Below are 72,089 nucleotides of genomic sequence, written 5' to 3'. Positions count from 1 at the left end.
TCTAGGAATAAACTTACACTGTTTAACCTGATACAACAAAGTTAATACTTTCCCTCTTTATAAATGAATCTTATGCTACAATGTACACTACTGGGCTACTAACTTCTGCAACATCTCCCTAATTTTATGCATGAGTGATCTTAGTAACTCCAACTGACTGCACTTACATGAAAAATCAAGCATGGAGAGTGGGTTTTGGGTTCATTTAACATAATTTTTCCATGCCAATATCTGTAGCCTCCCCAGAAGGGCTGCAAATCAGTAAATCAGTATGACTGCAATTCCCCTTACCAACTGCTGACCTGCAGTACTTACCTACATTTGAGCTACTCATCCTTTTCAGTCTCTGAAGAAGTATAAAAATGTATTGGCAATTCATCTGACGTGTTTTACACTGCAGTTTTATAATGAGATATATTGTACCTGGTAAGTGTTCATACCTCTCTGCTGCTTCTAAAGGGAACCATCAGTGACTAGTTCAGACTAAGATACTGGTATTACATATGTACATATATACACATGTGTTCCAGTGGATTTCACCTGTGCAATCCTACTCAATAAAGGCTATTTAGAAAATCTAACATGACAACTTCAGTTTCTGTTATGAATAGTTACTTGTTAAATAATGTAACAATACCATTCCTGTTTGATAGTATCCTAAATTAGAAGTCAACATCTCTATGATAGATAAAATATTTCATATCTCTATGACAACTAAAATATTTAATGTCAGTATCTATTCATCTAAATATTGGTTTCATATGAATAAACTTTAAATTACTTTTACATAATTCACCTTGACACTGTGTGCTCTTTTGTACCAGTGTTTAAACACACAAACCTACGTTCAAGGAAAGCCAACAAATACCTGGTTGCTTTCTTTCAGTGGAATCCTGATAGACTTTACAGATGACTATTCAGAAGAGTCAAATGCAGAAAGAGTTTATAAATGGTGAGAGATCTAGAATAAGAATATCACTACAGATTGTAAACTCCGAAACAGTAAAACAGAACTGAAATAAATAGTAGCTGATTTTATCAAGCTGTCAATATAAAAATAGGACACTGCGTAACAATTCTTTTTTTCGTGCTTCATGTTACTATTAAGACATGCTCTGAAAGCAAGAGTTTGCTAATTTCTTGTGCTTCAATACAGTAAAGGGTGTTCTCATGGATGATCCTGAAATATGGTGTATATATATATAGTTTCTTAGGAGTACAGTTCCTACCCATGGAATAATACAGAATAAAAAAGGAGACTTAAGAATAACAGAAAATGTGTTATCTTTAAATATGCACACATTAGTCCCTTTCCACTGTATGTAATATATTTATGGGAAGAAAGTACTAAAAGTTACATATCAAAACCACTCACATTCTGATTATCTACAAGGCATTACAGTAGATCATGTGAAGAAGATGTATTGCTAATCAAATAATTTCTGTAAATGAAAACAGCCAGTCAGTTGGTACCTGAGACCCTTGCTCTTGGAAAACCAATTCAGCAGCATCTGAATACAGCATAACAGAAAAATCATTGAATGAGACCTGGAGGGCATAAGTTTACTTGAGGTCCAATAGGATTATCACTTCTGAGGTTGCTACAGGAAATAAGGGTGCAGAATATCCTAAGACATCTCATGATTTAGTCTTAGAGACAGTAATTTATCCACATTGTAGGAAAATTTACCAGAAAATATCTTAGAGCACCATTCTGATGCAAATTCCAGGGTATTTTGTGCTGGGAATTGACAACATTTCAATATAAAGGGTATTCTTAGAGCAACATAATATGGCATTTTAAAATGATTGATTATATTCTTTATCTAGCTCTGCTTTTCCCCAACAGACATAACGAAGTTTATGCTGGTATATAATTTCAAAGCATGTGACCAATTGTAACAGACAAAGAAGCTGAAAAAAAGTATTTTTCCCAAGTCATTCTATACATCGTTTTGTTCTCACTGGAGTAAATCTTGTTTTAGCTACTGACATCCATGAGAGACTTTCCAGAGATTTCGCTGAGTTTAGATAAGAGTGCACATGATTAATGTCACTCTTCAGCTGGATACTCAGTGTAGGGGTATACTGCCTGAATCAGATTCCAAGCCCACACACAGAATTTTTCTCCGGTCTTCTCTGCTGTCATATGGGAAGATGAAGAACTACTTCTGTTAACTCCCTCCCCGATGGCAAGTAAGATCTTTTGCTTGCAATCATAGCCTAAGGAATTAGAAAATGCATTTCAAGGAGTGGAAGCAGAAAACAGGACCTGAATATGGAAATGTTTGCACTGAATCTGATCTGAGCTCCATCTAGCTGTGTGTTCCAACACCTCAAGGGAGGCTATAAAAAAAAAAGCAGCACTTTTATAAGAAAAAATTGACTACAACTGTGATAACCTTGTATCTAAATATAAGGAATTGGATTGAATACTGAATAGCAGGTTTAGTCGGCTTTCTTTCATTATTTTCAATTCTTTCAATATTTTTTTTAGACTTTCCCCTGATTACCACTTGTTGTGACCTGTGACACATGGGTCTCGGGTGTTTAATGACATTTCTAGCACCCTAGTATACTGAAGACAAACTTTTGGGACTGGGATCCACAAAAGGGGTGCACTCTTCTGGAGAAATAGCTAGAGGTCAGGCAAGATGCACTCACGCATTTGAAATGGCATAACACCTCTCTCAGGCAAATGAATGTTATCTACTATGTGAAGAAATGCTTTATTAATACACATTTCTAATTTTCCTATCCCTGATTCTGTTTGAAACATCTGGGATGAACAGCAATAGTTTTTCTTCTCCATATAATTATTTTGCATACTTTTAACATGACTCTTCCTAATTTCTTTTAAAGTTCAGTTTCTCTCCCCAGCAGTTTCACCCCCCAGCAGTTTCTCCAGTATTCATAGAGCATTTTATGTTCCATATATCCTGTAATACTTCATGTATTTCATACTTATAAAAATGGCATACTGATTCAAATAAAAAATATTGTCTATATTATTTTCCATCCAATTTGCTACTCACTCTAAATTCTTGTTCATCTTTTGGCCCCAGCTGGGTGAAGGATGTTTACACTGAGCCTAATAGCTATGTAAAAGCTTCAATGAATGTATTGTTCCTGTTGATATTACCACTAAAAGTGAACCTTAAGACCCCATCTTAAGACTAGCCACGGTACATATCCTTTTCACGAAGTTTCCAGGAATTCCAGTGACTATTTTGATGGAATTAATCTTTGATAAGATTATTACTGGGTGTTTTTAAGCCGTAAGAATCAGCTGGGTTTGTTTTATAATTTTGCTGCTGTTTTTAAATGTTACACAAAGCCACAAAGAACAAGTAAACATGCAAAAAATAAGCATGTAATTCTTTTAGTGGGAGGTAAAACTATTGCAATGCAGTGCGACTTCCTTTCCATGAAATTGGTCATGCAAATGTCAATACATTAATAGATTGTTCAGCTTCTATTTCAAATGTTATTCAAATGTTAGGTAAGAACAGGTAATAGATATGCGATATAATCTTTCTAGATCTTTCAGCAACTTTTCCAGTAAATACAGAATCCTTTGATACACAGGTTTCAAAGTAAGCCCTATCTCCCCCAAAACAAACATATTTAGAGAAACCAGTGAAAATAAATGGACAAGTGATGATTTATGGTACTGAAAATATTCAATATACATAAACTTCGACTTCTGTTGAGTACATTTACAGAAGGTGGAGATTTTGAAAAAGGTGCACTCGGAACGACAAAGTCATAGATAAACAAATGATGCAGCTGTATGGTCTTGGATCACACTCTCATGAGAAAGAGCTGTGGGAGGCACAGACTCCCTACCGTTGCTCAGGAGCTGCTTTGAATCCTACTTCTTGTGTCAGCTGTGATATAGCTGTGCATGTGCCTAGCCGTCTACCTGCTGGTCTGGACCTGACCTGTGGACCTGACTTCCTAGCGTGACCCCAGACCCGTCAAGAGACCTCTGGGCTGGCTGTGCCCTGCTGCTCTGTGCACTCTGCTACTGCACCCTGGTTGGTGCGGCACTGCCCCTGCCAGCCTTGCTCTCCGAGGAAGGTTGTACGGAGCAGCCTTCCCTTGCTGTTCCCTGACACAATATCACTGAAATAGTATTTTTTTTTTATTCTTATTATTTTTATTTGAAAAGTAAAGAAAATGAAATAATGACATTTTCAGGACATACTAACTTTTTCAAGGTGAAAGAAACAGCCACAGCTAGTATAAACTTTTAAAGCTTATGACTTTTACAAGAATAAACTGAAGTCTTTGGACCATGCCTTTATTACTATTATTGTTTACTGAAGATTTCAGGTAAATTTTGTCACAAGAAAAATAAGGTTGGCTGAGAAATCTCAGTGGTGAGATTCAGAAGGGACTAGTGGCAACATGAATTGGAAAGAAAAGGTTTTGCTACATCTTTTGTTTTCATCCAACTTGGCTATGAGGCAAGCAGAAAGGCAATACAGAACCTGAAAGAAAAGTATTTAAATGACATTACGGCTTTGTTGTTGTTGTTGTATGTTTTTTGTTGGGCTTTTTTTTTTTTTTTTGGAACCTACCCAGGAGAAAGGTAATTGTGCAATTAATTTTCATTTGTGTTATAAAGCTCTTTGGTTTTATAGACTGCAAATAAAAGACCATAAAGATATTTATGCTCTTGGTATTTTCATGCGATGGGATTGGCAATGATTACAGTCCTGACCAATATTTTAGCTCATAAAGTTTGCAAGAAGGTGGGCTGACCAGCCACCATATATAATAATCAGCTGGCACTGAGCATGGCATTTGGATCTGGATTTTGAACAGTTGTGCAAGTGTTCAGGTTCTTCTTCGATTAATCCCTGGTTAAACCTGGAGACTGCTTCCCAGTTCTGATTGTAGTTCAGGGTTTCAGTTTTTAATCATTTGCTTCTCCTTAAGGTTTGGGCTTATTCGTTTTCTTATTTCTCACTTAGGAATACGGTGTGAAAACTGTGTGCTATATATCTGGTCTTCACCTATTTCTAGCATCGTTTCTGGGTGGGCCCACACAGCTCTTCCTAGCGTGCAATGAGTTGAACACAGAAAAGAGCCATTGGGTAGAGGCAGATTGGCCTCTGTCTGCTTTTCATGTTTTCCTCTTACCAAGGGCTATGGGGAGGGTTATAGAGAGAATAAACTTGCAGGCTAGAAAGTGTGTGTTACGTGTTCAAGAGGAAGACCCTTTTGTCAATAATGCACAGGTTCATCTACAGTGAAGTGAAGTACTTAAAGTGTCAGTTGTGATCTTTGTGTTTTGTTTTTTTTTTTTTCTTTCACCTGTAAATCAGACTTAAGATTTGGAGAAAGATACATTCTTGCCTACCCGTCTCATTTGCCTAATGGAGACATTTCTCAATCGCCTGGATACAGATGTTAAGCTTCTTGTACTTATGTGTCCATCTCAAATCTCACATTAATCCTCATGTATATTTCTTGACGGTCATTGCTGATGCATATTTCTAAGAACACCTTTATAGTGAAAAGAGATTAAGAGAAAGAATATAATTTCTGGACTTGTATCTAGCTTGGTGCAAGACTCAAGGAGGGTGACAGTGTCTTCATCCTGCTTTTCTTCCTTTTTGTATTTAATTTGATAGAATGGTACCTCCAGCACCCTGCTACAGGTTAAACATCACAACAAACCACAGAAAATAGTCTGGATGCAGTGGCAGTAAGCAGCATATAGAAACCTCCTGGCTATTCTGCTTACCATAAGAAATACATTGTTTGTTTTACCACATAACATTACATATTTTGTTTTTCTACCCTTAAGGAATTTTATGCTGGAAATCTCACAAGACCTTCTTGTCTAGATAGCTTTGGTCCCTGCCAAATCTAGCCCTTATGACAAAAGAATTGCACAATTAGAAGGTCAAATCTTTTAACAGGAGGGCTCCATGCTCCCTTTTTCATCTCATTGCTGACTCATGATATAACTCCTACAACTGTGCTTCTGTCAGAAATCCACAGTTTAATTGTATTGATATGTCACGCAGAAATACACATGCTGAATACTTCCGGTATGTGGCAGTTAAATTTTTAATGAGATTTGAATGTCTTCAATATTTAAAGATAGTCCTGAAATAATCAGTGAATTCTCAGGGTGGGGGCTGCCAGTGGGGCGGGCAAGGCAGGTCCTCCTTGGCTGGGTCTCAGGGGCGGTGGGACAGGAGGATCTGCCCTGCCCACCCCCAGCCAGGGACTGATGGCCCCAGCCTGGGCTGAAATGGGGTTCTGGGCTATGGGCAAATGTGGAGGAGGCCCCAGAGAAGGTTGTAAGTAAATATCTCCAAAATGCAGTAAATTATAAAGTAAGGTTAGATTTACTTCTACTTGTGAGTTGCTTGTGCAGTGCTCCAGGTCCTGTTGAAGAAGTGTGTTCAAGTATTTTTAACTTACTTCTGTTTGTAATTGAATGAATTAAATAAGTGCTTTGCTCCTTTGTTTTAATGGGCGATCTCTTTGTTTGGGTTGATTTTTTTTTGTTATTTAAAATGACGTGTACTGCAGTGACATGAAAACTAGCATCATAAATGTCACCATAGAAATGAAGTATGGATTACATTTCTAGGATATGTTAGGCAATTAGATTATCCAGGTTCTTTCCTCTAAGAGACAGACAATATTTATATTTTCAGATTTTTACAACAGATAAAAAGAAACTACAGTGTAGCTGAAATGAACACCAAACTTGGGCCTGTTCATAATTTTGAGGGAAGATTAAAATTATGGTTTTTTTAATGTTCTTAGCTAAATTATTATTAGAAAGCCCACACCACCAGAGTTAAGATTTTATAATCTTATTGTATCTGGAGAAAGAGAGAACAGGCAGAAGAATTTATTAACCTAAGGTTCATGATGACTGTACACATTTCAAAACATAAACATATTTTACGGACAAAAATCAACCTTAATTTTCTTTCGCACTTTGTTTCACAAAAAAGTAAAAATACGAACCTTTACATTGCGCTCTAGACTGATGCTTGTCATTGGCAGAGCAACCCGTGATAAAAAACGATAGCAGTAATAAATCATGAAATCTGTCAACCATTGGTAGAGAAAAAAAGAGTAATGCACACAAGACTGTTTTAGGAAATGTAAAAGAATATTGGACTAAGCTTGGAAAGAAAACATATAAGAAACAAATAAGCTGCAATGATTTAGTTGATTTATAAAGGCATTGTTTGACCTCAGAAGTACTCAATTTGTAAATATCTGTTTTCCTTCTGTCCAACACATTGATAAAACCTATGTATAGTATTTAAGCTGGTTCTGATTTCCCTTTGATCTAAGCTCAAGGTCACATTAAGTCAGAAATCTCTCCTAAAGTGTTATTGCCATGGTATAGAGTAGCATAAAGTGAGTATTAAACCTAGAAAACATGCCATATAGTGCACATTAAAATATCAGGACAGTTTACCTCTAAGAGTAAATACAATTTTTGTATACAATTTACTAATATTTACATGTACAAGTTGCAATATTTTACAATCACATAGAAACTATTAATGATGGTTGCTATACATGTTTACTGCTGTGTGCAAAATCTAATTCACAGTGTGTTCAAATGAAAACATATGGACCAAGGTTTCTATTGGATGACATTAGAACAAAATCTTTTACTCCTTTTGACATGCAGCATAGCTCGTTCCTGTTGTTCAGTGGCAGTTCTGAGAAAATTGTTTTACTTTGGAATAGAAAAAACTTGAAGAGACATTGCAGGGTGCTTTATTAATCTTACTATTTTGTCAAATCTTACTGCAGATTTTGTCAAAACTTAAGATTGCTGCAAAAATGAAACATCTATAACTGAAAACCTATTTTCTGCATTGAGATGTTTTTCTTTCATGGAAATTTAGTTTTTTCTTCAAAATGTAACCCACTGCTTTGAATCTTTTGTCAGATTAACGATTAATTCCACAAAAATTAACACTACATTACTGAGTACTGTCTTATATTCTTTTATCCTATTTTTATGAGCACATTTAAAATTCAAATTGTAGGAGTTTGGAAGACTATTTAAATGTGTGATAAAACTTAAGAGAAGAGAAAGGAGATCACATTTTCCCTCTTACAGTTAAAACAAATAGTTTAGTATCAGCCACTTTTGAAAAAATGAAAGAATAAAATTTTTCTAATCAAACTAGTAAAAGAAGTTTAAGTAGCCTATCATCCATGATACACTTGCCATCAAAACAGAGGGTCCCTAACAGAGGGTCTCACAAACTGTAAGGTTCTGCCTATGTGTGAGTGCCAGTTACTATTGCCTTCCCCACCACCACTGCCACGAGTAGAGGTGGTGGACCACAGAGAAGATACACATGACAACTGCAGTTTACAGGGTGAGAAGGTTGGTGATCATTCAGGAAAAAAAAAGAATATACACACCAGTACAAGTAGCTCACAATGAACTGGACTGGAGACAAAGAATACCAGAAACCTCACTCCATAACACAACTACAGAAAATATACATTGGATAAACTAGACACTTTAAGTTAGTGGAAGATATTGTGTTATTATTAAAAGTCAAGTATTATTAGTTCTTTGTTATTTATTATTAAATGTTATTAACAATCTTCCAGCAATTTTATCTGAAGGAGAAATTAAAGTGAGAAAAGACGAAGAATTAATTTCTCATCTAGAGATAAAAAGGGGGTCTTGGAAAAATGAAAACAGTTCAGAAAGTAAAAAGAACCATTAAAAAAATGCACAGTCATTACTAGAAATGAGTGTTTTAATGACATAGCAAAAGAGACTGAGGACAAAAAGGTAGCTAGGTGTTCCAGTTGCCAGGTGTTCAGTACCAAGGCTGGCTGGATGTAGCAAAATGAAAGAGCTGAACCATCCCGTTGTCTGACAGAGCTACAAATGGGATGAAGTGTGTGTTGCACAGTGCCACATCTTTTCTCTTAGTCTGTTGACAGCAGATAGTGCTAAGGAGTTGGCTAGCAGCCGCACACTGTATGGAGAATGCATGAGTTCACAGTGCTGCAGCAGGGAAGCAGCAGATGGCGATGGATGGGGAAGGGTAAAGCCCTCTTAGCCCTTTCCTCAACCACCAGATCCAGGTCTGATTCAGACAAAGTACTTAGTGCAGCTGTCCAGTTACTTAGGAGATCCAGATTTGATAAACGTGCCTGGTTTGATAAATGTTAGTAGAGCTGGAAATTGCATTTAACTTAACAAATTCACTGAAAGCTGAACATCCTGTCTGGTGGAAAGAGACATACTTTGTCATTCAGTTGTATAGAAACACCCTGTTGAATCGCTTTTTTAGGCTTCTGTTGCTACATAACATTTCTCGAAAAAGAGAGAGACAGGGAGAGAGACACTTGGTTTGTAAGCTTCTCAAAATTTTTTAAGATAATAAATAAAGAAGTGAGAGAATAGGCAAAAGATCTATAATACGAAAGAAGAAGTTAAACAGGGAAATAAAATATCATTCCCCTTGCTTTCTTCAAAGACATCTACCTTAGGATAACCCTAGGAAGCCTAAAGCTACAGCTGAAGTAGGCTTTAATGTAGTGTGGATGCACCTAGCTACTCGGCATGTGTTCAACAAAAAGACTACTGAACAACACGTGACTGAGGCAACTTTTATATTCATTATAAGAACAAAAAGAATGCTGCATTCAACAATTTTTCTAATATTTTAAAAGTCTAGTAAAAAACGTAACTTGAAATTTGTGTTCTATATTTCACTACAGTACAAAACCCAAGCAGCAGATGTCTTGTGCACATGTGTGTACCAGGACCATCTGATGGTAATCTGATCATTTCTAAATGTGAAAACTCATCTTTGATGGGACATAAAAAGAAAGCTTTGCTTGTTCTATCACCTTAATTTTCATAGTGCTGCAAGTTCTAACAGTACTATGAATATTTCAGAACAGTTTATGTTCTTTCCATTACAGGTTGCAAACTTCTTAATGAAGGATACTGATCAGCATTAATTAGCAGTAGAGCAAAATACAGCATGCAACATCATATTACTGCCTTTTTTCCTACAGCACTGTTTGATTACTTAAATTCTAAAAAGAGATCTCTTCTTCTAGAAATTCAAATGAGAGATTACAAGGAAACCTGTCTTCCAATTGACCAGCTGTTCAATTAAAAAGAGGGTTACCAAGATAAATGTGTGTGTTTGTGTCTGTATGTATACGTATATATCAGAACATATATGTGTATTTTATTATTTAAAACACAGTAATGAACAATAAACAGGGTTGCTTTACAGTTTCTTAATACTAACTGGAGTTCAAAGCCAAAAAAATATTTTAGGAGTGTCTAAGCCTTGTGAAGAAGCCAAATATTTTTCTGGTACTTTGGTTGCCTTAATGAACTGGAAGTTACTGAGGCTTATTTTAATCGTTTGTGACCTGCAGCTGCAGTTATTAACCAGAATAAAATGTGCATAATGCAAGTTTCAAGAGATTGAGGCTGTCTGAAATGGAAAGGAAATTTTGTTACTTAAGATTTTGGCTCAGTGATGCTTAAAATATATTTATCTCTGCACACAGATATTAAATGACCCGTGAATGGAGTTTGATTTTCATACTGGAGGTGGGAGGAGGATCTTGCTGTGCCAGTCATGAACTCCACACTATCTTGTGTTGCCTGAGGAGACCGGTCTCAGTTGCATACACATTCCTGCATATCCAGCTATGAGTAACTTAGATGATCAGAAGGATAAATTTCACCGTTTAAATGCTTCATGACTCAAGACTTCTTTAAAGCCAATAAATATTTAAAATACTTCCACAAAGGGATTATCTCACTTTTTTTGACATAAGTATTTAACAGATTCCCCAAACAGTAGATTGGATAAGTTGGAGAGCAGTTTCTACTTGCCAGGATGGTGTCATACCTCAGTTTTCTCAAGGAACTGATAGGTGTGGTCACATAGTGGCAGCTCTGAGGGACAAAGGAGCTCAACACAACAGACAGATCAGATCTTAAAGAGCAAACTCCTCCAAGCACAGATACTGTCCACCCTGAAGCTCAGTAAAATAAGTGAGCAAAGTCTAATGGAGACAGGTAGTATAGAGGAGGTGAAAGCAGGATGGGCTTGATGCTAATTACTGGACACTTTACTTGACACTTGCATCTAGCATATTGTGTCCAGCATGGGGCCCCAAAATTCAAGAAAGATACCAACCAATAGAGCAATTTCAGCAGAGGGCCCCAAGCTGTTTGGGAGCTAGAGTATTCACCCTGAGAGGAGAGGCTGAGATCTAGTCCTGCTCAGCATGGAAAGAGGCAGCTTCAGGGTTACATGACAGCAGTCTGCCAGCACACGTAGGGACCTTATTAAGAAGGTAGGACCGGACACCTCAGACCTTGTGAAGCAGGGAAACAAAACACTGATCATAAATTACAACAGAAGAGGTTGTAACTGGCTATTAGGAAAAAAAAAAAAAAAAAAAGAAAATCACTCTGAGGATAATTATGCATTGTAGCAGAGTGCTCTGGGAGATTGTGTGGTATCTGTCCTTGGGGGTTTTCAAAACCTGGCTAGAGAAAGTCCTAAGTAATCTGGTCTGAATTCAGTGTTCATCCTGATGTAATCAAGAGGTTGTACTAGAGAGCTCCTGTGTTACCTTCCAATCAGAATGATTCTGTGATTTTGTAACTGAAAAGCATTTTTGCAGACAAACTAAAAATAACCCAAGAAATGGGTGACAAATTCCAAAAGTCATTTAGAAAATCAGCAGATTAGGTTCCACGTAAGCCATCACCTATTAATCTATGTCCATGCTTCTTTTTAATGACACTCTGTACTACCTCTGCCATTGTTATCTTGGTTAATGCTTTGGAAAAAGAAATCAAGGTTTCCTAATGCTACAGGCATGAATTCCAAATAAATGTGTTCATTAAGCAGAGACTGCTTGGCTGCTACTGGCAACAGGTTAGCAGCAAGCAACACAATTTTATAACTGTTCATTTTTTTATGTACTATAGTCTATATGTTGCCCTACCTCAGTTATCCCCAATAAAGAAGGCAAAAGAGTTGAGTTTCTCTTTGCTGGGCTTCTGAAATTTTCTTTCTTGAGGGATAAAAAAAAAAAAAAGGAAAAGAGGGAATGAGAAGAACTAGCTATTTTTCTTCTGCCCACATGAAATGAGAAGGTCTCATTCCTTTATTTGTGCAGGGATGTGAGGAAGGAGAGAAAGTTTAGACCTCATGTAGACTGGGTTAGAAATTTTGAGGACAGCATGAATTAGGCAGTATTTTGAACAGAAGTTACCTTTCAATGTATAGTTAAGCTGTTAGCTAGGACAGAGACCAAATGGGTTGGAGTTTTTTTGTTTGTTGGTTGGTTGGTTGTTGTTTGGTTGGTTTGTGGTTTTTTTTAAACTCCCTGAATCTGATTTTGGGTTTATTTGAAGTTCAAACAAGAATAACATGTTGGGTATATAATTTTGCATCTATACACTGTTTAATTTGGGCTACATTTTAACTTTTTGAATGTAAAGACAAAAGTAAATTCAACTAAGAACTGACAGAATTCTAAACTTGCTCACACAACAATGGCAATGAAGAGCACCTCAGCACAAGTGAAAAATGGACATTGAGAGTGCATAATTACAGACAACCTAATAACATGGTTTGTTACAGGTATGTTTGATCAGGAGCTAAGCTATTCTGCATTTCAGTGTCAAGTGTCAATGACCCAGACTACCTACTCAATGAATTTGAGTGTAGATAAAATTGTTAACAAAAAATAATTAACAGTTGCTAAACAGTTCAGGCTAAATTCTACTGGAAAAATGTGAGCTTGAAACTGAGCAGAGTTCTGGCTTCCCATTTTTAACTGTCATAACTATTTCTAAGACAGCAATTTAAATTGGATGGACACAACTTCCCAAAATACACAATGATACAGTCAAAGAAACAGAGAATTCCTTAGGTAAAGCAATTCATTATGAACCAAGCACAGTCTTGAAGATTTTAGCTGAAATACCTCTCAACATTATCCCATCATTAATGTTTAGTTATTAAAATGAAGAAGACAAACTAATGCAACCCCAAATTTTACTAACTACCCATTGACAATTTAGAAAGTGCAGAAGGGGACTGTGCACCATAGGAAATATCATTATGGGAGTTAAGTCATATTTCAAAGATAATTATTTATGACTGTGTGGTCAGAAGCTGCTGAAGTATTAACCAAAAACTATGAACTCCTCAAGTGAAAGGAACTTTGCTATAAGTACTGTGAGAAGTCAAACAATACTTGCTGAATACAAAGGTGTTTATTCCACCACTGGCACAACATCATCATGTTGTAAAGACCAATGTTGTTACCCTGAAACTTATAATCTTCTTTATCAGAAGCTGGTGAACACATCATTTGACTGACTTTAGCAGCATCCTTAAAAATTACAAAAGATTTTCTAACCTTCCAAGTTCCATACATCCTTCATACGTGACAGCCCAAGAAGCTGTAACCATGCTCCTCATTTAATTCAGGCACCAGATGTGAATCTCATATTTCTTTATATTTCAAATTTTTAACTAATCTTACCTTGGTTCTTATATGATTACTCCCTGTTGGGTTTGAGTTTATAATCTGTTGGTGCTCATGTTATTTCTAATGACTGAACTGCATAATGTCTGTAATAACAGCATATTCTCCATTCTTTCAGTGTTTAACTCGAGCCTTTATTTGAATGTGCTGTTATGAAGTGATGCATCCCTTGTTCATTTTTCATGAAGTAAGCAAGCAGTAATTCTTATGATCCCTTTTTTAAAATACTTTTATGCTTTCACAACATTGCACAATATATTTTTGTATATTTTGAAGAGCATATATTTTACATTTTTATTTACTTTCACATTCTTCTTCTTTTTTTTTTTTTTGTACATTTTGCCATTGGGTGAGTAAAATATATTTTCCTCAGGAGTTCTCATTCTGTTCAAATTAATCACTGAGTGTTCTTTTCTGTCACGGTGCAATTCAAACTGAGATAAAGAGCAAGAGCACATAACATTTTTTTATACTTCTGTGCTGTTAACTGTTGCCCTTTGAAGCGTTTTTCCCTGTTTGTAAAATCTACGACACTAATAAAGCTTTACACTACATATGACTGTACTGTGGGCTATGAATCCCACTGAAACAGAGAGATAAAAGCCACAGGTATACATTCAAACAAGGACATATATGAATAATTCTAGAAACAATTTAAGATGTATTTGAGATAGCAACATGATGACTCAGATTATTCTTTACCATAAAACCACACTCCCAGGCATGTGCGGTTGTAAATCGTTGTCCAGAATTAGGGAAGCCAGAACTGATGTTTTCTTTTTTTGCTTTTCTCTCATTTGAGATGATGGAGAGAGAAAAAAAACCAGCAAGGTTAGGTATTTAACATTAGTCTCAGTATTGATGTAAAGGGAGGGGAAGATTTTAGGAGGGATAGAGATGTGTGTTAGTGGGTTAGTAATAATATCCAAAGTTTCACGAGGAGACACTAGACAATCGTGTATCAGTGATCTGGAATTTCTTTTAGAGGCTGACTCCAAGGTGATTTTGCTCTTTCACTGTTATATTACATGATATAGGAGAAAAGTCTAGCTGTATACCAGTATCTACTGTAAAATTAATGCAGTGTTTTCTTTCCAGTTAGTTCAAAGATATTCTTTCCTTAATATCTTCATATGAATTTGTAACCACATTTTGAGTTTCCCACATATAGCCTGAAGACCACTTTTGCTAGCCAGGAAATAGCTGGTTTACCCCCATGTCAAATCTTGCCTCCAACCAAAAATAGCTTGTTTATTTTTTAACAAGGTTCCCACATGGCCAAGTTTTAATTCAGCCTATTATAAAGGGTATTTTTAATGACCTTTTATTATATTAGTTTTATAATATCCATATATTAATACCAGAATACCTACTTATTTTCTAATTGAATACAGGATTAATTCCATGCAGTAGTAAAGACGGAACAATAATAAAGGCAATATGTTAAAAGTTTTTAGCTTATAAATAGTATTTATTTTAAGGTGTTGTTCAGTCATTGCTGAAAGTATTGCTTTTCTATAACGTCTCAGAGGATACATCATGTGAAAACTGTACACATAGTCCAAACAGGCACAGTAATCTCATAATGCCAACACCTGCTCTGATGTCCCATTGTTGTTATTGTCCCAGTTTAACCAGGAAGCACATACCCAAGATCAAACCATAGAAAACAAAATATACCCATGACCAGCAAAAGAAATACAGTGTGTTAGTATCCAGTTGTTAAATTGAAATGTTCACAGACATGTTTCCATAACGGTGTGTCCACATCGTCAACTTTTCCTGCTGGAAGGGTTGTTTCTTTGTAGCTGCGGGTTCGTTTTCCCTCCAGGAGCCATTATCAACTGCAGCACTGAGGAACTGGCCATATGAGAAAATGAAAAAAAAAGCTTAAATATTTTTTCTTATGAAAAATTTATACAAAGTCCAGATTTTGCAACATTTCAAATACAGTAAAAATTTATAGGTTCTTTTAAGCTGAAAATATTTTTCCAACTGAAAATACTTTCATAGTCATGAAAATTTGAAATTCCTCAAGAACTGTATTTTTCATTGCCATGCAAATGCCTGAAAAAATAAGAAAATCTTTTAATAAATTTTTGTAAGTTCTGCTGTTGGCGTTTAAATGGTAGTTTAACAGTTTTTCCAGTTGCTGCTTTGAAGTGAAGAATAATTCTGGTAAGAGAAAGTGCCTTGGTAGGCACTCAACATTTCTAGACACTGATTTGTGCTTCTTTAGCCAAGGGATGATTCCAGCATGCATAATGTCTGATTCACTGATGTGTGTAACCTGCATGTAGGAAATAAGTTTTCAACAGAACTGATTTCAACTTTTCACTATTGCAAGCCACACATAGTGAAACCTTAGTCCACCACCAAGACGATGCCATGTTTTTTCAGGAGCTATTATCCCACTCTGAATAGGCATATTGATTTCAGAGGCATTTAAGAGGCAGAGAGCATTTATCCTTGATCAAACCAGTTGCTTAAATTTAATTATTGTCTTTCTCCTAAAAATGTGTAACCTAGCATGATGCAAAGTTAAATACCCAGTCCTCCTTTTTTATGTTAAATGTGTTCAATACTGTTGAGCCTTTCTTTCCCATGTTTGATCTATAAACAAATGAATATAAAATGAACTTAATAAATCACTAGTGACAGGTTCAAGAGAACCCTGCAGTTCTTTTTAACTGAATGCTAAATGAATATGGTTAAACATATAAAAGGAGTTTGGTAATGAGGGTGTATTATTGCTCTGAACTGTTTGCAACCTTTGCCATTCTTTTGTAAATTTTAATGAAAATCCAGTGCTGGCTTTGTCACATTGAAATCAGAACAATCAATTAAACTGCACTGAGTTTACCTTTATCTTGCTGGTGTTTACCTGTTTTATACGTGCTTCACTTTTTCTTAACTCAAGAGAAGCCAAATTTGAATACTTACATACCTTTTTTGAGACAGAACAACTCCTTCTTCTGTAAACAAACAGAGTGGGATCCAGCCCCAGATTAAATTACCTAAATTTGGCTCACCCTACAGGGCAATATGTCAAAGTTCCCATTTCAGTAAACGGAAACGTAGGCTCAAATCTGTTGCCTTCACAAAAGTCTGACCTGTCCTTCTTCCACCAGTCCTGTGGGAATAACTCAGATATTGTAGGGCATTTCACATATCTTTAGACGACAACAGGTAAATTAAGTTCCTAGGTCTCTCCCTAATGTAAAGAGAGTTTGAACACTGAGCACACATGCAAACATCCTCACATAAACGCCTCAATTTCATGTCACACATAGAAATTGATTCCTCTTTCTTAAGGTCAAAGTTGTTTCGCCTTGTATTTCAGTTAGTTCAGGATTGTTTTTCTTAAACTCCAGAATGTTCAGCATATCATATCTCTTAATATCTACAGATAAGAACCTTTTGAAATATAGATAATTGCTTTTTTTTTTTTTTTTTAATCTGTGATTGTTTCTTCAAACTTAGAAGTCCCGTGCCCAGTGTGGCTGTCTTATGTGATTAAATCTAGGCCCTCTTTCATCAAGCCTGAAAGAAATTTTCTTCTTTCAATGGTCATCTATATCACTCACCCTATTCATTATACTACTAAATAGAATATGCAGTCTCAAATTCCTGATCCTTCAGCCTAAACCAAGGTCAGTAGAATGACTACACAAGGCCATGAGCTGCTTTTGACAAAGATATTTCTCTTAAATATAATAACTGGATTCTACTTTCATACAGAAAGAGGTCAATATGCTCGGCATAGTCTTGCCTTTCTCATATTCCAAATGCTGAAAAAAAAGTATCTGCATTTTCTTCAGACAACATTTAAATCCTAATTAATTTTATTTCTTTTCTGCAGTTTTGAGCCTGGGCAAGCAGGATAGAAGAGAGCAAGTAATCTCTTGATTAGAAAAATGACTGTATAAACAACACATTCATCAAACAGGGAGCTCCATTTTCACCTCTACAGAATGTTCTTCTGATGATAAGGTACTAAGTCAAAAAGTAAAATTTATGGTGATTAATCGCCATGAAATCTTCCTTAAGGTAGAGCTGTTCTCATTGAACTTTCTTATCTATGTATTATCTTTCCTCTCAAACCTGATTCCTTCCAACTGTTACCTTGCTGTGCTACCATGTAGTTCCAAGAAGGGCTCTTTGTTATAGAAAAGTATTTCAGCATTGGACAGAATCTACGCAAGTTGCCTTCACAGTCTTCTGTATTAGCTACATCATACTTTGCTGTCTCTCTTTATGGCTAAAACTCCACTTTAAACAACTCCCATATGAGCATTTCTTTACAAATATTAAGTCACAACCAACTGTTAAACAGGTTATTGTAGTTTTAGGAATAAGTAATGTTACAAAGATCCAGAAAGTTGCCTCTCTTTCTAAACACTGATAGCTGACAGAAAAGCTTCTCATATGTAACTTTCCTGTATTCCAGGGGGAAAAAAGGACTTGTAAACTGAACAAGAATATTTTTCAATAGAAGCACTAACAAAGCATGGCTTCATTTGGCTGAGCATTTCATATCTGAACTGTGATGTTACATTTTCCTGTGTCAAGTTTTCTATATTCTCCCATTACAGCATTTTAAGCTTTCTTCTGCACTCCTTTCTGGGATTCTGCCAGTTTTGTGCATACTAATGTAGCCAGTTAATAGGAAGTGCTGATTGCCTGTCTGACCTCTGCTCTTGGCCTCTTTGTGAACCCTACAAAACACTTCACCTCTCAGATGCTGGTTTGTCAAACCAATGAGTGTGGCCCTGTACAAGCTTTCTGTGGAAATTTAATGTTTTTCCAGATGCCCTCCTCTGACAAATCTGGTAAATGTTCAATAGCATTCCAAAATCTGAAGGTGAGGAAAGGAAGGGAGCAAATGGATAGGAATGCATCTTTACATTCTGATACATAATAATTACTGCTGCATAATCCTTCTTTTCTTTGGATTCTAAAATTAATCTTTACAATGTCACATTTTTCAGAAAAAGATGTGAAATGTAACAGCGGCTAACCTTTTAATCTATATTGGACCAGCTCATATCTCTAAGGAAACTTATTTTCCTTCCTTCACTTCTCTAGAGGAACTATTTAGCAGCTCAGCATCCAGTTTTATTTATGAATACACTTAACTCTTTCAGGTTACGTACATAAGAAATGTAAGTGTACCAACTAAATTTGGCATTGGGTCCAATATTCCCTGACTATGACTTATTTTTTTGGCCCTATATGAAGCTGATGTAAAATGGTAACAAATCAGAATCTTAGTACTGGACACTAACTTTTCTCTTATTTTTTGAAATTATATAGCTGCACAGCTAGAAATGCATTTTTATCTTGACTCATCTTTGCTGCAAAAATATATCCATATATATACATATTTGTCTTGCAGCAATAGCTTACATCAACCTGTTGAATATTTGGGAGCAGCAGTAGAACATGTTAACATGTTCTGAAACACCTTTATTTACAATTATTTTTGAAAGGCTCAGTGGTCTATTGGGACAATTTCAATTCCCAAAGATTCATTTGAATGTAAATTGGAGTAAAATGAATGTCTTTAAAGGCAGAAATATACACATATTTCACAACTCACTATTATAATTTCTAGCATACACAATGTCAAGGTAAAAAAGCATGAATCTAAAAGTGTATTAAATTCTTTCTCACCCCTTTGTGTGTGATTTGCTTTGAATTTTCAGGAAAAATGCTGGTTTTCTTCACTGAATCTGAGCTCTTTTAAAATGCTTCCTTTATGAATAATTATTTCAATACTCACTTGGCACTAACGCAATGTTTATTTTCACTGGAAGCAGAAATGATTTTTTTTAATCAGGAAATTACATATTGTCACTTTGATCTTTCTAAAGAACTTAGACCCACTGACAGTGATTACTGTAGATCTGCACGGTTGTAGTATTTGGAACTCATAATTGCTTTTCATGGTTAAGAGAAAATAAATGAACTGCAAGTGCAATACAAAAAGAAGAATGTCATTCAGTCTTTAACACCTTCTTGCCCCTGTAAAGAAAAACAAGAGGATCTCAGCTAGGCATTTCCAAAATCTTGTCTGGGCAAAGCATAAAGGATTGTGCCTAGTACAGTGTGAATTTAAAAAGTTTTTCATGTTAATCTTTTACTGATGAATAAGTTGTTGAATTTACTAAGCTTAGGATGTATAAATAAGTTAATTATAGTATAAATATGTATCTGTGAATTAAAACTTACCATGTATTATACTCCTGGAATTGTTAGTCATGTTCTCTAATTCCTTGGGTGCCTAACCAGGTGATTCTAAAATTATTCATTAATTTGGAAAATAAAGTAGCTTTTCTTATGAAAGTCCTGTAGTAAAAATCCATCATTCAGTGTTCTGAAAAACTCCCTGAGTTACCAAGCAGAAGCAATATCATGTGATTCATGTGACTAACCACATCGTATGAAAAATGAGCAGTAAATGGCTGAAGCAAACAGTTGGCCAGAATTCATATGCTAAAAGGTAGAAGTTGAATACATTGAGTTAGAGTAGCATTTTGCAGTTATAACAGATCACTGTAAGCAAGCAATATGACAGAAAGCAACATTATGTAAATGGAAGTAATGTTAATTAACTATCTTTTGGAAGAATTCCAAAATTGCAATTGTAATACTTTAAGCATACAATAGGTGAGATGTCTGCTGTTGCATAGAGAAGCCAACTTTAATTTCTATCCAACTGTTAGTGTTGGGTTCAATTTGAATCAATAAACATTAACAGCAAGATCATTTAGATAATCCTCAGTTGCTGGAAAAGGCCTCTAATTTTCAGATGAGCTATAGTTAGTTTCAATAGCGGTGTATCTGTAAATTTACTTTTCTTGCCAGTATCTTCTCTGTTGCAGATACTCAACAAAGATCTGATGTTTATCATAACTAAATAAGGTAAGTAGTTCTTAAATAATTATTCAACCTACTGGAGTTGACATAGCTGAAATACACAGTCAGCACAGCAATAAAACTGGGTACGATTTTATCGTAAACTCCAAATCTGTCATTTTGCTACATGAGTAATGCAAACACAAATTGAAGATATAACAAAGACTTTGGTAAATACGGTGAGGACAAAAACCTTTTCTTAGATTGCTGTCAACACAGTCTCTAAAAAAAATGAAAATATTGTTGTCCTTCAACAATAACCATTGAAAACTTTTGCAAATTTCAACCAAAAGGAATGGAGGGATAGAGAACAGCAGCTCTGACTGACTGAGAGGTCACAGGAAGATTTTTTACCCTCTACAGCATGACAGAATCCATACAGAGGATAAATTCTTCAGCAATGGGAAATGCTCCTGTCCCAGATACCAGTCTGTGCCATTCAATCATAAGCCACAGCAGTGCTGGAAATCAAACTTCTTGGAGATCAGGAGATCATTTATTTTACTGTATTTTTTAGTTTTATCATGTGCTCTTGTGCTTAAATTTTTCACTCTTTCTTTGAGTTAGTGGTCATCTTTGATGCTTGTTACCTGCCTCTGCTATCTAATAACCTAAACTGAAAAAAAAATGCCAACCCAACAATTGCTTAGCTTTTTCCACAGAAAAGATGTACAAGAAAAAAAAAAAAAAAAAGATTCTGGCTTAGCTTCTGTTCAGGAAGAACAAGCAAAGTTTCCAAATATGCTTGAACAAAACAGGTCTTTCTAGAGATTATAATAGTCAGCATAACTAGGTAAGTTATCTTGAAGCTTCTTTTACCAGTCTGACAAACAAAGGGCTGTGTGGCTTTACTGTGGTAGTAATAGTGATTCATCAGATGAGAATCAGATACATAGCAGGATTCAGCTACGTACATGCTACTTCACATATGGTTTTTCACGTGAATGAGAACGTCTTCAAGAAAGAACATATATGCCTTCATGAGTCTGAAGAGATGGGATGTCAAAGAAGTGGAACAATTACCTTTTTCAAGCTGCGTTCTGCTTGAGAAACAGGAGAGACTAGAGTTGGTCTTCACCTTCTTCTGCAATGATATAAGGAATATAAGAACTACCTCCTACTAAAGGTTGCAGAGTTCAACAGTCTCAGGAGATACTTTTTCTCCCTATGGTTCTTTTTTTACCAAGAACGATCCTTTTTTCCAGACTTTACTTTTTCCCTTTCTTCTGTCTTTCCATTATTCATTTCTGGATATTGCTTCTTTATATTGAGACAATTGTAGATATCTAAGGGAAGTCTAATGACCCATGACCATATTTGATTTGTACAACAAAATCATTTGTCCCATATCATAAAAACTGGAGTGTAATGCAAATAAAGTAAACCAGATAAACTCCTCTGTTTTGTACATATGGGACATGGCTAAATGCTCAAGTTACATAAATTCTGCTAACCCATATTTCTCTCAATTGCATCACTGCTTCCTCATGAGAATTAACCTAAATCTGGAGTAAAATAAGTCTACTAACAAAGTAGGCACATTCACATCAGTCTTTTTGAGTCAAATAGCAAATAAAATAAATCAAAACAGAGCTAAAAATTCCAGTAAATATGAAGCTTAAGGAAAGTTACAAATTCCTGTGCCAGACTGAAGACTATCTGTCTGCTTCTCCCACATAAAACTCTGTATGGAAAAAACTCTGTTGGTAACAATGATATATAAACCATCCTCTGAAGCAAAAAGATGACATTTAAGTTGTCTCCCAGTGAAAACATTTCAAGAGTTAACACCCCAGCATGATCTTTCATCTCTTACTACTGCCTGGTTGCTTTCAGCAGAGTGAACACAGCATCAGTTCATACTCACTTCATGTTTAGGAGGTTTCCTTCCCAATTCCCAGGGCTGGAATGTGGAATTGAAGAGAAACAGTGAACTAGGTTGTTAAATGTAAGCTTGACATTTCTAGATGGTGATAAAATGCACTGTAGAAGGTGGATAGCCACTTCCTCTTCTCCCCCGAGATCTGTGACTGAAGTACAAGGAGAATAATCTTACTTCAAACAACCCATATTTTCCCTTGACTCAGCATCAATATTGGAAAGAAGAGATTTTCTTTTTTTAAAAAAAAGTATAATTTAGAGAAATCAGTTGTCAAAATACTGCATTTTTTTGCCTATATCTCTTACAAAATACAGACTTTCTCCCCTTTCCTTTAGTAGTAATGAAGTACCTTCGATTTAAAATTCAGAAAGGAAAAACACTGTCATGAATAAGTTCTCTTGCTCAGTTTTCCTAGAAGCTGGATGCCATGTGCTGGATTGTGTCTCACTCACATCTATTTTTATATTAATTACTCTTACTGATTTAAAATTCACTTATTTTCCAAGCTTGAATTTATCCAAGTTCAGCTTCCAAGTGTTGGAGATTTTTATGCCTTTGTCTGCAAGACTGAACAACCCCACTCACATCTCTCTTACTTGAATGAGCACCTGTATTCTGACTAAATCACCTTTTAACCATCTCTGCAGATATGCTGGGTTGATCGAGCTTTTTAAGCCTCAAATAATAAGATGGGTTTTCTGACTCCCAGAGCGTTTTTATGTCCCTTTGAACTATCTTGGGTATTTCCATATTGGTCTGGACATGGACACGGGAAGTAGACGCATCCTTGCAGAGGCCTTTCTGTTTCTCGCATACTAAGTCAAAATAATTTCCCTACTTTAACTTGACAGTCTTCTTTTATGCATTCATGGACAGTATTTGCCCTTTTGCTCCAGTATGAGACTGAAAGGTCACGCTAAGGCGGTTCTGTGATGATTTCAAGTCATTTTCTGAATTACTGTTTTCTGAGGTAGTCTCCTCAGTAGTCTCCTCTGTAGATGTAGATGTAGTTCTTTGTTCCCTTTGATGTTGCCCTTACTGAAGTGTGTTAAAATAATTTTTGTTAGATTGTAACTATTTGTTTCAGAGTAACTCAGATAGCCAATCACTTGTCCTCATCATTAGTTACAATTCCACTCCAAATATATCTGTCATAGGGTTCATAACTGTCTAATATAGACAATTAATAAAAATGTTCTGTCTATGGAAATCCAGTAGAAACAGCACCACTTACTGCTCTCTATTGACCTAAAAATAACCTGTATGGTCAGTCTGTAAGCTGTTTTAAGCCATTTGTAATGTGCTATGTTCATTTGCTACAAGGTTTTAATTAAGACATGATACAATACTAAACTAAAGATCACTTTATCAAAGCAGAAGATTTTACCAGCCTGAGCTCCATTATTGATAATAAATAAATAAATAACAGAAAAATTGTTATAAAACAGAATCCAGTATAATTTGTTGGATGTCTACTCTACTTTTAGTTACTGATAAGACTGCAGACTTTGCATCATATTTGTCTGATCTCTTTGTTGATAAAAAGATAACTTTACCCAGTAGAACTTAACAGGGAAAAGAGGTTACTGGTGTTACTAGAACAAGACTTCCTGCTACCCTGTAAATTCATTTATCTATGCAGTCAAAATTGAAGTGAAGTTGTCGTGGATTCAGTCCAGTGTCATTGTCAAATAGAAAGAAAAAGCCCATAGCAGCATATCGCTAACAGGAGAAAGTACGCCAGAGCAACAGGTAAGCCAACTTGGCAGTTCAGAAAGTGTATGAAGTAGCCCCATGAAAATTCTGCAGGACCGTAGCCAAAAAAAGTCTCATGGATTTTTAGGTGCCAAACTATCGGTGACTAGATACTAAAAAATAACCTACGTCAAATCAAAACAAAATCAGCCTACTCTTAATAATCTTACACACACAAACACACACACACACACAAACACCCACAACCTGCTGGAGAGTTTCTGAACACAGCAATGCAGATAAGCACATTTAGATACTGGTGTCCCAGGTGTTCTCATGAACATGGCCCTTGGAAAGCACATACTGCCTGACAATTGTTTAGTGACTCAGCTAGAGGCATAGGGATCAAATATGTAAGTTCCCGTTACTTGTTCTCTGTCTATTCAGGACATGAGTTTTGAGTATTATATAGCGTATAATGAAAAGGCAGAAGGATTTAACTCACTTGAGTAATCCTATTTCCTAACATTCATTATCAGTAACTTCACAGCTGCTGTATGGCTTACTTATTAAAATAAAAATTAGGAGGAGAAATCTGTTGATGTCAGATTTATTCAGAGTGGCAAGACTTACCACCTGACATATCTAGGTAATTAGAAGGGGGCTTTAGCAGAAGGTTAGAGCTCAAATATTACATAGGGGTTATTGCTTGTCACGCCGAATTGAGTCTTGGCCAGCGTAAGGAATTTTTCTGGTAATATACTGCACTGACATTATGCAGAGATGTTTGAATAGTTTCTCTCTTTAGAGTCTTCATTTTTTTCTCCAGATAATCACCTTCCTTCATACTGTTGTCTCTGAATCGCCAGCTCAGTGACTCATCCTTAACTAGGAAAGAACACGGGTGAATGGTTAAACAGAACCACGCGTCTTTCAGGGGGAGCATGTAGGTGAGGGCAAATTTCTCAACAGAGATGATATCGAGCACATGCTTATATATTTTACTAATTTGAGAGAGGCATCAGCAGTGATGTATTTTTTTCTTCCTTTATTCTGTTTTTCTTTTTTCTGAGAAAGATTGTTTTTTAAAAATGGGCATTCCAGAGCATACCTACCTAGTAGTCCTTCAGGAAGAAAGAAGAAAGAAGTCTGGATTGGTTTGGAATGCGCTTCCTTGTTGTGTACTGCTCCCCTTTCTGGGAGTGATGTCCCAAAGAATAGAGGTCTTCCAGCTGTCTTGTTTGGCATAAATCGGATGGCCAAGAGGTACTTATATAACGAAGATAATTCCAAATGCTACATTTGTGCCTGCCTCATCCTGGTGTGGGCTGGAAACCCATTCTATCCAACAAGGCAAATCAGGGTTATACACAGATACCTAAAGCTGCAAGAGTTATTCTGGTAGCCCTAGACTCAGTGAATCAACTGTACCCCCATTTCCAACCAATGTGTCTCTTGAGCAACTTTACACCCATTGTATTGGTCAGAAATGCTCAGGTCAGGGGACACCTATTCATGAGCTCTCTGTACCACTGTAAATGAGAATTGCACTGGTACTTGGTCCAAATAGTCTGGAAAGAAGACAAAATCACTCATCTTCTCCACTGCACTACCCACAGGTAAGCAGAGTGGGTCCAGGACTGGGGAATGATTATAGAAATAGTAGTGGAATCGACAACAGAAAAGCGAGGCCATGGTGTTTGGTGTGCAATCCTAAATGTCTATATTGACAAAACTGGGGAGGCAGGGACAGAACATTTGCAGGAAGAGCAGTCTCTAGTCATACTGGAGATGATATCTTCTCTAAACACAGTCCTATGCATGGCTTTGGGTGAAAGGCTATTTAGCCTGAGGCATTTGTCACCAGTCTTTGCATTAACACACAAGCCAGTGAACTGGGTGCAACAAAGTACCCCTTATGCCCTGTGGTAGTCAAGCTTACCTTTCATCCTTATCTGACAGGCAGGTGCCATTCTATCTGTTTGTATTCAACCGGCTCACTTACTGATGTTTTCAAAATAAAGCTTATAGTTGATAGGAACATCATCTCTGATATTCAACTAATCAGAAAACTGGGTGATAATGCTTTCATACTGATTTCCTTCCTCCAGAATAGCAGAGCATTTGTCATCAGCAGGATTAAGACATGTTGTTTTAAAAAATATGAAACTTACACTATAATCTTATTTCTCCAGATAAGCATCTAATTCTTACTGTAAAAGAGAAGAAAAATATTAAACAAGAAAGCATTTTGTTGTTTTATAGAGTGAACAGTATAACAGAGGTGGACTGGGTATGGTAATAGAATTTTCCACAATACACAATTCCTGTATCTCCCCTGTGGTTCTATATAAGCATTATTACAAAAATGTTTCAGAAGACAAAAAAAGAGAGTGATTATGAAAAGTGAATTAGCAATAATTTGGACAGCCAGCTGTTTCGGTTTAACGTGCATGCCGGTTTTTGAGACATTCCTTCTGGTTTATTTGAACATACTTAGTTTGCCAAACTGTCAGATGTTTGCAGTGTAGCATACAACAGAAACTAACTGAGTGCTGTGAGTGTTTTTGGACTGTAGTTCAGCATGCTCACAGCTGACCCACAGCATGCAGCTTCTGATACAGATTTAAAAGGCTTTAAGACTTAAAGTCTGAAAAGCATTCCTTAAAAGGAAGGAATTTATCTGTTTTTAGGCTCTTTGTTGACACTGCTGTTTGGCACACAAAATTAAGGGGTTTGAATTAGCAAGGTTTGGAGTGGAGGAGTGGGAAAGGTTATACAGTGTTTTTCAAACTTGCATTCTTCACAAATAATCGTTCCAACGTATTCTTTTCCCAGCCCTGCACATTCGTAAGTGTTGGGAGTTGTCCTGGTTCGAGGACCATGGCAGGAGTAATGCTTTTTTGGTATAAATCTTCTGATCGGGTCAATTGGGGCTTGTTTCCAAATAGCATAAATAAAAGTTACATGGAAATGCTCCTTAACATGACTTTTTTCTGGTCCAAACAGAAATGGGCACCATCTGCCACAGCAGAAAACAAGACAGATGTTGGAGAGGTGGTTTGGGTTTTTTTTTAACTGTATTTGTTCAGGACTTTTCAGAGTCCATTTAGTACACTCCATTTAGAAAAGTCTTTTTAATTCAAAGACAGAAACAGTGATATTGTTCCTAAAATGAAATTATAAGTGATACAGAAATACATATTTGAGTGGAAGGGCAAAGAGAGCAATGCTTTACTGATAATTTCCCTTTCTACTCCCACACAGTACCTCAGAAACTTATTATTACATTTCCATACTCCTACCAACACACATGATCTCACAAACCAGACATGCAAAAATAAATGTGTTCATATACACATATCTTTCATACATTTAAAGTAGACTTCCCCTGAGCAAAAATGAACATTAAGAAGTAGGTTGGTTGCAAATTGGTAAACTTGGATATCTTCAGATTCAGATATATCTTTTTTTTATTAGTAGAAGAGTTCAATTTTCAAGTATAATGCAAATCTAATGCAGAGCTGGATCTATATAGCGGCCAGTGAAAAAATATGAGCTTGGAAGATCTTAGGTGTCATGTAAGTGTCCTGGCTAAGATGTCCAACTCTTAGAGTTGCTGAACATTGTATGTATATTCCTGTTCAGCCTCGAAAGACAGAACTTAGTATCTTCTTTGTGGACTTCAGTGACAAATGAACCGAACATGCTTCGATGCCAACAAAGGGAATATTACAAAAGATGGTCCACTACTCAGTAATGCAGGAGGACATGGTATATATTGCAATATAGGGAGCATCTCTGCCCTTTGTCCCCTAATGCATGCACTGGAATCAAAGGAGATGCCAGATGGTAAGTATGGTCCATTCCATGTCTCCACATCTTTCCAGTATAATTTTTTTTTTTCTTTTCTAATTTTAAGTAAAGGAGTATACACCCTACAGCACATAAGCTTAAACAACATTACAGTGGGAGACCTAACAATGACAGATGAGCGTGAAATGCGAGAAAAGAAGATGTTGAAAACATGCTCATGAATCAGAGAGGAAAGACTGACTTCAGGAAAATCAAAAGCTGACACAAGGAGAAAAGCTAATTAGAAAGATATTTTCAGTGAGAAACGGAACCTTGGAAATCATTCCTGTCAGTAGCATTTAAACTTACATTAAATTAAACTTTCGTTTTTACTGTAAAATGTCAAGAATAAACAATAAATCTCACAACGCAATATTAACTTCCATAAGTGGTTGCATTACTTTGCAAAAAAAAATAATAATCAATTGTTCCTTCTAAATAGTCTAGTATAATTGTGACTGGAACAATGAATTTATTTGTAGGCTTCTCATTAACAGAGCAATGAAGTGCATAGAATTTAGTCTCTTGAATTATCAGAATACTCATCAATAAATGGGAAGATTCATATGTAGATTTCTATAAATACAATTTTTTCAATAAAAAAAATTTGAAAAAGCTTCTTGTACTAGATTTTCTTTATAATGTTAGGAAAAAAATCCGGATTACACATTTTTGATGTTTCAAGGTATTTCCAGAATATTTCTTTATTACTGTGACCATGGTGATACCTGTGCTGATTTAGTTCGTTTTACCCCTTGGAGCTAAAATCTATAAGAATAATTTATCAACAAAGCTGACAGTCACAGAGTAAACTTCCTCCAGTATGGCACAAAGGCAGGCAAGCAAGCAAGATATAACAGGATACAATTTAGGACAATCATAGGGTTTAGCTATGCACAAAAGCAATGTTACAATCAAATGAATTTCTGACAAAGATGTAGGCCAGAGAAAAAGTTAATTTCACCTTTTAGAAAGCTCAGAATTTGAGAATGTGGTTAAAGTATAGACTTCAGACCAAATCATAATTGCCTGCATAAATAACTTCATTGAGTTAGAAGTTTTTCCTCCATGCTCCTAAATTTTCCTTAAGCCATCAATCCAAAGCATACTGACACCCTAAAAAGATAAATAAATTATATCTATATTTATTTTAATTGTATTATGCATTTTCTAACTAAACTGAACCAAGGAAAGTAATTTGGGGAATTTTTTAAAAGAAAAATAGATATTTAACTTGGAGAAAATATAGAATACCCTTGGAAAGGGGGTATACTCAAATTAAGACCCTCCTAACATTTTTCTAATTTCAGTGCTATTTGGAATTTACATATATATAGGACTATAAATACTAAATTAGTGCCTTATGTAGCTATATTTTGACATGTAGATTGGAAGTTATAGCAGCTAAACAGTCCTGATAACTAACGAAGATAATGCAAAAGCAGTTCATGTGGAGACAAAATAATTACTATATGTTAGGTTTTTTAATATTTTTAATTTCAAACAAGCACATGAATCCTCAATGGAAGTTTACTTCAGAACCACACAGTGAAAAATAGTAATTGGTTTGATTTTGGAGCAATGAGAAAGCTCTTCATTTTGAAAGTCTACTTTTTCTTGATTATTGTAAAATTTACCAAACCTTTTCCAGCAACAATTTAAGACTAGATCCCCAAAGAAAAATTGGATCTATACATACTAGGAACCCAGCTGCAACATTAACTGCTCATATCTGCAGTCAATACCCTTGAAAACTACTGCTTATGTTCAGTACCCCTAACTATCTCCTGACAGGAAATTCCTAAGTTACCAGCAGGCCAAAAGTCACCAAGATTGTGGAAACATGGCAAACATCTCTTGGTTGTAATTGTACTAAGTAGCTTGAAGCCTATTTCACGCATGAGGTGAGTTGGGTCCTAGGCTGGTAAGCTCAGTTAAATATTAAAATGTGAAAGATCCTTTAGGACATGCTCCAGTACAGGACTTGGCCTCCTTAAAATTTAACATTGTAACACCTAACTTTAGGTGACTGTCATCTGGATGGGAATGCATACCCTACGTTAGACGTCTATAAGAATTTTATATTCATTAACGACAAGTTAAACATTATATATTGTGTCTGTCAGCTGCTTTTGTGACCGTTGCATAACAAGAAATGCATACTAGAAGTTGATGTGAAACGATTCACAAATTCAAAATCTATGGAGTACACTAGTCTTGTAAAGCCTTACACATTGATTCTCAAAAGTTTTGCAAGAACGTATGCTAGTACTTACTACTGACAGGTAGAGATTCAATGAAGTCGTGATACATCTCAAGAAGTATAAGAGGCTTCTAATAGTCTCTCACACATGCTGCTGTACATAGTAACGTAAAAAGAACTGTGAACAGTCATTGACTTGTGTGTAGCTCTTAGTTCAGCTTAACTCCACACAATTACTGAAATGTGAGTGTACTATAACTCCCTAGAGCTTTTCATCCTCCTGATCACTATACCTGTCTATCTATCATGAAGAGCATGAGCTGCGTCCTGTGTTTGTGCAAAACAACACAGTGCAAACTAATTTTTGTTGTTTTTTCTAGGTAGTATCATCATACAAGTTAAAACATTGCCCTGAAGTAGACCTTTTGTTGTAAGGTTAAATTCTGTGTTGATAGCACCAAAAGAGGAAAAAAATAGATGAAAAAAAACATCTCCAGTTGTTGATTTTAAACCAAAGTTGATCAAGCAAACTGCCTTTTTTTGGGGGGGGGGGTTGTTTGTTTGTTTGTTTGTTTGTTTAATTTCCATGTGAATTTCTGAATATCACTGATGGCTGAAGAAAGGCTAGCTATCAAGCTCATCAGGTCACAATGTGCAGGGTCCCCATGACCTGCAAAAGCAGCCAGTCTGGTCTCTCCTGGGGCTGGTTACTTCTGGGCTTTCGTGTATCAACCTGATTTACTTTTGGTGCAAGGCTTCACTGCAGATTTTAGGTTCCTCAGATCCAGTACAGAGTCTATGGTGGTTCTTTCAGGCATCTGTCAAGCTCACTCTTTTAAAGAATACATTTTAGGGTTAATTACTATTTTTTTAAAAATTGTGTTTTGGCAGAAAATGTCTACTCAGCTTTAAACTACACTTTATGGTTTCTTAGAATTTCTTACCAAAATTCTGTGCACATACTAAATTTACTCACCAAAGGTATTCACAAGTTCCAAAGGGTACAGATGAGCATAGGTATCATTTTGAGGAACATGTTTTGTACAAAGAAAATGCATTTCCATTTTGTGCTAACCAAAACATATAAAAATATCCAGGAAAAATAGCAGCAAATCACACACAATCACAGAATCACAGAAAGGCAGCGGTTGGAAGGAACCTCTGGAGGTCATCTAGTCCAACCCCCCTGCCAAAGCAGGTTCACCTAGAGCAGGTTGGACAGGAATGCATCCAGGCAGGTTTTGAATATCTCCAGAGACTGAGACTCCACAACCCTTCTCGGCAGCCTGTTCCAGTGCTCTGTCACCCTTGGAGTAAAGAAGATTTTCCTCATGTTCAGATGGAATTTCCTGTGTTCCAGTTTGTGCCTGTTGCCTCTTGTCTTGTCACTGGGCACCACTGAAAAGAGTCTGGTGCCATTCTCTTGATGCTTGCCCTTTAGATATTTACAAGCATTGATGAGATCCCCTCTCAATCTTCTCTTCTCCAGGCTAAACAGACCCACGTCTCTCAGCCTTTCCTTATAAGAGAGGTACTCCATTCCCCTGATCATCTTCGTAGCCTTCCACTGGACTCTTTCCAGTAGTTCCTTGTTTTTCTTGAACTGGGTAGTCCAAAACTGGACACCATACTCCAGATGCGGCCTCACCAGGGCAGAGTAGAGGGGGAAGATGACCTCCCTTGACCTGCTGGCCATGCTTTTTTAAATCCACCCTAGGAGACCATTGGCCTTCTTGGCCACCAGGGCACATTGCTGCCTCATGATCAACTCGTTGTCCACCAGCACTCCTGGGTCCCTCTCAGCAGAGCTGCTATGCAGCAGGTCAACCCCAACCTATACCGATACATAGGTATATTCCTGCCTAGATGCAGGTTGACAATTTGGTATTTCACAAAAAATGTACTCTCAATTGATGGTATAACTTGCTTTGTCTATAGTGTAATTTACATCATTATACAAAAATAAATTAAAAAGTCTCTCTCTGTGAAACAAGATCTCCAGATCAGAAATTATGTCTGCAACTGTGTTTGCACAGCATGGAATAGGAAAAAATTTTGAACATGACCCATGTTCTGTTGTTTAATAATCTTAAATTAATTTCTACTGAGATCACCGAATAGAAAACAGGATTGATACTTATACCACACCACTGCAATTGTCTGGTTCACAAGCACAATCCAAAGTACTTTCCTGCTTCTCCGGCTGTGCATTCCTCTGAGTGTTACACAGGGAGCTGGTGGAGGACAAGCGAGTCATTCATGAAAAACACAAGAAGCAGCTTTAAATATAGTCAGTGTTTCAGAATAGCATAAAGGTGACTCAACCCAGCCTTAGCTCTGTGCTCAAGGTTTGTTTCATTATAATTGATCTCAAGGAAAGAATATGGATGAGATTTAGGGTCTAGATAGCTAGATAAAGCATATCAAAGAGACAATGTTGCCTCTTCTTGCTATGTTGAAAGAAAACTGAGAGATTCAGAGGTCATATCCCACAAGATAAACCAATTTTATGCTTGTATGAGGCTTAGGCCTGAAGCATAAACCCTGGGATTCATTGGGAACCTTGTAACTGATTTCAGCAAGGTGGGTGACTAAATCTTATATTAACATCTTAAGTTTTAATTCCACCTATGAAATATTAGTGCAACTGTTGCTTCAATGGTGGCAAAAATGACATTTGTTGAAAATGAACCAAATTCCACACAGAATTTGCTTTTTTATTCAATTAAACCTAACTTTTTTTAACTATTTGTTTAGTAACTAGCATATAATCAGTTTGGAAGTAATGTTTAAATAAATTAGAAGTAGTTGAACAGTCTTGCTAGAAGTCAGGTACAGAATCTGTAAATTAAGGGGATGACAAATTGGTTCTATTTTTCTCTTCTAAGGGTATAAATAGCGTATTTTTATTTCTTGTTTAAAATCCCAATAATCTTCAGTATCTGAAAACTACGTATATTAAGTGATTAATATTTTAATTAGAAATAATGTAGTAAGTCAAGACTTGATGTACAAGTTTGGGTTCTAGCAAATAGTCCATATTACACATTCTTAAAGTGATGAAAGCTAATCTTTATTTCTTTTGAAGTAATTGCAATTTCCCACCATAAATTTTGGGATTTTTAACTTCATCCATAAAATCAAAAAAGACTTTATTCCTTCTCAGTTGCTGGGTAGACATAACCCACATACTGAATTTGCAAAGGATAATACACTGTAGAAAAGCAAATTTAATTTCTTCTTGTATTGTTTGCCCTCACTGGAGAGAAAGGTGAAAAATATTCCACTTATAGTGGTCAGTTTACTGCTGTTAATTAAAAAAAAAAGATTTTAAAAAGTCTGATAATTCAAGGAACATATTTAAATAATTAAAAAATAAACAATTTAGTCAAAAGCCTGTACATGGAAGAAATATGAAATAAAGTATTTTAAACATATGTTTATAAACAGTTTTGAAAATAGTTACTCTGTACTTCATGAAAAATGGGATTTTAACTGTCACTGCGTGAAACTGAGGGGAAATTTATTCCTGGTTTGCTTTGTAACCTAGGAAAACCCATGGGAACTTGCCATTTTGTTGTTTAACTGGCCCCATCAGTAGGTGTAATAGCACCTCCTGAACTCACAGTAGTGCTGCAGATGTTAGCTCTTGATATTTGGCAGCTGTCGCAAGAGTCTCAGTAACACTAGTAGTACCTGTGCCAACAGAGTTCACACATGTTCTGGTGGTCCACCTTAAGAAATGAGCATATAGTCATCGGTCTTTGGACAGGAACCACGGCAGAACATGCAGCCATGGCCATGAATTAGGATGTGTTGATATGTGCCATTTCACAGGGTCAAGTCCTCCCCTCTTCCTTTTACCACTGATGAGACTATTTTGCACGTGACTGTTCTGTGCTGTAGGTTATGAGATTTTAATGATATAGACATGGGTCGTGGACTGCTCCTTATTCTAGTGTCAAAGACTCATCATATTTTATTCACTAACATAGATGTAGCCTTCAGGACTGTTTGTGATCACTAATGCATCTTAAACCGAGCTGCGTATGGCCTGACACCAACTAAAGCATTTACTTATTTCTGCTTACACAGAGTCTGATGCTGCTTTACTATGTACCGTTTTTATGTGGCTTCAGTGAAGTCAGTAGGGACTGACAAGCAAGCAGAGATCTTTGTATCCTGAGAGAGGAATTTAGGCAAGCAAATGTGATACAGAAGGGAATTCTTCCATAACCCCATTTACTGGGCATCATGAAGGTTCAAAATTAGTGAATGATCTTGGCAGGTGAACTCCCAGACTATCAGACAGCCACTGGTATTTCAGCTCCCAGTGGCTAGTCTCATTACACTCCGTTCATTTCTGCAGAGGATTATTTCATTATGGAGGGTTCCCCGGAGTACACATTCTCACTCACATGCCCTTGCAGAATGAAAATGGTAGCCAGATGCAAGGTGAAGCTCCTGAGGCCCTTGCCACCTGTCACACCGTCCCCAGTTTAGCCTTTTTTTCCAACTGTAATCATTATTAAGCAGCCAGGGACATTTTACGGACTTTTCATCACAAAGGCATTTATATCTACCTTACATTACTAAGTACTTCTATATTAAGAAGAAAAGAAATAAAACAATTCTGTGAAATATTGTGCTACTGTCCAAGGGATTCATGGTGCAGAACAGAGTTCAGAGTAGAGTGATGCTCGCAGGTGTTTTAAATCTCAAAACATCTTGGTGACTACAGGAATGCTACCTTTTTCTGTAGACTATGGAAATAAGTATCATATAAATAAACACAGTCTGGCTACAGAACTTACCCATTTAAAGTGTTTTACCCAAATATTTCAGAGAAACAAGCAACAGAAATCAACATTTTAGGATCCCAGGGCTAGGGCAGAGGGGCTGTCCCTTGTGGGTAGATGAGTTGGTAGCCAGCAGCCCTTGCCGGGAAGAGGTGGGGGTGGGGGTGTCCAAGGGAGTCTGATGAGGGTCACTGGGGCTTCTTGGTGCTCTCAGGGCCCTGACACCTCAAAAAATGCATAAAAACATTCCTCTCATATATTACTGGCATATACTCCTAAAGAGGGGAGTTTGGGTTCTGGTATACTGGAGCAATACTCAATTATATGTAGCAACACACACTGATAAACTTCTAGAGGTTTTGAAATCTAAGAAAACATTGGAATTAATTGAAAATATGTCTCATGGATTAGTTAGTTGGCCTCCAGAAGCGAGGACCGAATTTCTGCTTTCTGTGGGAACCTATGTAGCAGAATAGAAGTTGTGGTACGTACTAAGAAATCTCTTTACCACTGATAGATATGTTATATTTGCCTCTCTTTCCTCCAGCACAAGCTGCCTTGTGTATATATGATAATAGGATTAATTTTGTCTATCTAAAACTGTTTGAAAGAAGCTTTCAAGTCTCAGAGAGCCTACAAGGCCCTCTGCATATCTGTTATATAGAGAGATATATCATAGACTCACAGAATAGTTTGGGTTGGAAGGGACCTTTAAAGGCCATCTAGTCCAACCACGCCTGCACTAAACACGGACGTCTTCAACTAGGTCAGGTTGCTCAGAGGCCCATCCAACCTGACCTTCAATGTTTCCAGAGATGGGACACCAATGTTCTTTTATAAAAAGGGAGACTTTCCATATAAGTGCATTCTAAGGGAGATGTTTAAAAGAAAGACAAAAATGCAACCTAACTCTTCTGTACCTAACTTTTGTAGCCACTCAAGGAACATACTGGCCAGTTTAGACTAAATGTCTGATTTTTAGGTGGCTAAAGTTAGCTGAAGAGAGTCCTATGCCAGTAAGGAGAATGATCTCTCAGATTGCTCAATAAATGTACCTCCTCTCAATGATTTGTTACGTGGAGAACCTTTCCCTTCAGCTTTTGTGTTCTACTTTCCACGTCTCAACACTCTCTCCATGAAAGTTTTAGATGAGGTATATTTTTCTTTTTGCTGTCTACCAGTCAGATTTTCCACATTTTCAATGCCATGAACTTGTACTGGAAGTAAGAAAAAAGGTTTCTTACCATTTTAGTAGTGAGGTTCTAAGTAACAAAGTCAAAATACAAATAAGTTACAAAATGGATCTGATCATTATATCAAAAGCATTGCATGACATGGTTGAAACTGATGGGAAAGAGCTGGACTTGACAGTCCAGGAGGGCCTATGGCATTTCTGATTTTATGTACACATAGTGTTAGGAGAATTATTTATAATTTCTACCAATAGGTACAGCATGTCTTAGCCTAGGTTTAGTGTCTTATAGAGGTAACAAAATAAAAGAGTATATCCCAGAGGAATCTAATTTCTGACCTCAAAATACTCCTCTGCAGCAGGATTCCCTTGTTTAATAGGAATTTTGGGAAATTAGTCCACAGTTACTCTACAATGTAAAAGCCTACAATTAGGTGGTGTGGAATCTTCACTAAGAAAATAATAATGCATTATTCTTCTAAGACAGTGATATGAAAACAAGATGCTGACAGGAGGATCGTTGTTCCTCTGAGATGATACAGCAAACAAATTTTTAGATTGGCTGAGATGTCCTGTGAGAATTGGCTTCATGATAGTCTAGTCTATAGAAAACTGACTTAATTAATAAATCAAAATTTTAAAAGGTTTTTTTTTTTTCCTTGCTTTTCTCTCCTGGGCTTCTCCCAGTGAACAATTTAAATATGCTATTAGACTGAAGATTGAGTCACATTTACTTATATGCTTCTTAATCATACTTAATCCCATGGAATTGTTTTCTTATAGCACAGAAAAGACAACATTTTTCCAGGCATGTAATTGTTTTAGGTGTTGATGTGATTTGCCCTATAGTGAAGTCTATGATAAAGAAGTGACATTTTCCGCAGTTGTATTTAGAGACCTATTATGTAATTTGAGACTTTAGTATTCTTCTTTCATTGTTCGGACAAATCTTTTGTCAGTTTGCTTACAAATCTTGCTTTGCTTCTATAGTGAGACTAGCAGGGCTATAGTGCCATTTCCTTAACTACAAAACCGGAATTTTTTCATTTGATAGTTTATAAAATTAATATCAGGTCAATAAACTCGTTGTCCAAATCAGACAGGATTAAAGTTCTGTTGTACAACAATAATAAGACATTTCATAGATCTCCCTTCAAACTCCAGTTTTGCCTAGGTTCACTAGGATTTTGCAAATGAAATTCTGATTTTGACCTTGCATAAGACCAAGGTTTCCTCCATGAAAGTTTTAACAAATCCATCTCAACATTTCAGCTCTGACCTTCTCTCTCAGTGGAAGAAAGAACATTTGAAAAAATGTTAAGCAAATACCATGTGAAAATATGGGTGGTTTTTTAGCTCCAAATCAGGCAGAAAGTTGGATCTTTGACTTTTGGGGATGACTTTGTCTAGGACAGTTAATGAAACTCAGATGAGGCTCTCCAGCTGAATTAGATACAAAGGCAAGAATTTTAAAAATCTTTTTTTTGCTTGACAGCACGCCTGTAAAATAGTAATTCTTTGCTCTATTTCCATGCTCAGAAGGTCTGTTTTCAGGCTGTTATTACAGGTACTAAGCCACCGGGTTGTAGTCAAGACATCTGAATTGGTGTTACGGTATGTCTTTTTGTCCTCAATTTTGCTCTGTGCTGGTATGAATGTGCTCTTAGAACCGACCGATGGGCACGAAAGGGTTGGGAAAAATATGCTGCTAAAGGAGTTGCACAGACAAATAAAAACCTTAAGGATTCTGTTTGAGAAAAGTGGCATAATGAATCTCAGTACGAAGTGCTGTTATTTCTCAAATTTTAACTAATTTGGGGATTTTTATTTTTCCTATACTTGAAGATTTAAAAACTTTAACAACTTAGATGAGTACTAGAATGTGAATATCACTGAACTCTGGCATACCCTTTGGCATCTTTCCTGTGATGTCAGTCCTCTTTCACCTCAGCATGAGCTAAGAGACTTGCTACTGATCAAACAGGCCAAGCTCACTGTAATTGCAAAGCAGATAACTGTGTGTGTTTGGGAGGAGAGGTAAAACTATTGCAGCTTTTCATGCCAAAAGAAATCTCCCTGCGTGTGATTTCAGTGTCACTGGCAAAAAACTGTCTGAAATAGGATTTCTTACTCACTTAACATATTCTTCTTGTGTGGAAGAATAATTTTGAACTAAATATCTTACAGAAAGCTGCTTACTGATTCTGCTAAGCACATTTGTTGAGAATGAGTTCTTCTAATTTCCAAAGACTTCTGTTCCAAACATTTCTATCTTGTTTCTAACTAGCATGCAAGACATATACTGAAGGCTAGAGAACATATGAATTCAGATCCTGAGGTGAGTTAGTCTTTTATAATGCTTCTGAAATTAATAGGTCTTCATAAGTGTTAGATCAAATGTAAAATATAGTTCTCTATATACAATCTGTTAATCAGATTTCTGTTTCTGTTTACTTTCCATCAGAATAAAAAGGAATCAAAAGGTAAAACTAGATTAATTACAAGACAGGAAGTATTCTTGCTCCACTGATTGTACCTTAATTTATTGTGTTAGTAGCATACAGGATACTTGCTTCCAAATTAGCTTTTCAAAAGCAGAGCTTACCTGAACTAAGTCATGCTTGAGTTCCAATGCTTCTGAGAGTTATTGCAAGGTATAATCTCTCATAACTGTATTCCTACTGAAAATTGCCTTCACTGAGAACTATTTTCATTTTATAAATGTATGACATTTTTCTTAGATTTTATTAATATCTTTAGAACTATAGTAAAGGAAAAGCGAGAGGAGCAGCTGAGATTAAAGTGCTTCTGATAACTTCAGCACTATCTTCCCCTCCCCAGAAAAACTTTATACCTGTAAATGTTGCATGTTGCACTTAAGTAACAGAAAAAAAGAAAGCATTCTGTGTTTTTATTTTGCTATCTTACTTCCTCTACTGTGGATACCTAGTAACACTTCAAGAAGTGGAAGATCAATGGAAAGATACACTTTGATTTAGTAGGTTTGGGATCTGGCCCTTTGTACATTGCTGTTTTTATCACCCAATTAGTCTACTTGTCCTCTTCGAAAAGGATGACATCCCAGACATAGATTTTTTTGAAAGAGAAGAAAACTGATAAAATCTCAAACCCCAATGTATTAACATTCTTAGTAAGTATAATATTTTCAGTGGTTTAAATTTCCCCCTTTTACATTTTACATTAATGAGATTAGTTTTTTAGTGCATCCCAAGTGTTATGGAAATTTTTGTGACCTAAAACCCATCACAGAGAAACAAATGCCTCTTACGTATATAAAAATATGCATAGGAACATATATGTGCATATATATTTATATATGTAAGATGATTTCATTTGTATTGAACTTCATTTGTAATGCTTTGTGTACCATTGTTAAAAGTTTGCTCTTTAATCAACACTACCAATATTAACAGAACTATTATAAATAACAGAGTGGAGAATGCTATATACTAGGGTCATTAGGACAATGCTATGTATTAGTTAGCATTGTGGTTGGTTGCTGGACTTTTATTTATTTTGAGAGATATCTGCCATGCTTGAAGGAGAATCAAATGAATAAAAAAAAAAAAAAAAAAAAAAAAAAGATATCTAAAGGTCTGAAAATAAATTAAGCTTTTCTAAGGTGTTTAAACTAAGTTGGATACATAGAAAAATAAGAATGCAGTCCTGAAAGTTGATGTGTGAAACCTCTTCCAGTGATTGCACCCCATTGACCTCAAATTATATGTCAAACTTGCTGCATTAGAACTCTTCAGGTGAAGGATAGTGAAAACCTCAGGATGTTGTTGTTGTTTTTTTTTTTTTAAGTTACTTTGCATTTGCACAAATATTTCAATCCAAACAGTTTGAGTAAACTGCATGTTGATTCCTTGACCAGCTCCATTAAGGAAGTTTGAATATATGCTTCGCTACTGTTACTGGTCATTTTGGTGAATAATGCAAATACAAGCAATTAAAATTGTTCAGATAAAAAGAATTTGGCTCAGAGTTTTGACCATCAGATTTCTACCAGACAGGTTAAGAAGAAAATTTCTGCTTTAGTACAACAGTGCAGTTATACAGGTATCTGAAGTGGTGAAAAAAGTACTTAAAACAGGGAGTTAGAGGAGTTTTTCAAATTGGTATCTTTCCTCTTCAAAGATATCTGCTAGAAACAGAAGGTGATGATGTCCACAGACAAGGCTAGCAGTGACCTAAGGATGGAGAAAAAAGCAACAGAAATGCATTGATGTAAAAAAATCAGCATGATATGAAAGTTTCTATTCAGAGACAACATATAAGCTTTTGGTATTTTTAGTATCATCTGGCAGAGCTTAGCAAAGTAAAGTTTCAGGAAGTAAAGATGAAACTAAAAATGATTGTGGAACTCATTGATATTTAAAGATATACAGGATACGAGGCTGCAGAAAAATATCTAGAGCACAGACTTTTGAACTCAGATATTGACCATGAATGCATAACAGAGGAAGAGACAGTTACAAGACTAACAGTTCAAGAGCAAATTTGCTGGACTGAAGTGATAGGACTAGAAGAAAAAAGAAAAGAAAAAACCCAAAACAACAAAAGCCCAGTGGAGAAAAGAGATAATAGAGACAATAAGGAATCAGAGCATAGTGAGGAAAGATCAAAAGACAGAATCATTTGCAGACAGAATGAAAAGAGATGAGAGATAATTGAGCTCCATGCAGATAGGAAGCAGCAGACGTGTGACCACAAAGGAAGAAAATCAAAAGGAATATTGCCAAAGTAAATTCAGGGAACAGAAGAGTTTTGCTGTCTGTCAGATGGTATCTGAGAAGAGAACAGTTCAGTCAGAACAAAATGGCTCTCAGACAGTATTCCCTTTTACAAAACTTTGGTTCAAATGCTAGATGACAATGCTAATGACATATTTCACATCAGAACTAACATCCCTGGCAGATTCCTATTGAAATGAGTGAAAAGAGTGAAGTTCGTGTGTTCAAATGCACTTCTTCAATGGAGAAGTTTAGTAGAGTGGAGTATGCATAGAGGCATACACCATAGATTTTTAGTGGTTGGGGGCAATGAATTCCACTGAAACCAATTATACAAACATACAAAAACCATGCAGAATTCCAGATGGTCATGCATTGACTTTAATGGGTCTCTGGAAAAGCCTGGTGAAAGCAATTCAAGCACACAAGAACTAGTCTCACAAGAAGGACTTTATGATAGGAATATTGTGTGACATCCACAGAAAGGGAACTTATCAAAAGACAAAGAGAGAGACAAATGTCACAGCACCCGGCTTTGGGACTGTGGGTTGTTCATAGATGAGAAGAATTCAAAACTAAGAAATGATGTTAAATTGAATGAAGTCATGTAGAATCTGTTGCTGATTCCACATGTCCTTTTTTCTTTCCTTATGCTTCTCATAAACTTTAAGTATTGCCTACTGTTGGAGGTAAACATGGTAAGAGTAATGAGCTACTAGTCCAGTCCAGCACGGCAAATAGCCATATTCCTAGTACTGATCTTTTTACTAAAGTAACAGATTTATTCAAGTTGCCACATAAAATAAAAGAAGGGATAATATATTTTCTTCTTTGAACTGTTTACTACAAAAAGGGTCATAAAAAATGTTTGTAAACTGAAAGAAACACAACCCATCTTTCATTTTCAGATTTAACAGCCTTATACAGTTGAATCCATCCAGATGATTGAACCAACAAAGAAAGAAAACATTTAACAAGATATGTTTCTTTTAAAACATAAGTGTTCTGATGTTTTCTGTTATCACTGGGACACTGACTGAAATAAACCCAACAGTTTTAGTACTACTCCCTCCCCTCTAAGAAAAAACCACAATACAATTCTTTTGTGGATTATATGGAATATTAAAATAGACTGTAGATACTCCTTTTCCTATTCATAATCCTACACTGGATGCTGTTGATTTGTCTAAATTCTATTTTTCTTCAGCAAAATTGAAGATTTTCTATGGATTTGAACACAAAGATACAGACAGCAGTTTGGAAGGCCTAAGCTCAGCACAGAGCATTTTGCTTCAATGATCCTTTTAATCTTGACCTAATATTTAGCATCACATTTGTTAGAGCAGCTTACACAGAGAAAACTATAGAAAAGGACATATTTCTGCTGAAGGTGACTTCCTTTAGAAAAAAAGAGAAAGTCCTTCAAGGGCGGCTGCACCAGCCTAACTTTGATATTCTAAGCCCTGCCTAGAAGAGGCTTTGATTCTCTGTTGATTGTGAAGAAAACAGCGAGAGTAGCAAACCAAGAAAACCAGCCTCTGTCACTAATCTCTTTTGAGTTAAAACATATCTGTTCAAAACTTTGCAGTGTGCCATTTGTTCACTGGTGAAAGACTGATATGACTACCAGAGCAATTCAGCTGCAGAATTCACACATGACTTTTGTTAGCCATCAAGTTAACAAAGAGAGCAATCCCATCCACTCCAGAGAAGGGAAAAAGGAAACCAGTTCTAGAATCTTTCAAATCAGGCAGCTAGTCTCTTAGTCCGTTAGCTAGTAAGCTACTCTCTGCAGGAGTCCTCTGTCTGAGCTGGAAGCTTTTAAAATCTGCCAACTGGAAAACAGGCTCCCATGTGGTTTCTCATCTCTGGCACCTATTTGTCTTGGCAAACAGGGCCAGCTGCCCTTCTGGGTCTTTAAAGGACTACCTGGCCTCTTATCCTCTTCCCTGTGTAAACCATTCTGGTGGAGTACAGATGTTTTAACACAGCAGCAGAGGATTTACCTGGTGAAGAAACTACTCTGTACTTACACAGTTCTTTCTATAACACTCCTTCAAGTAGAGTATAGCAAGGAGATTTACCATAAACTTTCAAACCTGTAGACATTCAGCATATTAGAAAAAAATAGTTACAACGTGTCATCTGTTCTCAGTCAAAGCAAAATCTGTGCAGCATAAAAATAGCTTTAAAATCATCTTTCTGCTCCTTCTGACACCTCTCAAAAGGTTGAGCACAGAATTAGACCTCTGTGTTATTTATACAGCACTCTGAAGCACGCTGGATGCTTTGTAGATCAAATGCAATGACACTTTCTCTGACTTTAGAAGATAGTCTAATTTTAACCTCACTGCAAGTTATGAGAACTGAATAAAGGGAGAAGGAGTGAGGGAGGAAAAATGTTACACTAATATTAAAAAATAAAAAGACCCATCGTTTGAAATTCTCCCGTAAGAAATTTGCTCACAGGTTTTGTTGTAGTTTATTTTCCCCATACTTTCCTCCAGGCTGAAGGTTAAAAAAGTGCCCTCTATATTATCTTCATCCACATTTTTATGGCATCCCAAATTGACATTTCTCTCCCTTTTGGGCAGTTATCCAAAATAACAACCCATCAGTCCCTACTTACATATCTTCACAAAACCAGTTCACTTGAAAAACAATCTCAGGTGTGTATAAGGAGACATACCAAGGAAGGAACATGCCATACAGGGAAAAATACTGGCTGTTTATCTTAGTTTAAATTCCTTAACAAATGGAAAAATCAGCTTAATAAGAAACCCTTACTGAAAACATACACAAACCCATAAAAATTTATTGTCTTTTTTCTAACTAATAGTTTTCTATTATTTACTGCATTGATAAGTGCTACAATGGGCATCATCATACTACCAGAGCAAAAGCTGGCCCAAAAGTACCAGGACACAGATGGTTTACTAAATCTATTACGGAGATGTAGAAAATGTAGCAAGATTTTGTGTACCTAGTTTCTACTGAGTATTTTTTCTACTGTTAAAAGGTTATACCACTGTACAACAGTTGCTACTCCAACTTGTAATCTCCACTCATCACATGCACAGTCAGCATAGACCTACTCACTATTGATTATGATCACATTAGAGCTCACAGGCTTTATCATCACATCTGTGTTGATCTTCATACCTCGTCAGCTGCTCTTACTCCTCTTTTGACTCTTGGCTGGTAACAAGAATTACAAGAATACAGTCTGGCAGACACTTTTTTAATATAAATGGTTCTTACAGTGTGCCACAACTGAGAAAAATGGGAGATCGCTTATGCAGGGTCCTCCTCTGCTAACCAAACCAAAAGATCTGGAAGAGATACTTCATATTGCTGTAGAGCCCCACCAAGATCAGTTCTAGCTCTAACCGAAGATATCTCAAATTTCTATTTACTCCCTACTTTAGATGGCACTATGTCATATGAGCCAGGACAGGCAGGCGCAAAGCTGATGTTGGGATCTCTGCCAATAAGACAGACATGACCATCTTAGGGTCCTGGTAGATGCACATCCCTGTGCCTGATGTTCACTCTGACAAGGTAGGTGACCATCACTGTTGGCTCAATTTTCCATCAGGAAAGAAGGTGTAGGAATCCTGCACAACTGCAATAATGTGTAAGGTATATCCATTGTTGTAAAAGGCAGTGTGAATCATGAGCTTGTATTTTGAGTCTTAGATTTAATATATGACACTTTGCATGCCTGTAGTGTTACTGCACATATCTACATCAAATTCTGAGAAGACTGGATAGCCAAAATACTGACCACATATACATGATATACTAATCTGCAATACCACCTTTATATCCAACAAGCCAGATTTCTACCTTCTGTAAAGATGGAAAACAGTTGACTGTAGTTGAAAATAAGAAAGCTCTGATACTTTTAAAACTGGAACTTCTTTGAAAACTTTCTTTTCAAAAGTAGTTTTACAGACTGTGATAAAAATCGTCTTTTCAGTATTGTTTTCTCATGGAATACATAACTCAGTTCAAAATCTTTCTTAATTTATTGTTCTTAATCTGACCAGAAGCTTCTTCAAGAATGAAGCACGTCAGAGAAAGTTATAAAGATTCTGCAATAAATATACCAGCAATCCTATACTATGGACTCCTCTTTTACTAAAATAGCTTGTTATGTGCCCCCTGAAGAATATTAAAAAAACAAAATAAAGTCTTGCTCATGCATTTGCATACATTCTTACAGTGTAAGTCAGTTTGAAAATGTTACTTCCCACTTTTTAATATCTTAAAGAAACTTTCTATCTCTCTCTTTCCCCCCTCCTCTCCCCCAGGTAAGGCTTTCCAAGTCTTTTATAAGGAACCAAAAACTAAAATAGTTTGATCTAGAAACTCCATTGGACTTTTAGTATGATGTGCCTCATGTTTTAATTTCCATTTCACTCCCTTAGTCAGACCACTGTCTATAATGCTCTTCTGTGTTTTCTTCTCATAGAGTGTAACAGGTGACAAGACCTTATCTATATCACAGGAAGGGAAATCAGGTGGAGGAGTAGAATGCACATAATAACACTAACATCTAAAAATTCTCTCCTCCTCCACTATTGCTCTAATTATATTTTAAAGGCCACTTTTGGAAAAAAGGAGGAAAATGGAGTGGAACACTTTCCCCTAGGATAGACTTTACCTTTTAAAAAATTAACACTAAAACAAAGAAAGAAAAATTCTGCCTTTAGCAATGAGATTAAACTGTGAGAAGAGCATGTATTCATTTTGCTCTCAACAGATTTCAGGTAACAGAAAAGTTTAATCTTTCCAGTCTTCTTTCTAATATAGACATACATTTTATGAGTCTTGAATTGTAAGGTTACAGTGACCTTTGACCATAGAAAAATTGTAAAATAAGTGACTAATCAGTATTCATTCAACTTTGTTATACACACCCATTGCTATGATATTATTTGCTGTTTGAGAAGAAGTGATACTCATGCAATGTAATTTAACTGTTATTTATTTCGTACACAGAGATTGCAGCATTACCCGGAACACAGTGACTTTAATTGAACCGTTTGCAAATGTCACCATTTACTAAGGACATGCCATGAGATAAAGGTGAATGCATGATAGATGAGCAGATAAAAAGGTGCTTAATTTCCTGTCAAACTGCACTAAAAAGTCCATATAAGTCCCTTCTACCCACTCATCACTTTTGTCTGAACTTACACCACTGATAGTTTAAAGATCTACCTCCTTATTCAAAAATGTAACTCTCTTTCACTTTATCTTTTCAATTTCCTTCTGTTTCTCATTTTGTTATTCACTTTGTCACAAAAAGACAGAGGTCAGACTTTTGAAGAAAGCTCTTGACACATGAGCCAAAGATATTTAAAAATGAAACACACTCATGGGTTAGAAATTCATTAATTTACACAGGCTTTATTACAGACAGTGAGAAAAGAAAATTGTCTATTTCATATGAACTTAAAAATCTCACATGTGACTCCAAGCATTTTTCTCAGAATAAAGACTAGACTTACTTGAGCTGTAGGCAATATCAACTGAAGAGTTGATAGCAACAGAATTTTCTAGGTATTGTAGTACTAAAAAGTCAGCTTGTTTTTAAATTGTATGAAATACCCCTAGGAAAAGGAAATATGTCTTTGTTTTCTGTAGGATACCGGTTGTTTTTTTGTTCTGGAGGAAAAAGTTTTACAAATTACAGCTAAATATAACAACCTAACTGATACTATATTGCTTTCTATGATCTCCTCACAGATCATAAAACTGTTTGAATGCATATGATATTTGAAATTACTCACCATCATAAATCCCAATTCATTACTTCATTGTTGTAACTTGTATTTTAACAGTCCCATTAGGGAAGAAACAGATTTACATGGAACATTTTTTTTAAAAAAAGAGAAAAAAAGAGTTTCTGATTGGATACAAATTGGAAAAAAAATCACTTACTATGTCTAGCTCTTTAGTATAGGTAGGAACGAGATTCAGTAGTAAACAAATCTGGAGGATGAAGCGAAGACTTTCAGGCTTCACAAACTGAAGTAAGTTCCTGTGTAAACTCATTGTTCTTCACAGATGAGAAAGATTAGAACTCACAAGCAAACAGAATCCGGTGTTTAGATTGAAAGAAAACAGCCATTAATAATAGCTGTTTGGGATAAGGGTATGTGATATCTTGTATAGATATGGTATTGTGACACGAGGCAAGGGAAGGTAGTGTTCATTCCCATTAAGTTAGATATTTAAAAGTTGTGGTCTGATGCTTTCCAGTCATCCTTTCACTTATGTCTCGTGCTTCTGTATGGCCTAATAGGCCCTGAGAATTTAATTGTTTTGCTTCATGAATTCATAAACCCTAACAAAGGGGGTTTGTATTTGTAATATTATATACTTGCCAAGGATTTTAAACAATAGTCTTGTTTAAACTGGATAATTACATGGGAAATGATTTAGCCTAATACACTTCTCTGACTCTTCATAATGGATTAATGGGAAATGCTCTTCAAGAGATCCTGCTTTGAGATTTGCCAAATGTGAATTTTTAATTTAAAGTGCGTGGGTGTTACTTTTTCTGATTGTTTAAATCCCCCATCACGTGCCATTGCATAAAATTGTTACTGCTTCTTTCTTTCCAGCAGCAACTTGATGCCATCCAACTTGTGATGAGACAAACTCCAGGAGAATTTTAAGTATTCAGAGTACTATCCAAGCCTGAACTCTTCTAGAACACCAAGAACTACAATTAAACTAATTAAACGCCTGTAATGTGGCATTTTAAAATATTGCAAATGGGTAGAAACCTTCAGCTGAATGACGAGGTGTATAGTACAATGCCTTCTCTTTCACTAACTGCAGTTTATATTGGCAAGACTTTAATGAGCTGATAAACTTGCTCTCCAGCAGTATCCAACAAATGATGCTGTACTTATAAGTCCCCAAGTTAGTATAGCCGTACTTTTCTTTTACATGTATTGCATGCAAATAAGTCCAACTAGAGAAGATGCTATTAAGTGGTGATATCCACTGGGACAAAAGTATAATTATTTTTTTCACTTCCATATCTTCTTAAAGTTACATATGTAAGAAAAATATTGAGACACTTGTTGTGCTGTTTAAGAGCTGAATAAACTGGACATGTCTTTCTAATGGTTAGGAAGTAAAAGAACACAAAAAAAGTACAAGTCAAAATCAAAGACAATGCCAGGCATTCATAACACTGGTACAGGACAAGGGGATCAGACCCTTTCACATTTAGCCTTATACTCTGTGGCAAAGCTTCCCAAATGCTGTCACTGTATTAGTTATTTTTTTCTTCTTTAAAATACTCATCAATCCTATCCCACTTGCACCCAACACATTCACATCTCCATTATAGCTCACAGCTGAACAGGCTTATCGGTGTACAGTTTCTAAAGACTTTGAACGTGTTAACTGACTGTTTAGCAAGACATAAGTGGTGTGCCAAGAGCCTGAAGCATCGACTCTGAAAGTACAGGCTGCTTCAGTGATTGCATGCAGAGTCCCAGCTGCTGTGTCTATGTTACTACGTAGAGCAGCCCTCAGGGTAGCCTCGAGGCCAGCAGAGCTGCCCATCTACCTTGTTTGCTTGTTGAATCACCCCAAAGGCTAGCTCTGGGGCAAACCTGCTGGTATTCCTGGATGGTAATGGGAATTTGCAATATACCCAATCCATAGGCAACAACATTCTTGTGTAGCCTTCAGCTGTTCAATTTGCCATTTCAGTGACATCAAGTAGGGAAAAAAGAAAAGAGTCTGCAGGTTATTCCTGCAAGGTGCCCTCAGGTTCTTCCTAAGAGGACTTAAAATGTTTGCTGTCTGAAGGGCAAAAGGGATTTCTGGCAGCCTTAGTTTAGGTTGCAGAGAAAAGATATAATGGATACCAAATATGTACCTCTCACTCACAGCAAAACCGAAGTCTTCTCATTAGGTGCAGTATAGTGGTATCCATAGAGTAGATGCTTCTGAGGTAGTGAAATGTTTCACTATGGTTTGAAAATGTTATTTTTTTTTGAAAAGCATGTTTACATGATCCAAAAGCTGAGTTGTTCTCAATCCGTTGATCATGCATATATTCCTGGCCTGACAAACTATAGTGCCTGAGTTGACTTCAGCCTTTAACAACTTTTGAAACATGGTGAGGGTAGCCTAAGCTCATACATTTCATTTCACAAGTAGGATAAGATAGGAGCATGCATGGATGACTACTGCAGCTCATACAATTCATTAAAGTGTAGTAACTTGTCTGAATTGCTTGCTCACCGATGAGGTTACCAGAGCAAGGAACATATTTGTAGCAGCTGGGCACTTTGCTTTTGGTTTTGCCTCTCTCTACCCTGAAGTGATATGGCTGTAGTCACTTTTCTCCCTGTCTCCCCCTGTATACTCTCACAAGAGAAAAGCAGCTAGATTACAGTATGTTGTTTCCTCTGCAAAGTAGGCAGGGGTCAGAAATGCACACGAGCTTGAAACAAAAAAAAACAAGGAGCTGGAAGTGCAGTCTATGTAGTTATGCTGCTTCAGGCAGCAGCTAGCTTGAAAAGACAAATCCATGAAGTTGACCACCACACTGGTTCCTTTCTTCCCTCCTTTATCCTACTTTTCCCTATGACAAGCACTATGGCAGAAGAGGGCTCTGAATTCAAACAAGCCATAATTTCAAGCGATAGTCTTCAGGTTGGACCTTTTGAAAAATAGGACCCAGAAAATCCAGAGCTCAAAACCAATAATTTATAATGCTCCAGAATAATAAGAAAACATATTCTTTGATGAAAGGTGATTTTGGAGCATAGGTCTCCACCAATGAGAAAATCCTGTGGTGAGGTTGCAGTATGAGACAGTAGCAGACTGATTTTTGGTTTTGTTTTGGGGGTTTTTTTGGTTTTCTCTGAGTTCATCACATCTGGAATCCATACTGTTACACATTAATTCATGCTTGATTATCAACACCATTGGATTTTTCAAGGTTTTTTCCAGGTGTAAATTATAGAGGATCAAATAACCAAGACAAGGTACTTCAGAAAATATTGAACTTCCTGGACTGCAGAGGCCTACCTCAAAATATTGTACCTTGAAAAAAAGAGTGTAAGGGAACACAATCACATTACAATAATTTTAAAATTTAGTGATCCCAGAAAAATGTATTCCCAAAAGTTCTAAAAGCTTTAGCCTGGAAATTATTCAAATATTTTTTTATTGCTTTTGATAAGACTTGAAAAAAAAAAAGAGAAATTCAAAGGATTAGGGCACTAGTAAGTTTCTCCAGTACTGAAAAAATATTGGAAAAGATGTTAATTAAAGAGTGCGGATAGTCTGATGTCAAGCCCAAGGAATTTCATTGTATGATTAATCTGAGGCTCTGCCAAAAAATATTTAGAGACTAAAATTGCCATCTACTGTGCCGGTTCTGGAAGGTTTAAACACCATCCAAGGTATTTGCTGTCCATTTTCTAAAAAATATAGGTCTGGTTAATAAAGGCTACTATTCTGGTGTAGAATATTTCAGCATCTGTAGAGTATCTGACCTAGCACAAAATAGCACTTGATTTAAACTCACAGTATTTGAAATTAGGAGGATATAAATAATATAGCTTTAAAATGACTTACTGAAGGATCTAAGCTGTAGGAGTTACAAGGGAGCTTTTCATAAGTACTTCCAGTTAAGTGCCCTCTACTGTATTCACTGAATCTTTTTCATAAATAATCTAGACAATGATACTGAAATCATTAGAGTCAAATGTATAGATAACAGATTGCAGGTTCAATAAATAATGAGGTGCAACACAGCACTTAAAGCTCTTGAAGAAATGGTTACTTCCCTTTCTATTAAAGCGTGCCCTGTTAGGTTGTACCTGGGAGCAAATAAAAGAGTCTATATTTACATAACTGGATGTTTAGCCTTGAAAAGGAGTGAATCAAAGATGGATTTAGTGATTATGCCAGATGATTGCCTTGCTATGTAATCTTAGTGCAATGCTTGGTAAAATTTGCTACTGAAAATCCTACAAAAATGAAATTATCTTGCTCCAAGATGTAAGTCTTTTGGTGGAATATCATGTACTCTTATGGTATCCACACCTCAACAAATCAGAGAGCTGCAAGAAACACTTTTGCTTCATAGCTTAATAAGCTAATACAGTAATTTATGAGAAAAAAGATTGAAGAAGTTGACTGGATCAAAGACTGTGAGATCTTAAATATAGAGCAAAAGCTAAGACAGATAGAGGAAGGGTTTCGACATTACTGAGAAAGGAATAAAAAGTCAATAGTTGGAAAGGAATTCTAGAAAATTCAATTTTAAAGGAGATAAAAATTCCTGGTAGTGATGATAATTATTGCTCATATAGCTTACCAGGGAAGATTGTTGCTTCAATATTGTTTGGAATCTCTAAATCAAAACTCGTGTATATTGTTAAAGAGATCCTCTGACCAGGTTTGGGTGACATTCTTCAGCCCACAAGAGACGACAAAAGCAGAAGCAGTGCTCTTTTTAGCTCTAAAGGGTTGTAAATATGAATATTAATTCTTCCTCTTCCTCCTCTGCTTCGGTTAATTTCCATTCTGAGTGAATCTCCAAGCACATTTAATGCTTCCATCACCATACTTAAGGCAAATGGCTTTAATCAAATATCTTGCTTTTTGTCTTCACTGGTTGCGTAATTTGGCTTCTGATTGTATGAGGGTTTTTATTTGGGTGGGTTTTAATATCGTTGAAGGTGTCCTGATTATAAATGACCAGTCAAGTCTCTATTTGGCTCATTTAATTGCTTCTTTGGTGGTGTCACTAATCACATCTGACTACTTTCACAAGCAGTGGCTATATCCAAGAAGCAACCGATTCTATTTAATTTACTTCTGTGCAATTTCTTTGTCATCATCACATCACTGAAAAAGTAACTGCACAACAGGTGTTAGCTGGATCTGTTCAGTTCACCTTTCTGCCTTGTTTATTTCTAAGCCCAGACATGGGTAAATGGCCTGAGGATTTCATATCCCTTTCTGGGGCAAAAGGTGTTCTGTTCCCAATGTTTTATACTGCTGGTCCCTCTACTCCCATATTCAGGTTTAAATCTCAATCGCTTTGAACTCAAGGACAGAAATTTATTTCTTCAATTGACCTCATGCAAGTAAAATTCAGAAATATTCTATTAAGGTATATAGCTAGAAGACGTGTATCACATAAGCAAAAACACATTAGAACTTCAGACATTTTAACTAGACATATTTGCAGCTGCACTTGCATTTGCAATTGTGCTGACACTTTGCTTATGGTTACCACTCAAACATGGTTTCCCTCAAGGTTTGGAGACTACCAGGGCTGAATTTCAAACCAAAGTAAACATATGGCTCTGATACACACATAGTATTAATAAGGCAATTTTTTTTGCTCTGCAAGAAATGTATACAGTAGGCAAAATCCTTAAGCTGCTGCTTAGCTTACTATTTCATTAATATATAATGTGACAAGACCGGTATTCAAATATAAACAAATTAATTATGTACATAAATGAACTTCTAATGTAGTTATCCTGAAATACAGCAAGGTTAACAGAATTACACTGAAGCTATTACAACTGAAATGAAAATAAGATGCATTTTCATGTTGCTGGTTTAGAGACTTAGTATGAACAGTATTCAAATGGCTTTCCAACTTGATTCATTGGCAGAGAATGTGTTCAAAGTAATACCATAAAATGTGCTTGCTCTCTCTCTAGGCTTCATACATCTGCTTTATGGTTTGCTTTAATAACAAACATTTTTATTGTTGAGGTGTGTAATAAATATGACAAACCACATCCTGAAGCCTGCAAGGTATGAGGAAGAACAGGCTCTGTATGAACACAAGAGATAGCTTGTATAAGACTAGAATGCTGGGGCTCATCTTTCTTCAAATATGGTTTGTTTCCCAGTGAAAATCAATAGATAATTTGCCCTAGGGGCAAGTATTCATTTATGAACACTGTCCAAGCTTGTATCACAGGACTCATCTCACTTGATTCAATGTTTCTTTGCCAGCACTAACAAAATTCTATTACTTTGGTAAGATCAGATACACTTGTGGCCTACATTATGTCAGAAGCTGAATTTCTTTTCCTACAAGGGCATTAGAGGAAGGTGTAGGTTAGACCAAATATATGACCTATACTATGAAAATTACTATTTTTTTCTTAACTGGAGTGTTTTAAGATCTTTAATACACAAGCAGGCACCCACTTCTGCATAGGGACTTGAATAAACAGAGTGTATCAGGTTTAGGTGACAAGGTTTTGGTAGCAGGACAGGCTGAAGGGGTAACATCTCTGAGAAGACACCAGAAGCTGCCCCATGTGTCGGACGGACACAGCTCCAGCCGGCTCCAAGACAGACCCACTGCTGGCCAAAGCTGAGTCTAATAGTGACATTGGTAGTGCCTCTGTGATAACATACTTAAGAAAGGGTAAAATATGTTGCACAGCAGCTGGGAGAGAGAATTGAGAATACGTGAGAGAAACAGCCCTGCAGACACCCAGGTTAGTGAAGAAGGAGGAGGTGCTCCAGGTGCCAGAGCACAGATTCCCCTGCAGCCTGTGGTGAAGACCATGATGAGGCAGGTTGTCCCCCTGCAGCCCACGGAGGACACCACACTGGAACAGGTGGATGCACCTGGAGAAGGCTGTGACCCCGTGGAGAGCCCAGGCCAGAGTAGGCTCGTGGTAGGAGGAGGCCCGTGCAGAGGAGCCCACGCAGGAGCAGGTTTTCCGGCAGGACCTGTGTCCCATGGGGGACCCACACCAGAGCAGTTTGTTCCTGAAGGGCTGTACCCCATGGGAAGGACCCAAGCTGGGGCTGTTCCTGAAAAAGGACCAATGTTGGAGAAGTTCATGCAGAACTGTATCCCGTGGGAGATATCCCACGCTGAAGCAAGGGAAAAACATTAGGAGGAAGGAGCAGAAGAGACAAAGTTTTATGAACTGACAATCCCTCTTCTCAACCCCCTGCACTGCTTAGGATGAGGAGGTAGAAGAGTTAGGAATGAAGTTGAGCTCAGGAAGAAGGGAAGGATGGGGGGAACATGTTTTTAGTTTTGTTCTTTTTTTCTCACTATCTTACTCTGTTTAAAAATAATTGGCAATAAATTAAATTCATTTTCCCAAGTCAAGTTTGTTTTGCCCTTCTGTTTTGCCCATGACAGTAACTGGTATCTCAACCCTCAAGCTTATCATTGTGTTTTCTCCCCCTGTCCTGTTGATGGAGGAGGAGTGATAGAGCAGCTTGGTGGACACCTAGTGGCAAGCCAAGAACAACATATCACACAAAGAAAAATTCCCTCATTCTCCTTCAGAAAGCCCTAGGCCTTGCATTTCTAGTTATGTTCTCTTATCCAGACAGTGAGACAGAATCAGCTTTAATATCTTCCTTACCATAAAGGAAGTTCTGTTTACATGTTTAACTTCCTAGAAGAAAGTCTTGTGTACAACCACACAAACAAATTTGATTCAGAGCACTCAATACTTACCTATTTCCTCTTACATCAGGGTCCCAGAGCAGAATTTGGGATTCACTGAGTAAGAGACAAATCACAAAAGGGAACGTGCCTCTACAACGCAGTAACTGAAGAACTCAACTAGTTTCTGTCTAATCCATTTTACCTAAAGATATTTGGAGATTAGAACCAGAGCCTTTTTTTTCCAAGCTGAAGGTTACATTCATTGAAGAATCCTCAATACCATGTTGAGATTCCTAAATATACTTTCTCTTTTCTACAGGAAATTTAGGGGCTTTAAATTCCATTCCAAAATACAAGACTGTCATTCATCAAATCAGTTAAGCAGAGCTTAGAAGCTTAGCTCAAGACTGATTCAAGAAAATACCAGCTAACCTACCATGGAGTCCGAGATACTTTGGATGCCGGAAATGGGATTTTATTGCCTGCGTATTTGTATTTAGTGCCATTTTAGAGTGTCCCAATTGATTTTTTTTGCCTTTCTAGAAGTGTACTGCTGTCTTGCAGCCTATATTTTGTATCATATCTGCCAGCCCTATGAGAACATGTTGGACAACTGGAGGTCTGAAAATGGGAGATGAATATTTGTCTGGGAAATTGAATCCTACTTTTAGGATAGATTTCTCTGTGCGCATAAAGTTGTACTAGTAGGAGTCTAAAGTTATGCCCTGATCTTTTTTAAGCAGTAGACCATTTGGATTACAGTTATCCACGGATCTAAGCCCCCAGGAACAAATTTGCTCAAATCATGCCTACCACATTAAGACTTAAATCAAAGAGAGTGTAAACTTTCAGCAGGCCCTTGCTAAATCACTAAGTGTTCCTCATTTTAGAAAATCTATCTTTTTATTTAGCTTCAGCAAGTTTACAGATAATACAAAATGGCAAGGAGTGGCTAAAAGACCAAAGGGTTGTGCTGCCATTCAGAAGGAACTCAACAGGCTAAAGAAATGACCCAAGAGGAACTTCATGAAGTTAAATAATGGGAAATACCAAGTCCTGTACCTGGAGAGGAATAAACCCACACCAGTAAATGCTGGAGGCTGACCATCTGCAAAGCAGCTTTGCAATAAAGAATCTAGTGGTCCTGGTGGACAACAATTTAACCGTGAACCAGAAGTGTACCATAACAGCAAAGAAGGGCAACAATATCCTGGGCAGTAATAGGAAAACCATTGACAGTAGGTTGAGGGAAATGATTCTTCTCTGCTCAGCACTAATGAACATGTCCAGTTCTGGGATCTGCAGCACAAAGGTCATGAACATACTTGAGAGACTCCAGTTCAGGACCACAAACATGTTTAAGGGACTGGAGCACCTTTCATACAAGGAGAGTCTGAGAGAGCTGGGACAGTTCAGTCTGGAGAAGAAAAGGTTCAGGGGCCTGGCAAGGGGGTTCAGGTCTTAGCAATAAATAAGTGATGTTTATAAATATGTGATGGTAGAGAATGAAGAAATGGGAGCCAGATTCTTCTCAGAGATGCCCACTGGCAGAACAAGAGGCAACGGACATAAATTGAAAAAACAGAAAATTTCACATGAACACAAGAATAAACCAGTCAAACACTGGAAGTTGCCCACAGAGGTTGTGGACTTTGCATGTCTCAAGATATTCAAAATCTGAGAGGACACAGACCTGGGCAACCTGCTCTAGTTGATCCTGCTCTGAGCAAAGGAGTTGGACTCCATGGTGTCCAGAGGCACCTTCCAACCTCAACTATTCTTTGATTCTGTGATCTTGATATTTAGTGGACTTTTTGAACTGTGCCAAATGAAGCCTTACTAGAGAATGAATATTTTCTTATTCTCAGTTGAATTACACTTGGTTAGGGAATGCAGGTTCCATTTTACCTCAAACCATGATATTCCACTCCTTATTCCATACCATTTGCATCTTGCTCAGATCACTATTACTTTTATCTATCAAATCTCCACACACCAGGACAAGGATCCATCCCTTGAAGTGTTCAAGGCCAGGTTGAATGGGGCTTTGAGCAACCTCATGTAGTGGTAGGTGTCCCTGGCCATGGCATGGGAGTTGGAACTAGATGATCTTTAAGGTCCCTTCCAGCTCTAACCATTCCATGATTCTATGATTCTATGATTCTGATTTCCTGTAGAAAACAGTATTTCATTGGCAGATGTTAGACTTTGTGACCTATGAAATATTTTCTAAGCTTAATTTATTATTACATCAGCAATAAAATAACATTTGCTCTAGTAATTTATTGTACCATAGAGTCTCTGTTTCTCTCAATACGGAAACATTGTATAAGTAATGACTTTAGCATCTTGTATTAGTACTAAATTTGCATTTATATACAATTGCTGTTACTGCTGTTATATTTTATATGTAGTTGTCTAAGAAAGTTGGGACATGTTAATCAACTGAAGAATGCTAGTTTAGCAGACATGAGATAATAAAAGTACAGGGTGATAATAATCATTAGTTTAGAACTAATAAAATCTATTGTATGTAATTTACCTATAACATTTAAGGCTCACTGAAATTGGTCTGTCATTTTTTATCACTGCAAAATATGTTCCTATTCTCATTATAAGAGCTGTTGTTACAAGGCAGTTTGTAGGTGCATTAGCTAGATTCACCGAATTCTAGTAAAATTATAGGTGTCATCTCCAGGACAAGAAAACCAGAATGTGCCAAATATGATATTTATGCAATGTCTTTAGAAGGCAGAATTTATTAGTAGAGAGGATATTGGCCCAAAGCTTCTTAGCTGTAAAATAGTTTCAGGCAATTTCATTGCGTATCATTAAAGACTAAGTTGAATTGTTAATATCTGAAAGCTTTAAAGTGAATTCTTGAGAAGCATGTGACAGACGGATATGGTGAGATGAAGGTAATGATGTGAAGTACGCCCTTAGACAAGTCTTGCATTGTCTTTCGTGCTTGAGAAATGTTACCATTTAGTTTATTTAGTTTCCCTTTTTCTCACTTTTACCTCTGATTTTTTGAAACCACTTTTCCTTTATTTCAGTGCCATACTGGATAAAAGTCAAAGGTGTTTCCAGGAGGATGAAGTGAAGGCAACTTATGTGCTGGAGGAGGAGTGCCACCATCAACTAATTAGACAAAATGTCTACTGATGATAAAATATTACTGAGATCAAGGCTCACCTTTGAATTGGATTAAGGATTCACCATGCTCTGATCAGTTAAAGAGGTAGTAGTGAAGCAAGGAAGTCATTGTTGCAGTAAGATGAAAACACAAGGAAGGAAGCAAATGAAATTGCCCTTGAGTTCAGAAAAGTGACAAAAGGAAACAGGAAAACAAAATACTATTTCTGTAAGTGTTGCAAATTATTTTTTTTCTATCCTGGGGTTATTAACCTCCAGGACCAACAGTGATATTTTGCTAATCATCTGAAGGGTGACAGAAATGATAAAAAAGATTAAAATATACCTATGCACCTACGCAAAAAGTGGCTGATAGATCAAGTAAGTAAGGGAACGCAACTGGCTGCGTGGGTCTGACACTAGATTTCTTATTTTAAAAAGCAGCAAAATAAACAATTATCTAGTGTTTGTGCTTTTAATCCAGCCCGGACAAGATAAGTTGATAACTTTTGAAAAGAAACTAGGCATATTTTGTACGACTGTTACTATCATCACAGAAAAACAATTATAGAGTCATAGAATCATAGAATCATTTAGGTTGGAAAAGACCCTTAAGATCATCAATTCCAACCATAAACTTAACACTGCCAAGTCCACCACTAAACCATGTCCCTAAGCACCACATCTACACGTCTTTTAAATACCTCCAGGGATGGTGACTCAACCACTTCCGTGGGCAGCCTGTTCCAATGCTTGACAACCCTTTCAGTGAAGAAGTTTTTCCTAATATCCAATCTAAACCTCCCATGGCACAACTTGAGGTCATTTCCTCTTATTCCACTTGCTACTTGGGAGAAGAGATCGACCCCCACCTCTCGACAATCTCCTTTAAGGTAGTTGTACAGAGCAATAACCTCTCCCCTGAGCCTTCTTTTCTCCAGGATAAACAACCCCACTTCCCTCAGCTGCTCCTCATAAGACGTGTTCTTCAGACCATTCACCAGCTTTGTTGCCCTTCTCTGAACACGGTCCAGCACCTCGATGTCTTTCTCATAGAGAGGGGCCCAAAACGGAACACAGTAGTTGATGTGGGGCTTCACCAGTGCTGAGTACAGAGGGGGACAATCACTTCCCTAGTCCTGCTGGCTATGATTATGAAAACTTACTGATTTTGCCTCACTTCTCTTGTTACTATTATGAGGTAAAAGGGTGTCACTATTTTAGTTTCACTCTGAATTATCCCGGCATATCTATAAAATACTTTCTGGTAGCTTGTAAAACACAACCACCAAAAGGGTTATCAAACATTGGAATAGGCTGCCCAGGAAACTGGTGGAATTGCCATCCCTGGAGGTATTTAAAAGATGTGTAGATGTGGTGCTTAGGCACATGGTTTAGTGGTGGTTTTGGTAGTTTTAGGTTGATGGTTGGACTCAATGATCTTAAGGGTCTTTTCCAGCATAAATAATTCTATGGTTTACAGTAACACCAAACAGTTTTCCTGCATTCTTGGCTGCTCTCAGGGACTAAGAATTTATTTTCTTCCATTAAACTATGCCCAACAACATCAAGTATTTTCTACATCAATTGTAGTGAAATAAAATTCTGACAGCATATATGTACAGCTAGAAGCAGTTCCCTTCTCCCATCCTTTCTACTGTCTCCGTGCGCAGATTTTCATTTTTGGATTCCCCTAAGATGGCTCCATTTCTTTAGGTACCTTTGGTGGCAGGTCTTATTAAAACCCTGGAAATGCATGTACATTCCAGCAATTGGATCTTCATTATCCTCAAACTCTAAGGATGCATTAATACCAAAACATTTAATGTGCTTACAACTGTTCTTTGGCTCTTGAACTCACCAGCAGGGCCCACTCTATGTTTCGTATTCTCCAAAACAGGCGGCTTCATGTTGAGAAAGGTCTCTGTATTGCATTTGTTCCTAAATTGTAAGCAGGACTGTGATAGTTGGCATAAGTCAAAAGCCTACCGTAGAGTATTCTATCAGTTTATTGGTAAATAGAGTCAAGTTCCACTGCCTGGGAATATTCCCGAAGTAGCCATTGACTTTTTTGCAGTACTGTGTTGATTTTGGATGGAAAGACTGCTCTCTATAGAGTCTGCACCAATTCTTCCTCCTTTCTCATCTCTTTCTCTCTTTTTCTCTCTCTTTTCTTTTACCCCTGCCAGTTCCAATCTCTACAGTTTGCCTGAAATTAAATCAGATTTACCAGTTCATTTTCTAGTTCTCTGCTGGACTATTTTTAAAATTAATGTCCTATTTGATCCTTTCCATCCTTCTTATTTTAGCTGGTAGTTAGCAATTTCATATTTGATTACCTTTAGAGTTCCTGGATGAATATAATCCCTTCATGTCAATTTCTTATTAATCTCTTTATTGGTTTATCTTAATAGTCATTTACTGACACTTCAATTTGAGACAGTTCCATAGACTTTTCCATCATAAAAACAAAACAAAACAAAAACCTAAAAAAACCCACATTATGGAGATGCATTAGGAGAATAAAAATGGAATACATTTTTAGCTGTTGTACTATAGTAATTTCTTGCTTAAGGGTTTCTTAAGCACCTGCATCATCTTTGGACCCTTGTCAATTCTTTGACAGTCTTCCTGAATTCACTGTGCTTAAAATAACTATTAGAAGTTTTAATGTTGTTAGTAAGTCACTCCTAAACACTTTTTCAAACCTGCAATGTTTAACTCACCAGCATATATCCTCTTTTCCCCTACTTTCTTCATTTGGACCCAACTTTTGTCTTTTGAATGACTTCTTTTTTTTTTTTTTAAACAATCCCCTATGCTTAGCTTTTCACTAGCTCTTTTTAGCCTTTTAGATAGATATTTTACAGACACTTTGCCTCACATTTGGTTTTTAATTTTCTGTACTGCCTGCCTGGGAGAATTTAGTCATATTAACTCTCCTCAGTTTCTTTCTAACTTTCATTGTAACTATTTTATTGGTATCTATGTAGTTTTCCTTTATTGTAGTAGATTTCTATGGCTTTTCTTAGCATGCAAAGTTGTTTAATTCTAATATTTTTTGAAAGTTATCTATTTAGGTGCTTTGCTGGCATTTAGCGCTAGGTAAGGCACTGCAACACCTCAGTCTAAGGAACCCAGCAGGACCTTCACACAGGAATCTAGGTTCAGGGTTCAAATCCTGGACTTCCCCCACAATGGATAGAGAGCTAAGCATCTCGGAAAACAAATGTTAAAACTCCCATGATCATAAAAGCAAATTAAAAAAAAAAAAAAAAAGGCTTAAAACAGGGGTCTGGGCAGGAATGTGAGGGAGATCTTTCAGTCTGTTGAGGTTCCTCTGCATCATGTCCTGGAGGCAGGGAAAGACTAATATTCTTGGACGGATTTGAGCAGCACCGAATCCTTTGTAGTGAAAATGGTGATAAAGACAAAGGTGCTGTCTATTATTTATAAAGGATCTTGACATTCAGGCAGACTTCAGCTCTTGGCCTTCTTTATCTTGTCGGATTTCAAACTTGTATGTCTCCCAAGCCAGCAGAATATCTTCATCATGAAGTTATCACAGTACATTCTACTCTATATCTCAGAGAGAAACATTTACAGAACTACTGGGGCTAGAGAAGCAAGCAAAAGTATGTGTGTCTGCAGTGAACACAGCCCACTGGGAGCCAGGGGTTCTGCTTCTGATTCTATTTATACATTTAGATGCCGCAAGGGTTAGCCCCATATGAGGCATTCTTTTTATTGCTAAAAAATCTCCCTGACCCATTGCAGGGATTTCTGCTGTCTGAACTACAGAAACAGGTAACAGCAGTAGATCTTTAGCATCTCCCTTTGAAGCAGCAGCATGAGAAAAAGAGGTGCTTTGAAACAAACTGTTGACAGCAAAAGAATAATGATTTAGAGAAGATATAGCAATGAGCCCATTCCTCTTTGTATCTGTCCTCCACACATCCACTCTCAGCACAATTCTTTCTGGCCTACGCAGCTGAACTGCTGTCCCAGTTCTTACTGTCATGCACATTCCCTCCACAGGAACCTGGTTCTTTACAGATTCATTACAGGACAGTCTTCTGGTTGACGTCATGTTGTTCAATTTCTCACTGTACATTGTGCTAGTACAATAATTTCATGATCTGTATTCTTGACATAACCCTCTAGATGCTTGCGAGATCAGTGTTTGTTTGTAAGTAGTAATTAAACTTTTTTTTTTAAAGGCAAAACCCTTCTATTTCAGGGAATTTGATTGTACTTGTCAGTTGTTAGTGTTATCAAGAAGGCGGCAATGTAAAATGGTTAGTCTTATTTTTTCTTGCTTAAACTTCAGGCTTATTTTAGAGGATGAATTAATAAATAATAATTAAAAAAAAAAGTCTTTCGATTTAACAACAGCTATTACTTTAGTACGTGTCAAATTTAGACATAGTCATCAGCCTAAATTTAGACATAGTCATCAGCCCATTGTTTCAAAAGAGCCTTGTGGTTAGGGCATAAACTCCCTACACAGCTCGTCTTGTTCCTACACCAGTTCAAGACATCTGGCTGTAAAATAAAACCCACCGTTTAGACTGAACAAAGAAATCTCTGTTTTGTTTCAAAGCTCTTATTCCACCACAAAGTTTATAAAAACTGAACTTACCATGCCACCATGAAAAATGAAACAGGACTCTTTATTACGTGAGGGGAAAGAAGACCAAGACTGCAAGGTCTGCTTAGAGCTTTGCTATATCAAAGAACCTAAAAAATGCAATATTATTTGTTTTTATTTGAACAGTTTTTATGAGTTTTGAGAAACAACAAGAGTTGGGCTCAAAGTACACTAAGCATCTCTTAAAATAAAGAGCAAACCTATAGTATATAGTGTGTTCAGTGTGTTCTTTAAGCAATCATTTCTTGATGATAACATCCGAAGCAGATTGGCTTATTTTTTTGTTGCCTCCAAATGCTATTGGGACAAATACATTTTACTGATGTTTATGAATAGAAACTGACATTTCAAAATAAAACCTAAGTCTGTAGATTGTTCTTTGTTAGATTTCTACATGACTGAAGGCACAACAAAATGTCCTGTAATGAAAGTATTTTTGTAGTGGTTGAATGTCAATGTGCAGCATGTTAAAGTTCATTATAATGCTGAGTGTACTAGGAAATGTGCCAATTTGTAATGCTTACGGCTGATAATGCCATCAGAATAGGTTCTGGTTTATTGCCACATACACATCAAGAGGAAGATGACACTTTTAAATGAAATTAAATTTTTTTCATATTTGTCTACTGTTTTTCTGCATGGCAGAAACAAACACTTAAAATTATGAAAGCTAAATATTTCAATTTAGTACGATATGCATGTAAATATTGTAATTCACAATATACATGTAATCTAATACAGCCTGTGCAGTATGAGTATCTGGAGAATTTCACCTTATCTTCTTTTGTTCACTCACATATATTTCAGATTGCATTCCATTCCAATGTCTTTATGTAGGACAATAGCAAGGCTACCAACTCCAGCTTTATTTTGAGAGTGACTCAGAGAACTTTAGGATCTAAGATGTTCAAAATAGGTATCCCTACTGGGCAGCTACTCAGAAAAGCATTAGGCAATTTGACAACATGTTGGAGTGCAGGAAGTTACTATAATTGATATTAGGAAAGGAGACAAGAAACGACCCTAGCAATAGGAAAGAGACTCAGCTGCTGACAGAAGCAGCACAAATCACAGGTTAATGCTGTGTTACTTCTGTGGCAGATAGACACAGTTTGTTTCCTTCCCAGAGGATAAAGGAATGCCTTTGTTACCCTTTACTCAAATCAAACTCAAAGTGTTTCCAGGGTACCTCTATGCACTTCTTATCACAGAAAAAAAAAACGGCTATGATAGTTTAAGAGTTTTCCAGTTGCTCTCATAACCAAGCTGCATTTTCAAAAGTAGTTCCAGTAGTTTTGCAAGGTTTTCTATCTACACCACAACAAAGTTCAAAACCATGGTCCATGCTTGGGACCACGTATAGTCAATCTATTCGCCATCCAAAAACTGTTTATTCCTATAGGAGTCCTTTCCTCCCTGTTGTCAGGAAACAAAAGATAAGAATGATTTGTTGAAACTAATATTACTGGGATGTGCATTCTGTATTGTAAAAAACATTAGAGATGAGAATAACAAGGCTTGAGATCATGAAAGTGTATTATTTTTAAAGAATTTTGTAAAAAGGACCTCCTCAGGTAAGATCATCCCTAAACTACCAGCTTAGGTACGAGTTCTGTGTCAAGGTTCCTGACTGTCATTACCCATTTCAGTTTAGGCATTCTTTCAGGGCAGTTTACATAAGCTTCTGTTGATGTGAAGAGATGACCTAGCCAGAATAAGTAAGAGCTTAATTCACAGCTCCTACTGGTCCAATTTAAAGTCAGGTTCGGATATACTTAACAGAAGGATGTCCTCTGAGATGCTTGGCATGCAGAACTTTTATAGACTGTCCAGCACTCACGTGCTCCCAGGGTCACTCGTCCCGTGAGAAAGCTGAAGATACCTGTTCTACCTTTAATATACTTTATCTTCACAGCTCACCTAATGAAAGAACATAAAGGGAGATGTCGTCATAGCCATAAATTTACTGGTGTCAAGAAAATGTGTTTTGAGTGGTTCTGTATCTCATAACAACATACCACAAGACAGCTGCATACAGGGATGGTCCCAGGATGCCCTACCATGCACTGGATGGCTTTGAATCATGGCTCACCTTGATCAAAAGGCCTCATGCCTCATGTACAAGGAGTAAAACAGACTTCCCAAAGATAAGGTTGAGAATTGTGCAAAAGCCCCAATGTTGTAGTTGCAGGTCCTGGAGGGTTTTGTTACCTGCTCACTACGCTGGGGCAGAGCTGATTTCAGTTCTCTAAAGCTAGAGAAATCACCTGTCTCTCAGTGTTAGAGTTCCCGTGCTGTTCATTACATTACAAAGACAGAAGGAAAAGATCAAGGTAAATGATAAAAATTTTTACTGCAAGTTTTTCTTTTCTTTTTTTTTTCAGAATGCAGTATATAGAAGGAAGTATGAAGGGGTCCATATGTTAGTGATTAATGGCAATTACTGCTTGAGATCAATTCTTAAAATGGAGAAAAATCTAAGAAAACACTTCTTTGCAAAACAAGACCCCATCAACTTATTCTGGGATATCTGGTTCTCCATTATTAAGGCCAGAAATATAGTTTGAAAGAATCAGTGAGTTGTTCCTGCCAAAAGAGACGGTTTCTGCAGATTTGAAGACCTGGCCTGTGATATACTTTGTGAGATACTGCACATACTTAAAGCCCTGCTATAGCTAGGATGGGGTCCAAATACTCTGTATCCTTGTGCTGCAGGGAGATGTGAAGATAGGGGATGGAGATTCATGCAGCAGCAGAGATGTGAGGGTCATGGATGGGTTAGAAGCTATGGCCGTAGCTGGGAATGGTCAGGTAGGAATTAGGGGTTCTCCCAGTAAGAAGGTGGTGGGACCAATGGCCCAACCGAAGTGCTGCTACACTGATGCAAGCAGCATGGGCAACAAATAGGACAAGCTAGAAGCCACTGTGAAGCAGAAAAACTATGATGTAGTCACCATCACAGAAACATGGTGGGATGACTCACAAGACTGGAATGCTGCAATGGATGACTAAAAACTCTTCAGAAGGGATAGGCAAGGAGAGAGAGGTGGTGGGGTGGCCCTGTATGTTAGGGAGTGTTGTGCATGTCTAGAACTTAATGATGGTGACAGTAGAGTTGAGTGTTTGTAGGTAAGAATTAGGGGGAGGGCCAACAAGGCAAATATCATGGTGGGAGTCTGTTACAGACTGCCCAACCAGGATGAAGAGGCAGAAGAAATATTCTATAAACAGCTAGGAGAACTCTCCAGATCTCTGGCCCTTGTCCTTATGGGGGACTTCAACTTACCAGATATCTGCTGGAAATACAAAAAAATCAGAGTGGGAACACTCTAGGGGGCTTCTGGAGTGTGTTGAGGATAACTTCCTGACACTGCTGGTGAGGGAGCCGACTAGGGAAGGTGCCCCGCTGGACCTGTTGTTTGTAAACAGAGAAGGACTTGTGGGGGATGTGAAGGTTGGAGGCCATCTTGGGCATAACAATCATGAAATGATAGAGTTTTTGGTTCTTGTAGAAGCAAGGAGGGGGGTCAGCAGGACTGCTACCTTGTAATTCCAGCAGGTGGACTTTGGTCTTTTCAGGAGCCTGGTTTACAGAGTCCCTTGGGAAACCATGCTGAAGGGCAAAGGAGTCCAGGAAGGCTGGACATTTCTCAAGAAGGAAGTCTTAAAGGTGCAGGAGTAGGCCATCCCCATGTGCTGAAAAATGAGCTGTCAGGGAAAAAGACCATCCTGGCTAGACAGAGAGGTATGGTTGCAGCTCAGGGAAACAAGGAGAATTTAAGACCTGTGGAAGAAAGGACAGGCCACTCATGAGAACTTCAAAGATGTAGTGAGGCTACATAGGGAAAAAATTAGAAGGGTCAAAGCACAACTAGAGCTTAACCTGGCTACTGCTGTTAAGGACAACAAAAAAAGTTTCTATAAATGTGGGAGAATTTTTAGAGATTAGTGGTCATCCTGTGAGCACCCCAAGCACTGAGGACTTGTTGACAACAGTGTAAGCTTCAAGGAATGTAGAAGGTCAAATTGTGTTTTGTGAACGGCTGAGTTATGTGGAGGGAGGAAAGAACTGTTGCTGAATGTACCGATAAGCAGGATTTTTGAGTAAAACACAGAAGTAGATAACTATGCGAGTGAACAGCTGGGGCTAGCCAATCATACAGTAGCGATGCTTGCTTGAACTATGCATGTAACCAATTGTTGCTTGAGTGTTGCGTGGTGCGGGAGAAAACTATATTAGCTGAGCTATCTGTGCAATAAAGTGGCATTTACCTTGATCATATTGGTCGTTGTGTATCTGTTCAAGCTTCCGTGTCAACATATAAATACATTAACAATAAAAGGAGGACTAAGGAAAATCTCTGTCCTTTAGTAGATAGGGGCAGAAACATTGTGACAAAGGATGAGGAAAAAACTGAGGTACTTAATGCCTTCTTTGCCTCAGTCTTTAACAGTAAAAATAGTTGTTCCCCGAGTACCCAGCCCCCTGAGCTAGTAGATAGGGGTGGGGAGCAGAACGAAGCCCTCATAATCCAAGGGGAAATAGTGAGGGACATGCTACAGCACTTAGATACATACAAGTCTATGGGGCCAAATGGGATCTACCTGGCGGTACTGAAGGAGTTGGCAGACATGCTCACCAAGCCACTTTCCATCATTTATCAGCAGTCCCAGCTAACAGAGGAGGTCCCAGTAGCCTGGAGGTTAGCAAATATAATGCCCATCTACAAGAAGAGCCAGAAGAAAGATCTGGGAAACTACAGGGCTGTCAGTCTGACCCCGGTGCTGGGGAAAGTTATGAAGAAGATCACCCTGAGTGCCATTACGCATGACATGCAGGACAATCAGGTGATCAGGTCCAGTCAACATGGGTTCCTGAAAGGCAGGTCCTGCTTAACAAACCTGATCTCCTTCTGTGACAAGGTGACCTGCTTAGTTGATGAGGGAAAGGCTGTGGATGTGGTTTAGCTGGACTTCAGTAAAGCCTTCAACACCCTTTCCCACAGCATTCTCCTGGAGAAACTGGCTGCTCACAGCCTGGATGGGTATACTCTTCACTGGGTAAAAAACTGTCTGGATGGCCACACCCAGAGAGTGGTGGTGAATCCAGTTGCCAGCCGGTCACAAGTGGTGTTCCCCAGGGCTCAGTATTGGGGTCTGTTCTCTTTAATATCTTTATCAACGACCTAGACGAGAGGATTGGGTGCACCCTTCGTAAATTTGCAGATGACACTATGTTAGGCAGCAATGTTGATCTACTTGAGGGCAGGAAGGCTCTTCAGAGGAATCTGGATAGGCCAGATCAATGGGCTGAGGCCAATGGTATGAGGTTCAACAAGGCCAAGTGGCGAGTCCTGCACTTGGGTCATGCAGCACTACAGGCGTGGCGAATGGCTGGAAAGCTGCCTGGAGGAAAAGGATCTGGGGGTGCTGGCTGACAGCCAGCTGAATACGAGCCAACGGTGTGCCCAATTAGTCAAGAAGGACAATAGCTTCCTGAACTGTATCAGGAGTAATGTGTCAAGCAGGACTAGGGAAGTGATTGTCTCCTTGTACTCGGCACTGTTGAGGCTGCACCTTGAATACTGTGTTCAGTTTTGGGCCTCTCACTACAGGAAAGACATTGAGATTCTGAAGAGTGTCCAAAGAAGGGCAATAAGGCTGGTGAGTGGTCTTGAGCACAATTGTTGTGAGAAGTGGCTGAGGGAAGTGGGGTTGTTTAGCCTGGAGAAAAGAAGGCTGAAGGGAGACCTTATCGTTCTCTACAACTACCTGACAGGAGGTTGTATCAAGGTGGGTGTCGGTCTTTTCTCCCAAGTAACAAGTAATAGGATAAGAGGAAATGGCTTCAAGTTGCACCATGGGAGGTTTAGATTGGATATTAGTAAAAACTTCTTCACCAAAAGGGTTATCACACATTGGAACAGGCTGCCCAGGAAAGTGTTGGAATTGCCATTTCTGGAGGTATTTAAAAGACAGGTAGACATATTGCTTAGGGACATGGTTTAATGATGGTTTTGGCTGTGTTAGGCTGATGGTTGGACTTGATGATCTTAAAGTCCCTTCCAACCTAGACAATTCTATGATTCTATGATTCTATGATGTAGGTAACCTGTCCTGAATGAGTGGTGTAATGTGCATCACATAAATTAATTAAGTCAGGAAGAAAACGAATGAAGGATGTAACATGTATTTGTCGCTCTGATGACCGAAAGATAGGGAACCGCCTATGCAGGTGAAGTTCTCAGACACTGCAAAACCAATCTCTTGGTGGACAGTCTGTTCTACACCTGTTTTATTTACACTCCTTATCAATTTCTTATGAACCAAGAATTAATGAGAACTAAAGGGGATAGCTGGCTTCTCCCAAGGCCTCTGCAGCCAGAGAGCAGGCAGATGTTCACTTTTCAGGCTGCAGCAGTGGTACAGGATTGCCTGATGTGGGTAACAGCTGTCCAAGGGTAGAGGAAGGAGCCTGCATGAGAACTTCTGGTCTACTAGCTCAGGTTGCTTGCCAACACATCTGTGTCAGTTCTGGATTATTGGCTGGCATACAGTGCTTTGGGGAGAGCTGAGCAGGGAAATCTCATGAAAGCTGAAATAACCTTGTTCAAAATAAGTGTGGGTTGTTTGTTTTGTTGTTTGTTTTTTTTTTAACAAAAGAGGTCAGAATATGCCTATAACCTCCTTCATGCTCTGCAATTTAATCTACCTCAGGTGTCTTAGTTCACCAGTCCTTCCTCTCACATCTCACCAGAAGACACTCATTGCTGTGTGTGCCTGGGGCAGGGGGGATGCATATATTTTGCTCTGGGAACAGTGTGCTCCTGTGCATGCAGCAAATATCCCTCAGTGTGTGTTTTGGCTAAAGCTGGCACTACAAGGCTATCAGTGCTATCCAGGATTTTGTTTTCCTAGCTGAGAAATGTGGGAGCAAGGCAATGTGATTTAACCCATCTGCTCTGAGCAAAGGCAATTATTTCCTTCTCTCCCACTCAGTCCTTCATGGCTGTGAAAATCTATTAAAGTAAACTCTAGCTTTGCCCATTGACACCTGCCTTTCTCCCACAGGAGCCCTGTCTTCCTCTATTTTTCTCTCCAGTATCAGGGAATTCCAGTATGTTTAGCCACTAGCAGCTGCCTCAAAAACACAGAAAAAAAAATGCCTCAAAGATCAGGTGAGGAAGAGGAGGGACTGGAGCCAAAAAAGTCAGAAGATCTGCCCAGAAGACCCACTGTTCCCACTCTGCGGTGTTTTTGGCAGGACACATCAGCAGCTGTGCAGTTTTGCAATTTTATTTCAGCAACACTCACAGTTTCAAGCATTATCAACCATATCTGGTGAGCACACGTGCTCTGGAAAAATTCAACCATCACAACAGCTTCAACTGTGCATCTTTCCTAGCAAACTGTCCTGTAAAGCAAAGTTATTCCTGTGAACAGGTGAAGTATTTGTTGGCTCAAAGGCATCTGCTCAGAGGAGAACTGTGATGGCTATTCTGAGGGCTGTGTCTAACAGTTGTTAGACTCAAAACTTTGGCTTTTTTCAATATATACAGTATATGGTATAGGTTCTTCAGGCTAAAAATATCTAGTTGTTTCAAGCTAAAATAAGGTTAGTTAAAGTAAGTTAAACTCTAGTCACCTGACTATTGCACAATTAGCTGCTTCAGCTAAGAAATAAGATTCAGCTGAAATAAGAATGGGTGAGTCTAGACAAGGCCAAGCAAGTCCTTTGGCCTTATATATCATAGCTACTACAAGCTTGTGGCCTGTTAATAGCAACGGGAACAGCACAATTACTACAGTTACACAGTGTTGAACCTTCTACTATGGGAATAAATGTCTCTTACAAAGTGTAGGACTTTAAAGCAAATACTAGTAGCTGTTGATTCCAGTATCTTAATGTAATTTGATCAAAACTATGCAAATCATCACACACAGCTTCACTCTCATAGCTCATTTCAAAACAGTGTAAGTAGTGGCAGTTGCTTTTAAGAGAAATAATTTTAATTGTTCTAGATTAATGACTGTATTAGTTTCTATTTTCCCAACAAAGTCAAATAACAGGGTTGTGAGGCTTAGTTGGTTAATATTTTTGCAAAGCAGAAGTTTTGTTTCATGCCACTAACAGGCTCAGCTAAAGACTGTACATTGTTTATAATACCATAACCACCAAGCTTGTCTTTTCTTTTGATAAGTATGGTAGTTTAAAAAAGATCCTCTGCTGAGCTAATTAGGAAGGTGTATTAATCCCAAATAATTCCATGTTGAGCTCACTTCTTCTTAGCTAAACGGCCTGAATTCCCATTGTTCTGAATCTTTTGAGCTGGTTTAGAAGATAATTGTGAAAATACTAGTAAAAAGATTACACCAAAAGTTGCTGTGATTACTAACACAGGTCAATCTATGGAGCTAGACAGCTCCTCAAAATCCCCAGTATACGGACCCAGATAATGAGTATGTGTTAGATACTGTGTACACAGCCCCGATTTCATTCCTCAAAATGGGGTGGCAGCAGCATGAAGCTTCTGCACAATTCCCTGTGGAAAGCCAAGTCACAAATTATTTAGTTTGGATCAGCAATACCTAGTTTATGAGACCTTGAATAAACAATTGCCTCTACATTCACAGGGAGTGCCAATGAAATTCTCACTAGGATAAAAGAAAACTAGAGCACTTCAGTAATATTACCCTTACTATTTTAAGATATTTCTGTTATACTAGGATACCTCTGTAGTGCCAATAAGAAAAACAATCTGATGCCAGTGTCAACTGTGTGTTCTACTTAGCACAGTTATTTTATTAACAGACACTGATATCGTCTCTCAGGGCACACTGAGAAATAAGAAGGGGGAAACTTCTACAAATGCATAATGCCTGAATGTTCTGTCAAGTAATGTTTGTTTAAATGTGAAATGCTAAAGTATTTTCTCATACATCAGTTTCCCATAGAGCCTAACAAAATACAAAACAGCAACAGAAGCTAAATGCTAAGTTGTAGTCGGAAAAAATCCTTATTTCTCCCTCTCTCCAAAGAACCCTGATTTTCATATCAAATTGTAAATGGTTTTCCAACCTCATAGGCTAAATAAAACTTATTTCTAACCAAATCAGGTTTTAAAAAGTAATTTTCCAATGTTTTTGAAGTGATTGCTATTAATTATTTCCCTCAAAAAAGCAATTTACCATGTAGAAAGAGGACTCTTCTGAAAGGTCCCTACCAGGCTCAGTGCCCTTCTGATTGACTTGGGAGTAGTCTACCACACATAGCTCTGAAAGAAACAGACACTCCTGTGTTCAGTATTGCAGCTAATCAAGTCAGATTGCTCCTGAGGAGAGCCAGTGGCGTATCCATTTACTGTAGCTCATTCACATGAATTTGTCATCAGCTGAAACGGCTGGTGCCCTCATGAAGACAGTCCTTTCTTTCATAGGCAGGCTTCTGTCAGACATCCCCACTGCCTGACCTTCCAAGAATTCTAAGTACCCAGAACACAACTCCAAATGCAGGACTAAAAAAACTATCTCGACCTAGAGAACTTCATCTGAATATTCTGACATTAATATCCCCCTCAAAAAACAGCATGAAGGCAATATATACCAAAAAGTTTAATTAAGCACAAACCATACCAGAATGTTTTGATTACTATATCTCCAATCATATTTGTTTGCAATAATTTAAGAAACAATAACACTTTAAATCTTTAGAAGATCAAAATCTTCTAGCACTTCTTCAAATCTCCTTAGAGATTATTTTTTTACTGTCTATTGCCAACATAGCTTTTTAATAGATGATTGGAAGTGTACAAAGGCAAAATGCTGCACTCAGGCCATATAGTACTGCATTAGAGGAGTTCCAAAGCAATGTATATATCATTTGACCCAAACAGTCATTGTGTGTTAAGTACCTACAGAAACCCAGGGACTGATTTTCTAAGTACCACTTAAAGTTCCACTTTTACAGTCAA

Source organism: Charadrius vociferus, unplaced genomic scaffold (assembly GCF_000708025.1).
Source record: "Charadrius vociferus isolate BGI_N301 unplaced genomic scaffold, ASM70802v2 scaffold52, whole genome shotgun sequence".
NCBI classification, from domain to species: Eukaryota; Metazoa; Chordata; class Aves; order Charadriiformes; family Charadriidae; genus Charadrius; species Charadrius vociferus.
The sequence above is the reverse complement of the archived record's forward strand: the minus strand, read 5'-3'. Positions refer to the sequence as shown.